The sequence below is a fragment of the Taurulus bubalis genome (assembly GCF_910589615.1).
Source record: "Taurulus bubalis genome assembly, chromosome: 7".
In the NCBI taxonomy this organism is placed as follows: domain Eukaryota; kingdom Metazoa; phylum Chordata; class Actinopteri; order Perciformes; family Cottidae; genus Taurulus; species Taurulus bubalis.
Window position 1 is genome coordinate 26,620,107 of NC_136595.1, and position 72,089 is coordinate 26,692,195.

General features: G+C 42.2%; 4 protein-coding genes across 4 annotated transcripts; 2 read left to right on the forward strand and 2 right to left on the reverse strand.

Annotated features, from left to right (window-relative positions):
* Window positions 1-4,685: 4,685 nt before the first annotated feature.
* Window positions 4,686-13,929, forward strand: clocka (clock circadian regulator a; the record flags this gene model as incomplete). Its single annotated transcript, XM_079220856.1, has 18 exons — window positions 4,686-4,732; window positions 4,884-5,032; window positions 5,116-5,207; window positions 6,352-6,441; window positions 6,566-6,686; window positions 6,771-6,884; window positions 7,266-7,384; window positions 8,496-8,578; window positions 9,687-9,793; window positions 9,878-10,025; window positions 10,094-10,169; window positions 10,298-10,442; window positions 11,358-11,461; window positions 11,554-11,670; window positions 12,071-12,229; window positions 12,854-13,027; window positions 13,109-13,624; window positions 13,723-13,929. The coding sequence occupies exons 1-18, from the start codon at window positions 4,701-4,703 to the stop codon at window positions 13,927-13,929; spliced, it is 2,553 nt and encodes an 850-aa protein (XP_079076982.1). The 5' UTR covers window positions 4,686-4,700.
* A 3,397-nt stretch (window positions 13,930-17,326) lies between these two features.
* Window positions 17,327-24,022, reverse strand: tmem165 (transmembrane protein 165). Its single transcript, XM_079220496.1, has 6 exons — window positions 23,716-24,022; window positions 22,493-22,721; window positions 22,236-22,411; window positions 21,193-21,375; window positions 20,275-20,380; window positions 17,327-19,015 (listed from the first exon to the last, which is right to left on the reverse strand). Exons 1-6 carry the CDS (start codon window positions 23,869-23,871, stop codon window positions 18,939-18,941), a joined length of 927 nt encoding a protein of 308 aa, XP_079076622.1. The 5' UTR covers window positions 23,872-24,022; the 3' UTR covers window positions 17,327-18,938.
* A 428-nt stretch (window positions 24,023-24,450) lies between these two features.
* srd5a3 (steroid 5 alpha-reductase 3) lies at window positions 24,451-30,005 on the reverse strand (the record flags this gene model as incomplete). Its single annotated transcript, XM_079220858.1, has 6 exons — window positions 24,451-25,219; window positions 26,241-26,366; window positions 26,444-26,629; window positions 26,705-26,850; window positions 28,138-28,385; window positions 30,000-30,005. The coding sequence occupies 6 exons, from the start codon at window positions 30,003-30,005 to the stop codon at window positions 24,960-24,962; spliced, it is 972 nt and encodes a 323-aa protein (XP_079076984.1). The 3' UTR covers window positions 24,451-24,959.
* Window positions 30,006-31,903: 1,898 nt separating this feature from the next.
* On the forward strand, window positions 31,904-59,068 carry kdr (kinase insert domain receptor (a type III receptor tyrosine kinase); the record flags this gene model as incomplete). The annotated part of the gene is made up of 31 exons (XM_079220999.1): window positions 31,904-31,964; window positions 32,666-32,759; window positions 32,840-33,042; window positions 34,651-34,772; window positions 35,778-35,946; window positions 36,985-37,124; window positions 38,471-38,654; window positions 39,594-39,705; window positions 39,801-39,991; window positions 40,087-40,243; window positions 44,089-44,209; window positions 44,926-45,037; window positions 45,122-45,321; window positions 46,192-46,360; window positions 46,570-46,716; window positions 46,803-46,934; window positions 48,961-49,067; window positions 49,391-49,526; window positions 50,440-50,544; window positions 50,635-50,748; window positions 51,426-51,514; window positions 52,353-52,521; window positions 52,603-52,694; window positions 52,788-52,910; window positions 54,583-54,694; window positions 54,771-54,870; window positions 54,944-55,049; window positions 55,187-55,332; window positions 56,235-56,319; window positions 58,251-58,330; window positions 58,422-59,068. 31 exons carry the CDS (start codon window positions 31,904-31,906, stop codon window positions 58,633-58,635), a joined length of 4,092 nt encoding a protein of 1,363 aa, XP_079077125.1. The 3' UTR covers window positions 58,636-59,068.
* Window positions 59,069-72,089: the final 13,021 nt, after the last annotated feature.

The following is a 72,089-nucleotide window of genomic DNA, read 5'->3' on the forward strand; positions in this document are numbered from 1 at the left end:
GATGAAGAAGACACAGGTTGCCATGACGCCGGCGTTTGCCTAACCATGTGACCGGACGGCGCAGACTAACTGCTTTTTCATGAATTTAACAGCAACCTCAGATAATTTCTAACAGTGGCTATTTTGATCTGCTCCACCAAGTCACTGCAAATATTCATCTTTGTGTTCAGTTTAAGTTTCTTACTTTTATGGGAGGCGTACCTGGGATGTGTGATATTAGGCGATACAAATGAAACTAAGTCTGAAGAAGAGTTTTAGCTCCAAACGTCGCTTTCTGATTCGCCGCCTTTGGATTTATTTAGAACTCAAACCAGAGCGTCCAGAGCGTCCAGAGCCACGAGCGGCGCGTCCGTCCACTCTCTAGTTTCTGTCCATCACGATGAAACTAGACGTCTTTTTCACAGCCGGCTCAGCTCACGTCTCTGGTTTCAGAGAACCAGACGGCTAGAAACTAAGAATACTCTGAGAAGGAAACACGGCTCATGTTCCTCACCACGTATTCTGTCTGAACACAACCCGAGGGACCAACACACACACGTACACACACAATCATTCATCAGTTTACTGGGTCAAGAAACACAACTGATTTCTTTTTAACTCATTTACTGTAATGTGTTAATCTGAATGCTTTGGCAATATTGTCTTTTTTTTTTACATTCATGCCAATAAAAGCACTTTGAATTGACTGAAAGCTTCAGAAAGACACCTGGAAATGTCCGCTATATATATATATATATATATATATATATATATATATATATATATGCGCATGCAATAAGGTACGAGAGGCAGTACTGTATCGTCAATAATGTACAGTTCAAGGGTTTTGTTAGGCCTGACGCGTGTACCGTAAAAGTCGGGTTACAAGCCGCTACTACCTTCGGTCAGTGTCCCCGTTAGCTCTCCACTGTAGCCAGCTAGCGCTCCGCTAGCTCCCCGACAACCACCGAAGGTAGCGGGACCAGCCCCGGCTCGACACCCGACTCGGGCAGAGGGGACGCGGGCAGGGGCGGAGAGCTAGCAGCAGCGCTAGCTAGCCACCGGACGTAGGAGCGGCTTGTAACCCAACTTTTACGATATATTATTTATATATATATATATATATATATATACAATATAGATAATTATAGAGAAGCTTGATTTGGGAGCATTTTAGTCTTTTTTTAAAGATTCATCCTGATGTATAACTGTGGAAAAACAAGCCGCCTCTGCATGGAGGACTGCTGCTCCTGAGGAGCTCCTGCCGCCGTTAGATTGGTATTCTGATATGTATCATTATTATTATTATTATTATTATTATTATTATTATTATTATATATTAATATAATATGTTATTGTCATCTTGTGTGGCTGAGCAGAAAAGTACAAAACCTGTTATCCCGTATGGATATTGATTGCTGGTTTACCTTTTTATGTTTAAAATGTCTGAGCTCAAGAGGAACATTCTCTCTCTCTCTCTCTCTCTCTCTCTCTCTCTCTTTGTGTTAAATTTTGCTGTGTCGCCTAATAATAATAAGTAATAAGCCCCGCCCACAACAATGATGGGATGGTTTCCTTCAAATGTTTTAGAGTTCAGGGCCGAACTCTTGAGAGGATCTCTGCGTCTCTTTCTGCACCGATCCACACGGCAGTCTGATTATCCTCCGTGAGGCGGTGGAGGGAGCGCCGGCCCGGTTGCCATGGTGTCGCCCGTTTGGCACTGTGTGTGTGTGTGTGTGTGTGTGTGTGTGTGTGTGTGTGTGTGTGTGTGTGTGTGTGTGTGTGTGTGTGTGTGTGTGTTGAGCGGCACCACAGATCCACTTCAGAGTGACTCATATCCTCAGAGCTCTGCTGCCCTACATCCGAGTATGAACACACACACACACACACACACACACACACACACACACACACACACACACACACTTAACAAAGCCGCGTCAGCGCCAGAAAACTGACGATAAACGAGTGATTTCATGTGATTTCAGGATGTAAAATCCTTGGCGTGTTAATTTCATTTCGTCTGCCCGTCACATGGATGACATCACTAAAATCTGATGAATCTGATTGGTTGAAAATCACCTTTACACGTCTACTGTGTTTTTATTTTCTCCTTTTGCACGCCGCGTGATTCACGTCGCACCTTTTCGTGAACGTGTCTTTCCATAAAGGATGTGTGTTGTTGGGAGGAACAGGAAGGTGTTGAGCTGTGATTGAGTTAGATCGGAGGAGGAGGAGGAAGAGGAAGAGGAGGAAAGTAGGTCATTGGGCCAGCGGGTCAGTGAAGCACAGATGACATCACAGTTACACAACCTCTGCTCTCTGAGTTACACAACGCTCACTCCTCCTCTCTTTCTGCTCTATCGCTCATCTCTTCATCCACTGTTTTACCCGTTTAGTTTCTATGTCTGGGGCTGCGTTCACTAATGCAACTTCTCTCTGCTTCTCTCAACTTGAAGGTTAAATACTCGCCGTCTCCTTTCCTTGTTTTATGAACCCCAAAAAAACTGTCACCACAAACGCTGACGAGGGTTTCTTCACGTATTTTGTGTAATGTCTTATCTTAATGTTTGTTATCTTCATGTAGGCAATGATTCATCTTTTTTAAAGTGGTCAGGAGAGAGAATGCAGCTTTAACACATGAAGCATATGCTTCTATACAACCAGAGGAATCACCCTCTAGTGGTCAGGAGAGAGAATGCAGCTTTAACACATGAAGCATATACTTCTATACAACCAGAGGAATCACCCTCTAGTGGTCAGGAGAGAGAATGCAGCTTTAACACATGAAGCATATACTTCTATACAACCAGAGGAGTCGCCTCCTGGTGGTCAGGAGAGAGAACGCAGCTTTAACACATGAAGCATATGCTTCTATACAACCAGAGGAATCACCCCCTAGTGGTCAGGAGAGAGAATGCAGCTTTAACACATGAAGCATATACTTCTATACAACCATAGGAGTCGCCCCCTGGTGGTCAGAAGAGAGAATGCAGCTTTAACACATGAAGCATATACTTCTATACAACCAGAGGAGTCACCCCCTGGTGGTCAGGAGAGAGAATGCAGCTTTAACACATGAAGCATATACTTCTATACAACCATAGGAGTCGCCCCCTGGTGGTCAGGAGAAAGAATGCAGCTTTAACACATGAAGCATATACTTCTATACAACCAGAGGAGTCACCCCCTGGTGGTCAGGAGAGAGAATGCAGCTTTAACACATGAAGCATAGACTTCTATACAACCAGAGGAGTCACCCCCTGGTGGTCAAGAGAGAGAATGCAGCTTTAACACATGAAGCATAGACTTCTATACAACCAGAGGAGTCGCCCCCTGGTGGTCAAGAGAGAGAATGCAGCTGTAACACATGAAGCATAGACTTCTATACAACCAGGGGGTGACTCCTCTTGTTGCTGCATTCTCTCTCCTTACCACCAGTGGGAGACTCCTCTGGTTGTATATAAGTCTATAGAGAGAATGCAGCGTTAACACATGAAGCATAGACTTCTATACAACCATAGGAGTCGCCCCCTGGTGGTCAGGAGAGAGAATGCAGCTTTAACACATGAAGCATAGACTTCTATACAACCAGATACAATGTCCCACTAATTGGCATTTGGAAATTTCTGCTATATCCCCCAACTGTACAGAATAATGGAGTGTATAGATATGTCTATCTCTATATATTAATATAAATATATAATTTTAAAATAATCATAATCCCAATTATGCATTTAGAAATAAAATAATGACCACTATAAATTAGACATTAAACATCTTGAGCACCAAAGTTTCCCATGAAAACATTCTAAACGTGTGGTCTGATGGGTGCTATTGTGAAGCTCTCATCATATGGAACTATTTCCATGTTAAGTTGTATTTTTGCTCCTTGTTTTGTGATGTTTTTGCGTTTCTCGCCGCTCTTAGACTCGGATGTCGCTGCCATGTTCCAGACGCCCTCCGGCCTCCGACTGAGGACGCTTTCAGCCGAGGCCCCGCCTTCATCCGGCAGCAGCTTCCTCATCCTCTCACGGGTCTGGCTGCTGGCTGACCTCACGATTAAAAGACCCGTCTCCCTGAACCGGATACACAATGACCTCGAGCATCGACCGGTGAGTCAAACCCTTTGAGTTGGACGGCGGCCATTTTACCAGCGAAACACACGTCATTAAAAAATTAAACTCATCCACACCTTCTTTGTTAATCTTTCCACTGTTCCAATAATCACCAACTCTGGTTTGATCAAAATCCACCCTGAATTCACAGAGTTAGATGTGAAAAGAAACTCAAAGCCACTAGTCTCCGTTGACAGAAACGGTAAAACACACTTCATTTAATCCAGAGAGGAACTAAATACATATACATATACATTGTAAAGTCTTTACTGATGTTGAGGGTGACACGTCAAAAGAAAAACAGAAAGGCTACTTGTTTACTGGCGATGGAAAAGGAGTTTTTAGAAGGTTTTCCTGTTTTTACATCAAAATAAATCTTGACTTTTGGTGATAAAAGTGTAAATTTGGACAAAAGTCACGGTGTTCAAGTTCTATGTGTTCGGTTTTATTCTTTCTTGCCTTTACTTCAAAATCAAACTGTAGGACGAGCATCAGAGTCTCATAGTAATAAAAGATTATCGGAGATTATATTATTATTATATTATTATCTTCACCTGCCGGTGTTTGTTCTGCAGGGATGACAGCAGCATCTTTGATGGGTTAATGGAAGGAGATGAAAAGGACAAAGCAAAACGGTACGACGGTTTTCATAGATATTGGTCTCTGCAGCGATGCTAATGCTAACGTAGCGATGCTAACGTAGCGGTGCTAACCTAGCGATGCTAACGTAGCGGTGTAGCCGTTGCCAATCTGCTGTCTGTCTGCTCTCGTCGTCCCGACACACAGAGAGTCCCGGAACAAGTCGGAGAAGAAGCGCCGAGACCAGTTCAACGTCCTCATCAAGGAGCTGGGCACCATGCTGCCGGGCAACACCCGCAAGATGGACAAGTCCACCATCCTGCAGAAGAGCATCGACTTCCTGCACAAGCACAAAGGTGAGGAGACCGGCATCCAGGGAGTCCTGGGTCTCTCTCTCTCTCTCTCGTTTGCTGACGGGTTGTTTCTTCTCCTCCGTCAGAAATCGCCGCCCAGTCCGAGTCCACCGAGATCCGGCAGGACTGGAAGCCTCCGTTTCTTAGTAACGAAGAGTTCACTCAGCTGATGTTGGAGGTGAGATCACAGCGGCCGACGTTCCGAAGTCCGGATTTTGATTCACGGGAATATAATCGACGCCTCTGAGAGAGACGGAAGGTTTCTCCGATGTTTTTGGGTCTCAAGCGAATCAATCACTGCTTCCCAGCGGCACCGAAGAGCGCAGAATGTTATGTTTTTTACAGAATCTGGTTAAAGAAAACGGTTTATTTGTGTCGAGATTTTAAATATATCTTTATTTAAAAGGGACCACGTACAGTTAAAACATAAATGTCACCATTTGATGCACTGTACCAGATTTTAGCTCCAGCTAATTCACATCTGTAGTCCCTTGACAGACCATAGCAAACATTACAGGATTAAAGAAACAATACAACATTATATGTGGGGAGAAGGGCACACAGTACAAAGCTACAGTACAGCACATTAAAAATAAGTAATAAAAGACATTAAAAGTAAGTAAAAAAAACATTAAAAGTAAGTAAAAAACATAAAAAGTAAGTAAAAAACATTAAAAGGAAGTAAAAAAACATTAAAAGGAAGTAAAAAACATCAAAAATAAGTTAAAAAAAATATTAAAAGTAAGTAAAAAAACATTAAAAGTAAGTAAAAAAACATTAAAAGTAAGAAAAAGCATGAAAAGTAAGTAAAAAAACATTAAAAGTAAGTAAAAAAACATGAAAAGTAAGTAAAAAAAACATTAAAAGTAAGTAAAAAACATGAAAAGTAAGTAAAAAACATTAAAAGTAAGTAAAAAACATGAAAAGTAAGTAAAAAAAACATTAAAAGTAAGTAAAAAACATGAAAAGTAAGTAAAAAAACATTAAAAGTAAGTAAAAAAACATTAAAAGTAAGTAAAAACCATGAAAAGTAAGTTACAAAACATTAAAAGTAAGTAAAAACCATGAAAAGTAAGTTACAAAACATTAAAAGTAAGTAAAAAAAATATTAAAAGTAAGAGAAAAACATTAAAAGTAAGTAAAAAAACATTAAAAGTAAGTAAAAAGAAATTAAAAGTAAGTGATACAAACCATAATAATTTTGCTCAATGAGTACAGCGCTGACCAGCTTTCAACAGATTTTTTAAATTGTTTAAAATGTGTTTTATTTAAAATACCACAATTATGAATGAATCAAAAGAGTTATGATGTTGTTTCTTCAGGCGTTGGATGGATTTTTCCTCGCAATCATGACGGACGGGAACATAATCTACGCCTCTGAGAGCGTGACGTCGCTCCTGGAACATTTACCCGTGAGTATGATGCCAAAAATCACATTTTTCTTGTTTTTTTAATAACATAACATAAAGCCACAGCAGCGCCACCTGTTGGCTGCGCTGCACGTGCTCAGAGATGAAAGGAGTTCTTGTGCTTCAGGCTGACCTGGTGGATCAGAACCTGCTGGACTTCCTCCCCGTGGGCGAGCAGCCGGACGTGTGCCAGGCGCTGTCCTCCCACACCGCGGAGGGAGAGACGCCCACGCCCGAGTACCTGAGAAGTCAGCGCCATGTTTGAGTCCCATCGTTATCGCTTTTCTATCATTTTAAGTTTCTAATGTCGTCATTTCTTCTTCTTTTTGAAGCAAAAAACCAGCTGGAGTTCTGTTGCCACATGCTCCGCGGGACCATGGACCCCAAAGAGCCGCCGGTCTACGAGTCCGTCAAGTTCATCGGGAACTTCAAGTCCCTGAGTAACGGTGAGTTCCCCTTCCCTGGAGCGCCTGAGGTTTTGGGTTCCAGCCCGCTGAGGCTCTGGGTTCCAGCTCGTTGAGGCTCTGGGTTCCAGCCCGCTGAGGCTCTGGGTTCCAGCCCGCTGAGGCTCTGGGTTCCAGCCCGCTGAGGCCGCTGAGGCTCTGGGTTCCAGCCCGCTGAGGCTCTGGGTTCCAGCCCGCTGAGGCTCTGGGTTCCAGCTCGTTGAGGCTCTGGGTTCCAGCCCTCTGAGGCTCTGGGTTCCAGCCCTCTGAGGCTCTGGGTTCCAGCCCGTTGAGGCTCTGGGTTCCAGCCCGCTGAGGCTCTGGGTTCCAGCCCGCTGAGGCTCTGGGTTCCAGCCCCCTGAGCCTCCTCTCTTCTGTCCCCAGTGCCTAAAAGTACCCGGAACGGTTTCGACGGAGTGATCCAGCGATCGCTTCACTCGGCCTTTGAAGACGGCGTCTGTCTGGTGGCGACGGTGAGGCTCACCAAGCCGCAGTTCATCAAGGTACGAGTCCTCTTCTTCTTCTTCTTCTACTTCTTCTACTTCTACTTCTTCTTCTTCTTCTTCTTCTTCTACTTCTTCTACTTCTACTTCTTCTTCTTCTTCTTCTACTTCTTCTACTTCTACTTCTTCTTCTTCTTCTTCTACTTCTTCTTCTTCTACTTCTACTTCTTCTACTTCTTCTTCTACTTCTTCTTCTTCTACTTCTTCTTCTTCTTCTTCTTCTTCTTCTACTTCTTCTTCTTCTACTTCTTCTTCTACTTCTTCTTCTTCTTCTTCTTCTTCTTCTTCTTCTTCTTCTACTTCTTCTTCTTCTTCCTCATCCTCTTCTTCTTCTTCTTCTTCTTCTTCTTCTTCTTCTTCTTCTTCTTCTTCTTCTTCTTCTTCTTCTTCTGCAGTCATGGCTCCAAGTAGAGGGAGCTAAACCATGTCTTTTGTGCAGTATAACACAGTTACAATGACATAAATCATTGAAAATTAAAATAAAAACACAAGTTGACTTCTTTGATAATGATTTTTTTTACGTGCCCACAAGTGTTCCCATTGTTGGAAATAACAATGGAGGCTCTAAGTGCTTTATTTATTAAACTATTTCCATTTTTACAACCTATATTTCCAGCCTCTCCTCTCAGTCGAAGTTTCACTGTATTTTTATTAAGTGACCGCTGGTCTCAGATGAATGAATCATGGCTTCTTATTTGCGCCGATAAGGTCAGAATTTAATGTTTTTTACAGAATGTGGTTAAAGCAAACGGTTTATTTGTGGCGAGATTTTAAATGACACCTGTAGAATTATAAAGTTTTATTTAAAACATCACAATTATGAGTGAATTAGAACGTCAGGCGTTTTATGGATTTTTCATCGTAACTATGAAACGTAGAATACAATGTTTGTGATGAAATATGAAAATGTTGAGCTTCGTTTTTTGGCGACGGCCCATCAGCGTTATGGAATAATACACTTTAAACTTAATTGAAACTTGTGAGGCTAAGCGATGCTGAACACTGTCCCTTTAAGAGAATATGAGCACTCATGAGCTCGGATAATTGAGTATTTGTTTTGTTTATAGATGACGTCTAATTACTTTCTGCTCTTCCACCTCTATCTTTCCAGGAGATGTGCACTGTGGAGGAGCCCAATGAGGAGTTCACCTCCAGACACAGTCTAGAGTGGAAATTTCTCTTCTTGGACCACAGGTAAAGCTTTTAGTTTTTTTGCTAGTTTCTTTTATTTATTTTTATCCGCCGCTGTTAAAAAAAAAAGTACATTCAACTTAATAACTATCTCCACACTATATCATTCAAAATACTTATTTGTATCCCTCCGTTTGTCACTGTTTATTCAGGCTGTTCTCATCCAGCTACACCGACAAAAACATAATGCGTGCAAATCCATTTAGAAATCCCATGAAATCTTTTAAACGAGAAAGTATAAAGGAGAGGAAGGAAGCAACGAACGGCCATCTTTTCATCCGGGGAACCTGGCTGTATGGAAGCCCGTTTCCGCTCAAAAAAAAAATCATAATCATGAGATAATAAAGTCAAAGTTAGGAGATAGAAAGTCATAATTATGAGATAATAAAGTCGAAATTATGAGATAGTAAGTGCGCATGCGCTTCAGTGACTCTGGCTTTTATCCTTCCTGTTATCTGCGCTCATAATTTCAACAAATTATGACTTTTTATCTCATAATTATGACTTTTTATCTCATCATTTCGACTTTATTACTGTATAGTATGGAAGCCTGTTACCGCAACACACAAAAAAAGTCATAATTATGAGATAATAAGTCATAATTATTACTTTTTTTGTGTGTGTGTGGCGGTAACGGGCTTCCATACTCGTGAAACGAGGAGTCAGCGCTGATTTATTCGTCACATAACTTGCGTACTTCGGTAACGGTTTCTCCGTAAACGATCTCTTTCCCTCAACCTAACTAAGTCGTTTTCTTGTTTCCCGTGAAGGCGGGTGTTTTATTGCATGTGGCAATTATGGTATACGGTATTATGCGGACCGTCGCATGAGGATACGTTGATTTATGATGAACGAGATCCATTTGCAGTCCTGACTGACGATGCATGACGACCATGTCGGTCTGTTTAACTTCCTGTTTGGTGCGTTTGTTGTAAACCAGTGTGACCGGATCTAAACAGAAACAATGTTGCATCTTCTTTGTCCTTTTGATCTTAACTACAGGTGTGAAAGGAAGGGAGGAAACCCCACATTTTTTACCGTGAAAGATTTAGAAACAAATGTGCCCCCAAAATATAAATTACTCTAAACGACGCGTGCTTTGTTTACCCAGAGCTCCGCCCATTATCGGGTACCTCCCGTTCGAGGTGCTGGGTACCTCCGGGTACGACTACTACCACGTGGACGACCTGGAGGCGCTGGCCAAATGCCACGAGCACCGTGAGTACCTCTCGGCGCCGGCTCGTCCTCGGCCGTCGGCTTTCTTCTCGAGCTTTAAGGCTCCCTCTCCTCGTGTGTTTGCAGTAATGCAATACGGCAAAGGGAAGTCCTGCTACTACCGGTTCCTCACCAAAGGGCAGCAGTGGATCTGGCTTCAGACCCACTACTACATCACCTACCACCAGTGGAACTCCAGGCCCGAGTTCATCGTCTGCACGCACACGGTTGTGAGGTACGTGGGAGATTAGTTTCCTCCTAAATGATCACAGCGTAGTTCATTCACACGTCTTCGCTCCACAGTTACGCTGAAGTGAGAGCCGAGCAGCGGCGAGAGCTCGGCATTGAAGAGTCCCAGCCCGAGATCACAGCAGACAAGGTGAGGCTTCTGCTTATTATTATTATTATTATTATTATTATTATTATTATTATTATCATCATCATTACGGGCGATGGATCGGTGTTCCATCCAAAGACCCCGGCTGACTCTGTCCCCCGACCTCGCAGCGGTCCCAGGACTCGGGCTCCGAGTCGCAGCTCAACACCTCCAGCCTGAAGGAGGCGCTGGAGCGCTTCAACCGCAGCCGGACGCCGTCGGCCTCGTCACGCAGCTCACGCAAATCCTCGCTCACCGCTGTGTCGGACCCGGCCTGTAAGCATCTCTCTACCATCACCTCTACCATCACCTCTACCATCACCTCTACCATCACCTCTACCATCACCTCTACCATCACCTCTACCATCACCTCTACCATTACCTCTACCATCACATCTACCATCACCTCTACCATCACCTCTACCATCACCTCTACCATCACATCTACCATCACCTCTACCATCTCTACACGCCGCGCACGGTTTACATATATATATATATATATATATATATATATATATATATATATATTAATTCACATTTTTTATGTTTTATTTATTTGTTTATAGTTATTTATTTGTTTATATTTATATTTGTTGATGTTTTTATTTATATATATTTGTTTATATTCATGCATTTGTTTATATATATATGTATTTATATGTTTGTTTGTATATATACATATTTATTTATGTATGTATTTATTATATATATTTAAATGTTTTAATTTATATATTTATTGTTTAATTTATATATATATAAAATATATATATCTATATATATTAATTTATATTTATTTATATATATATATTTACATTTGTTATACATATACTGTGTATATATATATATATATATATATATATATATATATATATATATATATATATATATATACATATATATATATATATATTAATATATATATATATACATATATTTACATTTTTTATACATATATTTTTTTTATATATACAGTATATATATAAATTAGTTTTTAATAAAATATAAAAGTCGTGTATGAACACTGGATTTATTTTCACGACACACAGGACGGACAGCTAGCGGACTGAGAGGCGATGTCTATGTTTTGCAGTCGAATCGCAAGCGCTGCCTTTTTAAATGTTAATTTCTCCTCATGTCCTTACAGTTAATGAAATGAAATGACTATTTAATGCTCCCGTTCCCTCTCAGCGTCACAGATGAAGCTGCAGGTGGACAGCCGGAGCACGCCGGGCCTCCAGTCCGTCTCCGCCGTGGAGATGGCGTCCCAGAGAAGGTCATCCGTCAGCAGCCAGGTCGGTCAGAGGGCTTTAATGGGGAGGAACTCATTGTCGTAGTTAATTACAGTGATGTGAAGTGTTTGAAGTTCTGTGTTAAATTCTTTCAGCAGTCGATGAGCTCCCAAACTACGGGACAGAACATGGCTCCATTCATGGTTTCACAACAGCAACAACAACAACAACAACAACAGCCTCAACAGCAACAAGTTCAGATCAGCAGCCAAGTAAGATCATCTTATAATAATAATAACAGTTATTTACCAATTCTCCTTCTCAATTCTCTTTCTTTACTTATACCGTTTATTTTATGGTTTAATACTTTTGTTTTGCACTTTATTATCATCATGCATCCTGTGCTGGAAACAACATTAACAACACGAAGACAGATGATAAAATAAATAATATATATAAATATTTGTAGTGCTCCGAGCTCACAGTCATGATCTAAATGTGATTCAAATCTCAAATCCACGTTTTGGTTTCCTCCACTGAGACGTTTGTAGAACCTGGACCGCAGATCGTCCTACGCCTCCTCGCTCCTCATCGGCCGCCATTTACTAACTTTAACTTCCCGCCGTGTTCCCGGTTCTCCCGGTTCTCCCGGTTCTCCCGGTTCCCTCGCAGTCCATGGTGCAGTTCTCCAGCCAGCTGGAGGTCATGCACAGCCTGAAGGAGCAGCTGGAGCAGCGGACCCGGCTGATCGAGGCCAACATCCAGCGGCAGCAGGACGAGCTGCGGCTGATCCAGGACGAGCTGCACAGAGTCCAGGGGCAGAGCCTGCAGGTGTGTGCGTGTGCGTGTGTGTGTGCGTGTGTGTGTTACAAGACGAGAGGTGACTGTCAAATCTACCTTCGGTGGTGGTCGGGGAACTAGCGGAGAGCTAGCGGAAGTTAGCGGAGAGCTAGCGGAAGTTAGCGGAGAGCTAGCCGAAGTTAGCGGGAGTTATCGGAGAGCTAGCGGGAGTTATCAGAGAGCTAGCAGAAGTTAGCGGAGAGCTAGCGGACGTTAGCGGTGAGCTAGTGGACGTTAGCTGGCTACAGCGAGGAACTAGCGGGGACACCCACAGAACGTAGTAGCGGCTTGTCACCCGACTTTGACGCTATTTACTTTTTACTTTTTCTTCAAAACCTTCTTCAATAACAAAAAACCAGGTGTTTATTAATGTTTCTGTGTAAAGCCTGAACACGTGCCGTCCTCTTTGTGGAGTAAGTGATGGTCATTTAGAGTCAAACAGACCATAAAGCAGGGAATGCTTTAGGGCTGGGCTACAGGATGATTGACAGCCCAGATACGGTCACTTCCTGTTCATCAGAAACGATCGTCGAATTCGAGGCGTCAGAAGCCTGTAAACTGCAGCTCGGCCTGTTGGTGAATCGTTTTTACGAGAAGCGGCGCCGTATGTTTCAGATGTTCTTGCCCAAAGGAGCCGGAGGACCGAGTCTGGGCTCGGTCCAGGTGGCCCAGGGGGGGACCCTCAGCATGCAGGGCCGGCTGGTGTCTGCGGGGCCCGTCCAGCAGCAGCATGCGGTCCAGCCCCAGCAGCAGACTCTCCTGCGGGACCCGAGCACAGCGCTGTCACAGGTCTGACTCCGCCCCCTTTTAGCGCCGTTCCTTTAGCTTATCTCGGCCTCTAACCGGATGTCTCGGTCCCGCTTGTTTCAGTCTCGGCGTCCGTCTCTCGCTCTGCAGCCTCAGCAGAACCCGCTGCCGGCGTCTCTCTACAACGCCATGATGATCCCCCAGCAGAGCCCGGCTAACGTGGTCCAGATCCAGAACCCCGGACCCGGCAGGGCGGCGGCGGCCGTGGCCACGTTCGCGCAGGACCGCTCGGCCCAGATCAGGTTTCATCCTCATTCGGAGCTTTATTCTGCCGCATCTCTACGTGACCTCTACCTGACCTTTACCTCCTCTTTTTTTAGGTTTCCCGCCAGTCCTCAGCTGCTCACCAAGCTGGTGACGGGACAGATGGCGTGCGGGACCGTCATGGTCCCCACCACCATGTTCATGGGCCAGGTGGTGACGGCCTTCGCTCCCCAGCAGGGCCAGACTCAGACCATCAGCATTTCCCAGCAGCCACCACTGCAGCAGCAGCAGCAGCAGCAGCAGCAGGAGCAGCAGGTCACCGCCATACAGCAGACGCAGGCCCACCTGGGCCAGCAGCAGACGCAGTTCCTCCAGGTAACAGAGGACCAGGACTCACCTGAGACGGGTTCAGGACCCGGGTTCCCTTCCATCCTCTGTTCATCCCGCTAATCGCATGTTTTTTTCCGTTCAAGGCTCCTCGGCTTCTTCATGGAAACCAGTCCACCCAGTTGATCCTGCAGGCGGCGTTCCCTCTGCAGCAGCAGGGCAACTTCGCTGCCACGGCCCACCAGCAGCAGCAACAGTTTCAGCAACAGTTGCAGCAACAACAACAACAACAACAGCAGCAGCAGCAGCAGCTCCAGAAGCAGCCGCTGTCCGACCGCTCTGCCACGCTGTAGCCGGCTGGAGACGACCGGAAGAGGAGCGAGAGCAAAACCCTCAGCGGGGGGGCGTGTCTTTGTGGTGCGGGGGAGGAGCCAAAGTGCAGCTCTGAGATGTGATTGGACGGCCGCCTGCAGGCTCTTCCCTCCCCAAGAAGAATCTTATCTGTTTGCACTTACACAGGACTGTGTCTCTGGCAGGAGGCTTTGGCTTCTCTAAGACAACAGGGAGTGTGTGTGTGTGTGTGTGTGTGTGTGTGTGTGTGTGTGTGTGTGTGTGTGTGTGCGTGCTCCTCCAGTCACCCTCACAGGATTATTTTAGCTCTCTGGGTTAATTAACTTAACGGACGTCCTGCAGAAAAAAACCAGAGGCTTCGTTTGTTTTTCTCCTTTTCTTGTTTTGTTGTTGTTGTTTTTTTTTTCCATGTAAAAGAATATATACTTATGGGTCAGAAAATATTTTTTAAGAATGTGGTGTAGATTGAGCTTTTACTGTACAGAGCTCATGTGTAATATATTATGTAAATATACCGAAAAAGAAAGCTGATATTTTATATGATGCATGAAATGAAATGCGTAGAGTCCGTTTATTTGCAGCTTTGAATATTTTACTTTTTGTTTTGTTTTTTTCTAGAAGAAAAGATCTTTAAAATGCTGAGCTGCTCATATTTTCTGCATAGCAGACGATGCTGCTGGTTGGGTCACAGTTTGTTTACATCCGTGAGACAATATTTTCACAGAAATTTAAAAAAATTGTCCAGATGAGAGACAAATGTTTTAAAGTATTTTTGAAAAAAAACTTTTAAAAAATGTGCTTAAAGTCAACATTCTACTTTTGAAACGAGTTCAATATTAATATTCAATACCAAGGTTCAGCTAAATGTATGCAACTTTATTTCTCCTGAAGAGACTTTACTCAATCTATCCATATTTATTTTCCAATTTTACCTGTTAATCTGTCACTAAAATGAAAAATATTGTGAAATAGTTGCAAAAAATGATTAAAAAGGGATAATATCCAACAAGGTGTCCATTATCAGTAATAATGGACACCGTCTATGACTGGTGGACCCATTCATTCCTGATATTGACGCATCGGAGGGCTTCATCCCTCTTATGCTGCGTTCACAACGCTTTTTCGCCTGAGTTTACTCGCTCGACTTTATGTGGCTAATTCACCTTTTCCCGGCTTTACTGGAGGACAAGCTAACGTTTGCTACCTAGCTAAACTAGCCAACTGTCCGTGGCCACAACACGCGACTCTAACAAACTTTTATTTAGTTCTAGTCAAATGACCACAGAAAACAATTAAAGTTTTACTCGCTTGACTTTGTGGTTAATCCTTTGCTTTTTCGCTGCGGAAAGGGGGCGTGGCTTATCTCTGTGGCTTAACTACGTGAAAACAGTTACCGTTTCCGCCATTCACCATTGAAATAAAACGTCGAAACCCACAAACGTCGAAAGAAAATTTCGTCAGTGCATTGACTTTTAATCTACTCCGTGAATAATTCACAACTCTTTTGGTGTGAACGCAGCATTAGACCATTGTCACAGAAATGTAAGGCCCTCCCTTAAGCAAAATCTCTAATAAATTATTACTATTATTAATGATATGAACGAGACTGTGAGACACTTTGTAAGATGCACTAAATAAGAGAACTGAATTATTTTTTTACTACCTTCATAGATGCAGCTTCTGGTTTAAAATGTTAAACATCGGGATCTAAACGAACTGTGACACACACACACACACACACACACACAGACTGTTGAACTTCTTCCTCAGCTGTTTTTTACCTGTGAGTTGATGGTTATGTAAAGAAGTTGTACAAAAAGAAAAAGCGAATCATTTGAGTTAAGTCGGTTGCCAAGTCACAAAAAAAAACAAAAAACATAAGAAAATGTTTTTTTAATCCAAAGAGAGGGGATCCCCTTAATAAAAATGACTCATTGTGTTAATTGTTGTGTAGTTTCAATGTATGCACTAGTTCATGTGTGTGTGTGTGTGTTTTGGTTTGGCTCATGAAATTCACTGCTGCTGTTCACACGACTATTTATTGTGCCAGAGAAAGATGGAGTATGTCTTCACCACAGAAATTAATTGGTGGTGGAACAGACTCTCAAATCAACGTAGCTGGACGGTCAGAGCGGCGGCCATTTTGATATGTAATGCCGCATTAAATTTTACCCCGGAAATGGGAATTAGTATCAGGAATTGGATAGTACTGTATGTATGATTTGGGTTAATGAGAAACTATAGCTTATTCACTGTTTTTTCTTTTTTTTTATCCAACTTTCCGTGTCGAAAAATCTGACTTCAGACGGCTTTCCAGTTTAAATTCTGACATTGGAAATCAGAAACGTCGACTTCCCAGTTCAAATGCACCGTAACCAGTGTAGCATGAAAGCGCGGTGAAATTATACGGAAACCACGATACGTAAATACTAATGTTACACTGATTTACGTTTTTAAAAATACCCAAAAGTCATCACCTATCTGGCGATTAGTCATTGATAATCCACCCCTCAGCGAGTCCGTACGTTTAAGTTTATCTGACGTTATCCTGCTAAAACGGTCCATAAAAGCTAGCTGGCTAGTTCACTTAGCTAGTTTGCTATTTTCACCATGCTTTGATTCTACACTGGTTACAGAAAATGAGCTAACGGCAGTACTGACAAGCTAATGTTAGCTACCTAGCTAAACTAGCCAGCTGACCGCTGCCACAATGCACGCCGCTGGAGGACAAGCTAACGTTTGCTACCTAGCTAAACTAGCCAGCTGTCCGCTGCCACAATACACAACGCTGGAGGACAAGCTAACATCAGCTACCGCGCTGGAGGACAAGCTAACGTTAGCTACCTAGCTAAACTAGCCAGCTGTCCGCTGCCACAACACACGACTAACAGAAAACAATTCAATGTCTGTTCTACTCTTATTTATATGGCTTGTGTGTGTTTGTACCTACATGTCTGTGTACGTTCGTACGTGTGTGTGTGTAGAACCTTTATTTAACTAGGAAGCCCCATTGACATTAAAACCTCTTTTACTAGTGAGACTTATGAATATGCTAGAAACACCAGCAGGATGTCCCACAATCCTTTGCACAGCTATATGACATCACAGAAGGAAAGTTCTGGTCTCACCTGAATCAGGTAGTTTGAAATGTTTGGTACCGCTTTCCAATAAAGTCGTGATTTATCGCCACCTGCTGGTCAGTTAGAGATCCAACAGCGTCCCACAATCCCTTTAAATCATGAACTAAAAGTACTTTTCACAGCTTTGCATTTATTTCTTGAGCCAAACCATGAATTGAACTCATTTACACCGCCATCAAATTGAAAATAAAACTACTAAAAACATTATGTTACCGTTTATTCGCCGTCAGCTCAACACAGAACACGACCGGCTCGGAAATCAGACGACACATGAAACACTTTTATTATTATTATTCCTCTTTTTGTTGTAGTTGCATTTCAACCGACCAGTATCACAAACAGAAAGTATTTCACAGCCTGTCAAATATTGACAATGCAGCTGTTCACCTTTTAAAAAATATATTCCCATTCCTTGTGTGTGGGCCCCTGCTCTCCCCTCCTGGTTCTACAGTACTTCAGCTTCAGGCAGGAAGAAACTAGGCTACATAAATAGCAGGTAAAAGGGGAAACGCAGTAGCCGTGTCCAGGCGGCGCCGTAGGAGTGACTTCAGGTGACGTCGTCGTCTATTCTGTGGCATCAGTGATGCCTCAAGAGTTGCGACACGTGAACGATGAAGAGTGATGAAGCCGAGGCTCTCCGGTAGCTTTTACCCAAGAGTCCCAGCGCGGTCACGGCGCCGCCTGGACGCAGAGGTACTCCAGTGGTTCAGGTCTCCTTTTAATACATTTAAATTAACATCATATCTCAGAAACGGTTTCCTAAAGAGAGAGTTGGTTATGAGCTACTTCTTCATAGTCGTGTTCGGTGGCAGGAAGACCTTATTTTAAATAAACCAAAACCAAGTGAACGCTATATTTATTCTATCTTCAACTTTTTTACCTCGATGTCGGGGAACTGAAGACGTTATTTATTAGTCATTTTACCTCTCAGAACACAGACCACAATATCAAAAAATAAATAAAAACATCTGCAATGTAATGGATTAAAGTGAATTTCTGTTATTTAAAAGCACAGGAAAGATTTGTATTATTATTATATGCATGCAGGAGGATTGTATGATTTTAGTTTGTTGGGTTTTCCCAAAAAAAAAAAAAAGAACACCGTAAATCAACGTTATTTTCGCCAGAATAATCGTGACAATCGGTTAATTAATGTGTGTTATAGTGACTTTTAAGAGGGATAGTTCAGATTCACTACAGTCTCACAATAACAGGTTAAAGCAGTGTTTTAGTGAATGGAGTCTGGTGTGTTGCAGAGAGCAGAGACAACAGCTTCAGGTCAGGAAGGTGTCAGACATCAAGGTGAAGATGTTCTAAATAAAGCGTTCATTTAAACTAATGGAGGTTCTTTTAGGATTCTAAAATACGTCACACAGAACATCACTTTGCTGCAGAAGAAGCTCACGGACTCACTTCTACACGTTCTAATATAAGTTAATTATGTGCTCTTGGTTCTGTTTTCACAGTTTTTTCCTCACAATGGGGGAAAATAATTCAAGATCTTCCATAGCGTCGGCCCTTATGTGATTTTAATGCATCGGGACAAAATAAACGTCCCCCAGAGGAAAAATGGAATAAACAAAAACACATTCAATATTTTAAAAAGAAGAAGAAAAAAAAAAGGCAAAAGCTGTTTTAAATGGACTCAAAGTGTCAGAACTGAAGATCAAATTCTCTCCTCGGCGTCCTTGTCGGCCCCGAGACGAGCTTCCTGTGTTCAGAGGCTTCGATGAGCAGTACAACGGTGTTTCATGATAACAGGAGGGGAAAGAAACAGAAAGGGTTCAACCTCCACCAGTGACAGCCTGCTGGGGGTCGGGGGTCGACCCCACTCGTATGTACAGAGAACACCTGGAAGTCTTTCCGCCCCGTTAGAGGCCGGCGTCCGGCTTGATGAAGAGGGCGGAGAAGGCGAAGGCCAGGAACACGATCCCTCCGATGATCGTGACTGTGGAGCGAGAGGACGATGAGACTCAGGTTATGGGATGGATTATGAGTATGAAGAGAGATCAAAAGAGACGAGGAAACCAGTAGCTGAGGGAACTCATTTAAAAGTAGAGATGCTCCGATTTGACATTTTCTTTGCGGATTCTAATATTTATTTAAAGAACGACCGACTTTCCGTGAAATATAAATAATAATAATAAAAAAAGTACAAAAAGTTAAATTCTAAATGTTATCATTTTACTAATCGCGTTTATTAGGATGAAACAAACAAATTAAATTATCAGAAGATAAATCATCATTTAAATATTTGCTTTGATAAAAATATATATATATATAGTTAAAAAAAAAAAAATAGTACAAAAGAAAGTATATATAATTTGTTTTGTACTATATATATATATATATATATATATATATATATATATATATATATATATATACACATACACTAATATATACTAATATATATATACTAATCGGGGTTATTAGGATGAAACAAACAACTTCAATTATCAGAAGATAAATCATCATTTAAATATTTGCTTTGATAAAAATATATATATATATATATATATATATATATAGTAAAAAAAAGTGCAAAATATAGTACAAAAGAAATTATATATATATATATATATAATTTGTTTTGTACACTATATATATATATATATAGTACCAAAAAAAAGTACAAAATACTATATATATATATATATATATATATATATATACATAAATATATATATAGTAAAAAAAAAAAGTACAAAAGAAATTATATATATATATATATATATATATATATATATATATATATATATACACACACACACACCATACCATATATTTGATATATATATATCAAATATATAGTTTATAAGTTGATTGATATTTTGCATTTGCTACCGTAAAGTAACTAATAGTCAAATAAATGTAGCGAAGTTAAAAGTATTTCCCTTTGAGATTTAAAGACGAATAAAGTGACATCAAATGGAAACACTCAAGTGTACTTTTGAGGTACTTTAAGTGTGTTGTACTGAAGCGCAGTACTTAGTAAAGGTACGTGTTACATTCCATACTGCTAGAACAAAACCACTACGTTCTCCACACGTCTTAACGTTCCTCCAAGTTCTCCAGATTGATGCATTTTAACTTAGAAAATGTGCTAATCGAGGCCCCACCAGAGGGTCAGAAGTACTTTAAAGTAACTCGCTCTTCGACAAGTACAACAACATTTTAAAGCAAATCAATGAAACCGGACCTCACCGGTTCTGACGGATATTTTCTGGGCGATCATTCTCCCTCCGATCACGGCCAGTCCGGTGCACATGCAGTGTCCCAGGGTTCCTCCCACGGCGACGCCGAACGGGTCCTGAGTCAGAAACACGTTTAAGGAACACAGCAGTGCGACGCCGACAGATAAAACCAAGGACTCCTTTTGCACCGAGGCGCCAAGAAGACTGTAAATAGCCTTTAATCTCTCTCACACACACTCACACACAATTCCTTCGTATTTCTATATCAAAATCCAATTATCCTTTGATTCCTGTAAAACTAAATAAACAAACCAATAAAATCATGGCGCTACATTCTAAGTCCGCCCACTTTTTAGCAGCCCAATCAAATGTGAAGGATTTTACTTGTAAATATCTCAAATAAGTCGGTTTCACACAGGATAACGATGCCCTAACTTTAAGAATAAAAAGGTGGTTTACACACTGGAGGAGTGACGAATTAAAATACAAAATAAAAGCTAAATATTTAAGACTATATTATTAAGGGAAGGTAGTTTATTGTCATTGTAAAAACATACAACGAAATGAAGTTGGTGACTCATCATCAGTACAGCAGTAACAGGTAAAAACATGTATAAAAAACATTAAGATAGGACATTCGAATTTAAAACAAGACTTTTAAAAATAAATAAAACATAAAACACAGGTATCAATGGCTTAAAAGTGACAAAAGTGTCGTGTTATTGTCTATTTGTGTCCCCAAGACTATGGACACATTGTATTGAGTTTCCTTTAGAGAAACGCTCCGAGTGAATTTGAGTTCCCTTCTAGTAAACAGTCACACCGTCTATACGTCTGGGGCTTTTATTGTGAAAGGCTGACCTGAAGGGGTGGGTGTGAGAAAGAGAATAAAAAAGGGACAGTTCACTAAATAAAAACAGCACCACACCTCCCGAGCAGCCAGGATGATGGTCGTCAGCTGCGAGCGGTCGCCCCACTCAGCGAGGAAGGTGAGGGTGAGCGCCTGGATGAAGATGGGCGAGATGAAGCTGTGCCACTTCCCCTGCGGCGCGGCGGCGCCGGACCCGGCCTCCAGGTCTGCAGACCCGTTGACCAGCTTGGAGCGCTGCAGCTGCAGGTCGAGACGGACGGGGCTCAATAAAACACCGGCTTCAACGCGGCATTTACATATTTACACATGGGTGTTTTCATAAGAGGATTATGTCTCTCACTCTTTAGTCACTTTACGCAGAGAGAAAGATGTCAGGAAATATTGATTTCTCAACCAAATGAAAGTTTAACTGATTCCTGGATGTTTAATTGACATTTTTAAGAGTTTCAAGCATTTTTTGGGGAAGATTATCTAGAACTGTGGTTCCTGGAGGTATGTGAGATTTGTGAAAAAATAGATTTAAAATTAGCATCCATTAAAAAAAGTTATTTAATTAATGTTCAATGAAATATAAGTGTAAGTTTATGAACTTCATTTTATATATTCGATATTAAGTCAGACACTGATGGCACATCGCTGTGCATTACATATTTATATCAACCCAAAATGCTTCCTGCTGGTTAGAGGGTACTTTTTGTTAACTATATTGTTAAGTGCAGGTTTTTTTGGGCCAAGCTAACGATGACATGAAACTTTCATGTCGTCCCGTTCCTAATTTATAGTAAATAGTAAATACTTCAAATGGGACGTACGGGGTTCAGAGACGTAGACGTCCATAAAAATGTTGTTTCCCGGGAAAATTGTGAGCATTTAATGCAACAGATTAGTGGGTGGGTTATAAAAGCTGTGTTTGAAACTAGAGCTGCAGAATTACTCTTCTGTAGCCGTTAACTAAATATATTTAAAGTTGTGAAGCAAACAGGACATTTTAAATTGTAATCCTGGAGCGTTTTGTCATTAAAGAACAAACTAGTGGATCACAGTGAGAATAATGGTAAATAGAGGTAAAGCGCCTGGTGATGAAGACGTCTGTGACTCACCTCCTCGTCCTTCTTCTTGATCTCGGCCTGCACCTCCTCCAGCTCCTCCTGGCCTTCGTCGGGACTCATCTTCAGCCCCTCGCGCAGCATGCGCACGCCGAAGATGGCGAACAGCGCGGTGGACACGTAGTAGGTGTAGATCCTCGGTATGATGGTGGTGGCGTAGCCGAACAGCACTGGAGGAAGACAACGACGCCATTATCACCCAGCAGGAGATGGAGGAGTTACAGCCGAACGCGCGACGCTCCCCCACTCACCGGAGAGACAGGTCATGAGCCCCAGAGCCAGCATGGCGCCCGTCAGCACGGTGAGGCGGTTGTAGCGCATGGCCATGATGGCCGCGATGAAGAAGGTCTTGTCCCCCAACTCGGAGACGATGATGACGGAGATGGAGGCCACGAAGGCGTGGATGAAACCCAGCTCCCCTTTGCCGGAGGAGACATCCTCAGAGACCACCGGGCCGATCGGGTGAGGACTCGAGGCTTTCTGTCGGAGGAAAGAAAAGCAACGCGGCGACGGTCAGACATGTCGCCCACGGTGAGAGTCTGGCGACTTTAAAAGGTTTTTTAGTCAACCTCAGTTTAAGGTCGAGCGTTTCCTGCACTGGAACCGACTTCCTGTCAGTACCTGATCTGCATCCGTGTCTTCGGACACATCTTTACCAATTAATGAATTCATAAATATAGCTCTGTTGTGCAGCCACTTCAGTTTAAGTTTCACTTCAATAGTTTCACCTTTATAAATGTTTTTTTATGCAGCGTTTTAAATGGTGTGCTTTTATTTCTTGATATGTTGTATTGGTATTGATCCGCTGTCTGCACTTCCTGCTTATAAAGTGCTCTGCAAATAAAAATACTTTTTTATTAATATTATTGAGCCTATGGCCTTCTGAAGAGTATTGCAAGATTTATACATGTATTTGCAGTTGCTGTGGCTACATTCCTGCTGTATCAGTTTGTCCTCCATTGTATACACACACATACGAATAAAAGAGATTTGCATATTAGATAGATAGTTACTTTATTAATCCTGCAAGGGGAAATATTTTCACCACAGGAGCATTTATAGATACAGGTGAGCAATAACATAATAAACATGCACAACGATAACGAACGAAGCAAACAAAACAATGCACAGATGTAGACAAACACACAAGTATGAAATGTCAGACTGCAGACTGTGCAATAAGCACAATTCATTTTGTTTTATCTAAACAAGAACTTAAATCAAGGATCTTTTAAAGAATATAATATTAAATATAAACAAAACGTATCACGCCTCTAATATCAAACTGTCCTTATGTCCTTTACTGGCAGAGTAAAGAGGTAACTTTACCCGGACACAATGAGCTGTGTACCTCTGCTAGCATGTGCTAAACGTGCAGACTGCGCATGCGTCAAACACAAAAACTACCCATTCCCTACATTTCGACGGTTTTTAAAACCGTTTAATCGATAAGTATCGACATGGATGCGGTCACCTCGGGTTGGGGCTGCTCCGGCGCCGGCTTGTGCTCCTCCGGGACGGCACCGACCGACAGCAACAACAACGAGGCGGCGGCGGCGAGCAGAAAGAAGCCTCGCGTCACACTTCTATCAGCGCGTCGGTCTCCTCCGCCGAGCGCGAGACGCATCATGGCTTCCTACGGTACCGACGAGAGGGGGGCGGGTTCCGTGTCGATGCGTCTTCTCCCCGAATCACTCGATATCATCGGCGACGAAACTGGCCAACTTCATATTAGCCACCTAGCTTCGGATTTTTTTTTAAAGGAACTCCTCGGTGATACACGTCACGAACACACCGACCCGAGCGCCGAGGAGACCTGGGGGCGGGGCGGGATGAAAGTTAGAACCGTGCTGCCGCCAACGGCAGAGGTGATTGGTCCGTAAACAACGATGACGCGGCGTTGTGGCGGTGACGTGCGTACAGGGAAGCTCGGTGATTGGACAAGCTCCTTGTCGATTAGGTAAACGTAGGGGGGAAAACATACGAGGAAGAAGAAATGCCACGACAAGTCATAACATATACCTATTAAAATACACCATTTTTGTATTCATATTCTAAATTAAAATATACTTGAATATATATATATATAAAACTATATATACACCTAATAATACAAATAAATAAGCATGCAGAAAGTACTTAAACATTAAACGGATTCCACTCCCATGATAGGTTTTTCTTTTTATTGGGTAGAAGTATTTACAATGAAAAATATTTCATGTTGTAGTTCGTTATCATATGCATCAAAAAACAACTTCTTAATATTTGTACAATGGCCGGATATTGTTGTTACAGACATGAGAAAAGAAGCCCAGTTCCTCGCATTTATTTATTTTTTGTTCCAACAAAATAACTTTCGTCACAACATACTTACATTTCTCTCGTTATTGTTACATACCCGCATATTTTAACAAAACCTGCTCGCTATACAAGAGAAGCTGGTATGTTGTGCTTCATAACCAGAAACATATCAAGTCAAAACCCCAGTCGTAATTCATCAACTCAACAATGTTTCTTGTGTGTTACAAGATGAGTTGATATGTTATAATAGAGACACTGTGTCTGTATTATTACATACATGTAGCTCTTCAGCTGTGGAGGATCGTTTCTGCAGCCTACAGTCTCACTTCTGTCGGCGTCCAACAGTTTTACTGCCACACCTTCAGAGCCTCAGACATTGTTATTTTTCTTGGATTTTACAAAAAACGACACGCGTACTCACAGCACAAACGGTATGAACGCTTTCCTGTGCTTGGGGTAGGACTCGTACTTGCTGACGTAAAGGTCGTGGCAGAGCTGCGCCGCCAGCGCCTGGTTGAACAGCACGTAGAGGACCACGAGCCACCAGGTGAGCGACAGGCCTCCCAGAGCCAGGCCCAGGGACAGGTAGATCAGCAGCTCGGCCAGGTAGTGCGGGCAGGACACCAGCTCGAACCAGCCGCCCTCCGGCATCCTGTGGGCCAGCGTCGCCACCGCGCCTGCAAGACCACGCACAGGGAATAATCAGCCCGAGTGACGCCGAAGAACAGGTGATTTTCAACCACCGGTGTGCCGTGAGAGACAGTCAGGTGTGCCGTGGGAAAATGTCCAATTTCACTTAATCGGTGCAAAATAAATATTATTTAGTTGCCCAAATAATTCGCCATTGTTGAGCGTCTGAGTCTGCAATATAGTGTCTGGCCGAGTAATTAAATACTCTTCCATGCCAGTAGGTAGCACAATAATTAGCAACCATATATGCTGTATTATGCTACAATGTGACATTGTAACTTTTGTTGGTTCTTGGTGTGCCGCGGGATTGAAATGGTTGAAAAAACACTGCGTTAAACTATTCACTCGGGTCGTCCTCGCCCAGAGAAAGTCTTCCTGCTCACTTCCACGCGGGCAGCGATGATCTCACGAGAGCGAGGCGCCGCAGTTTTTAGAGCCAGGCGCCGCAGTTGCTCTTCACCGGCTGCATGACCCCAATATCACGCTGTTCCTTTGTTCCCTTGATTTTGTTTGTATATTTTATTTAATTTCTTTGGTTTCTATTCCATTTGCTTGGTTTATGGTATGGTCCTTTTTGTTTAACGATATTTAAGTTATGACTTCTTTGCTTCTCTGTAGAGCACTTTGTTTTTAAAAAAGGTGCTATATAAGTTATTATCATTATTATTATTATTATTATTATTATTATTATTATTATTATTATTATTATTATAACTCATGGCGGGGAAACGCCTGTCTGTCGCCAGAGTAGAGAGCTGATTGGCTCTCAGATTTGGCAACAAACACCACCTTTAGTATAAAAGCCTTATTTTCTGTGTAGTTGTAATACTTAAAACGCCAGATTGTTGGCTGTTATTCTCAGATTTATTATAAAAACATCTTGTGTGGTTGATAAAAATAAAGCTTATTTAAATCAAAACAAGCAGCAGAGTGCTTAACTGATAAATAAATGCTCATTTAGTGGGCGAAGTGTTCCTGGTTTGTGGTGAAAAGGCCCAACACACTCACCTGACTTCCCCGTGCGAAGCCCGGCCAGCTGGACCGTGGACTGGTGCTGCATCACCGAGGCCCCGAGGAAAAGGATGCATCCGAGCGCATGGGACCAGTCCAGCTGAGAGAGGAGGGTTCCAGTCCCTAAAGAGAACCACACACGCATCAGAACCGCACAGAGAGAACCCGGCGGGCGTAGAGGGGTCCGGTTTCACTGTCACCTTTTCCCAGGCGGTCGCAGCAGAGCACCGTCCAGCCCAGGGCCACGTAGTAACCCACGCCGAACGCGTACTGCAGCAAGTGAAGCGCTCCGTCAGAGAAGACGCTGACCAGCAGGCACTCCAGCAGCCGGCGGAGCGAGTGCACGCAGAGCAGCAGCAGCAGCAGCAGCGTGGACAGCTGCGGGACTGCAGACCGGGTCAGTGCCGGTGACGGCGGGAGTCAAACGGCGTTACACATGTTTTTATAGAGAAGAGAGATACCTTGACTGGCTGGCGCGTCCGTCAGAAAGTCTAACGCTGCGGTCAGCCATGACGGGTAGGACTGCTGCTGGAAGGAGAAGTTCAGGTACACAGCCAGAAGGAGGCCGTTCCACACCACGGAGATGGCGTAGAAGTGCCAGAACCACCTGAAGGGAGAGAGGAGTGGCTCACGGTTTATTACTTCTTACTCAAAACTTTATTTAAATGCACATAACACGACAGGCAGTAGAGGCGAGAGCTGGTATCAACAACAAAAGTATACAAAAGTTAAAATACAAGGGGTAGAAATTAATTAAAACAATGCAATGAGACGCATATATATTCTAAATCATTTTAAAATTAAACTATAATAATAATAAAATAGTTCCATCAGCTGTGTTTTTGTAATATGCTAAAGAGAGTTAATCATTTAATTAAATGAAATATTTAAAAAAGAGTTACAAGTCGAAAAACTTCTGGTTTTAAGTAAATCATTTTAAAATGAAACTATAATAAAATAAGTGAAAATCTTAAAATAAATTAAGCACATTTAGAAAAGGGAGTTCCATCAGCTGTGTTTCTGTAATGTGCTAAAGAGAGTTAATCATTTAATTAAATTAAATATTTAAAAAAAGAGCTACGAGCCAAAAAACTTCTGGTTTTAAGTAAATCATTTTAAAATTAAACTATGATAAAATAAGTGAAAATCTTAAAATAAATTAAGCACATTTAGAAAAGGGAGTTCCATCAGCTGTGTTTCTGTAATGTGCTAAAGTGAGTTAATCATTTAATTAAATATTTAAAAAAAGAGTTACGAGCCGAAAAACTTCTGGTTTTAAGTAAATCATTTTAAAATTAAACTATGATAAAATAAGTGAAAATCTTAAAATAAATTAAGCACAATTAGAAAAGGGAGTTCCATCAGCTGTGTTTCTGTAATGTGCTAAAGAGAGTTAATCATTTAATTTAATATTTAAAAAGAGTTACGAGCCGAAAAACTTCTGGTTTTAAATAAATCATTTTAAAATTAAACTATGATAAAATAAGTGAAAATCTTAAAATAAATTAAGCACAATTAGAAAAGGGAGTGCCATCAGCTGTGTTTCTTTAATGTGCTAAAGAGAGTTAATCATTTAATTAAATAGAGTTTCGAGCCAAAAAAAATTCTGGTTTTGAGTAAATCATTTCCCCAATAAAATAGAGTTAAGAACATAACGTAGAGATTTGTACTAACGTTGTGAAAGTATATATACATACATACATACATACGTATTTATTTAAATGTCACACTGATGGATGATACTGTGTGTTTTTATCTAAATTAGCAGCAACACATTTGTAGTTTTTATAGTTCAAACATTGAAATGAACCCTTAACACTTCCGTTAAATGACCATCGTGTATTATCTCCACGTCGCGGTTATTCTCGCAGTTTTTCCTGAATCTCAAGCTCACCTCTTCGGGACGTCGAAGGCGCGCAGCCAGGCGTCCCGCTGGGGGCGTTGCTTGGTCTTCCCGTACCGGATGACGTCCTGGAACACCACGTGCGCGCGGCACGCGGCGTGTCTCCTCGGCAGGCGCGCGGAGAGTCTGTGCGCGCACAAAGCCGCGAGGAAACACGAAGCCAGGAACGACCAGAAGACGTCAGGGAAGTTCATCTTGTTTCCCAGCGCCGCCGGTTGAGCGCAATGTTTTGTGCAACGCTGAAAAGAGTCCGGAGGGGACACGTATATAAAGGTTCCGGATGAAACTTCCGGGTTTTTTTCTTCTTTTTTTAGAACAAGAAAAATATATAAAACAAGAAAAGGGTATTAATTTAAATCAACAATGCTGGAGATGTTTTTTAAGTATTAATATTTTATTAAAATATATATTTTTAAGGACAACAAGCAAAAAAAAAAAAGAGACACGATCAAACTAAAAGCAATATATATATATATATATATATATATATATATATATATATATATATATATATATATATATATATATATATATATATATGTATGTATGTATGTATGTATTAAATGGACCGATATATATATTTAATATTTTTGTAATGCTTTTCTATTCATTTTGACTGACAACTTTAAGTAGTTGGCAAAATTATATTTGAACACAGTGAAAGAGTGCTGCCTTTCCACTTACAATAGAACCACGATATTTAATATATATATATATATATATATATATATATATATATATATATATATATTTAATCACACGATTAACATAATATAATATTACGATTAAATATTCATACATATACATACATTATTTTTTTGTTTTCAAATGTTCAAAATTACCTTTGGTGGTGATATACATGTAATATCATGTATGTATATGTATGAATATGAATATTTAATCGTAATAATTATATTGTGTGTGTGTGTGTGTGTGTGTGTGTGTGTGTGTGTGTGTGTGTGTGTGTGTGTGTGTGTGTGTGTGTGTGTGTGTGTGTGTGTGTGTGTGTAAGAAACACCTTTTACTCTGCATTCACAAGAAGAGCTTTTCTTTCAGCCTCCAGCAGGGGGCAGCACCTGAACCCCAGCACACAACAAGTGGAGCCACCATGAGAACCGTCCAGGCAGATGCAATATAGTTCTACAGATAAGCAATACTCTGTGTATACATACTTATTCATCTCACAAAACGTGTGTGTCCATGTGTCTCTTTAAACTTTCATCAGTTTGAACACAAGTTAAATTCTCATATTGTGTTTTCAGCTATGACTAAGCATGCGTGATTTTATTTCACTGGGCCATCCTGTATTATTATACAGTGGTGGACCGACAGGGCCTGCTAAGCCTTCTCTGCTGGCCGAAACAGAATCACAAAGTTATAGCTATTTTATAATTTAATTGTTTTTCACAGATACACTACATGTATTATAATTATTTTTCCCGATTTGCTTATTTTCTCATTGCACAGCTCCTTGTCTTCCTCTGTTGCTCTGCCTCCAGCCTGCAGCACTGCAGCTGGTTTTAAGGAGAGTTTCATCCAATCAGAGAAGAAGGAGGAGAAGCTAGAAGCTCAAGCTGAAGCCTGAGAAACGGACTTGTTGGTGGATTTACTGATGACTAATAATTAATAGTAATTATTACTACCAAATGAACATGAAAGCTGCATTTAAAGGACAGAAGATTAACTGTTAGGTTGTTAAATCTAAAGTTCTGTATTATACCTCACGAGTTCATCACATGTTAAATAAGTAAAGTGTATTGATCTTATAAACAGACCCATGCAGAGTAAAAAAATATAAATATATAAATTCCCCGCCGAGTAGAAAAGAAGCTGGATTTATTTCTAGCTCTGACCTTCATCGCCGCTTATTCGCCACGACCTTGGGTCCTGCGCTCAGTTTTTTTTTTAAACTTATTTTTTTGCTGAGCTTTCCCTCTCCCAGCGCTCAGTCTCGAGAGTTCCTCCTCTCCCTGAACGCAGCAGCGTGTTGGAGCGAACCTCTCGGTGATAAAGCCTCTGGGCATCAGATTCCAGGATGCCTCTTAGAGGAGCCCAGCATCCTGTCTGAGGAAGTGTGCTCTGCTTCCTGCTTCCCTCCCTCCTCGGTCCTTAGCGTCCTCTTTCCTTAAATGTTGCGCCAACAGCGGGGCCCTTTAGGCCCCCAGAAGATGGCGGTTAAGCTCTGAATCCGGGTCTTTCTCCTCCCGTGATTTCCTCAAATGTTTTCCTCTGGAGCTCGAAGGTCGACTTCCCTCTCGTGTGTTTTGGTCAAATGTTGAAATCTCCCAGCAGCTGATGTGATGCCCTCAAACTCGTCTTCTTCCTGTTTTTTCTTTTACTTTTTGATATCTCCACAGAGCCTAATTAGATTTTTAATCATTAAATCAGGAATTAGGATAGCCCCTCGTAGTTTGTATCAACAACATATCATTTAATAGATTTATTTTGCACGTGTAACACATAATAAGAACATTAAAACAAGTACAACCAATACAATTAAGAGTAAACATATACGGTCAAATTCAAAATAAGCAGCCATCTTGCCCAACAGCAGGGCCCCGCCCACCTGAATGGAGCATGGCCCCGCCCACACAGCAGGGCCCCGCCCACTGACTAGATCATGCCCCGCCCACAAAGCATTGCCCCGCCCACCTGGATGGAGCATAGCCCTGCCCACACAGCATGGCCCCGCCCTCCCACCTGAATTGAACATGGCCCCGCCCACACAACAGGGCCCCACCCACCTGAATGGAACATGGTCCCGCCCATAAAGCATGGCCCCGCCCACCTGAAGTGAACATGGCCACATCCTCACCTGTTGCGCTCACATGTCAAAGTGGCCCATGTGAACCCTGTGAGTGTTTCTTTAAATCTTCTTGTTTCCCTCACGTTTTTAACTTCTCCTCTGCATCCATCAACACAGCGGCGGGTCGAGACCCAAAACCCTGTTTCTGTGCTGCGGGTCCTTTCTTTCTGTGTTTGTGGGTCACTGACCTTTTGAAATCCCTCTCGTGATCTCAGAGCACAATCACAACACTGTGGGAAACTATTCACAGCTTTGCTTTTCTTTTTTTTCTTGTGGTAACTTTTAAATATCTGTTTACACAGACATTGTTTTTTAAATCAACGGCCAACAAACTCTTTATGCTTATGACATTTTAATGTCAGAAAAGTCAGAAATGTCAGACTCTATATATGGTAGAAAAAAGTAAAAAAATACAAAAAATGTCATACAAAAGTAATTATAGTTTGTCATAGAAATTTCATAGTATATTAAGCCAAATTGTTTTATATTATATTTAGTCATAAAAAAAAATCATACTATTTGTTAAACTTGAAAAAGTTTGTAAAATAAACGACATATTATTATATGTTTGAAAAACGTAACATAAAATCATAGCATGGTATTTTAGAAAAAGTAATAACAAAATATATAGTATAGTATGTTAGAATATCATAGTAATGTGTTATGGAAAATGTGAGAGGGAGAGAGAGGGAGAGAGAGAGAGAGAGAGAGAGGCTCCTCCCCCTCTCTCTCCAGCTGAAGTCGTCTCTCCATCCTCAGCAGCAGCTTCCTCTTCACTCCTCCGCTTCTCGTTTTCATGACTTTGACTCAAACTTTTCTCTGGACTGGAATCTAGAGCAGAAGTCGATGGATTAGCTCCTGAAGGATGATCATCGCTGCAGCCCAGAGATACTGAAACCTTGTTGTGTTTAATTGGATGTCCATGAGGACTCTGTCCATGTCTGCTGGGGGATGATGGCCGGCCACGTCGTTCCACTGCTGGGCATTATCCTCAGAATCACTTGTGTTGCTGGTGAGAGAATCAATCAAAACTTTATGCGAACTTAACTTCAGCTCAATAACAAACTGACGGAGTTTCACCATTTATTCTACCAGATTTCTGTCATTTAAATTTAAATTTCTCTCTCAATTGAATGTAGCTTCCAGTTGTGATTATTAAAGATAAATATCTCTTTGCTGAAGACTTTAATGAAGAGCTTCATACGTCTGATTTTTACTGTGAAAAGAAAAAGTTTTCTACTGTAATCCACTAACTTCTGCTCTGCTATGTAGAGAAAAGTGAGTAAATTGAACTCATTCTAACTCCACATAATCCCACTTTATGCTGTAATTCCCCCTTGGTGGGCCTATAAAGTGTTTTTCTCCCCCCACACAATACAAAGTGCTTTAGGGCCTCACAGGGAGGAGGTGGGGCGCCCGTATCCTCAGAAACAGGAACCCCACCTACGGGCCGCCCTGTGCCGGGCCATTGAGCCGACCCGGCCCATCTTCCCCTGCTTCCTGTTTTGACACAGCTCCGCCATTTTTTTTCCGTAGGAGTAGGAAAAAAATGTCCCTTGGTGGCCAGTTTCGAAATAAATAAATAAATATATACGTTTTGTGCTTTAAGGTCCTACCTTTGTGGTTTTTTCCATTAATCACATTTTTAATCGTGACCTCTGACCCCTTTATGTGTGTATTGTTTGTCATCACCGTGCTTGTTGACCCCTCCAGCCACCGAACTGCGGTTCACGTCTGATCCGCCGACGCTGAACGTCCACGGCGTTCACCGGATGAACCGATCCGACGACCTGGAGCTGACCTGCAGGTAACGGTGTAACCATTGGGTCCGTGCACTGACCCGTACGCACGCACAGAACTGACTCTGGGTCTGTGTCCGCGTGGCAGAGGGCGCCAGTACCTGAGGTGGACGACGCCGCCCACCAGCACCCGCCTCTCCACGGCGGACTGCAGCGGCTCGGGACTCTTCTGCAGCAGCCTGCGCATCTCCAACGCCACGGTGAACGAGACCGGCCGGTACCGGTGCTCCTACCGGGACCTGAAGGCGGAAGACGGCAAAACGGCGGCCGAGGCTTACGTGTTTGTCCACGGTACACAAACATATATATATATATATATATATATATATATATATATATATATATATATATATGTTTTACTATGAAAGAGGTCTAAGTGTTGTGTAAATACTGTGAAAAGTATTGAACCGTATTAAGAAACAAGCCGTCGGGATCACAAACACACTGCAAAACCCAATAAATTCAGAAAACTCAAAACTTTTCAGTTCACCAAAAGTCAATTAACCTAATTTTGTAAGTAAGCAATTATTAAAAATGATAATTCATTCAAACCTAAAAGTTTAGATTTGAGTGCAAAGTACTTAAAACCAGTAGAATATTTAACCTTTTTTTTTGCAAGCTAGCCAGCTGTCCACTAGATAGCTAGATAGCTAGCTAGCTAGCTAGCATGCTACAGAATTGTATTATTATTGTATAAATTCATATTTTATGAAGCAGGTCTAAATGTTGTATAAATATTGTGAAAGTAAGAAACTGTGCCTTTAAACAAGCCGGCGGGATAAAACAAAACAATAAGTTAAATTCAGAAAACGCAAAACTTTCAAAAGTCAATTCACCTAATTTTTTAAGTAAGCAATTATAAGAAATTATAAATCATATTTTTGTTCAAATTAAAGTGCACAGTACTTAAAAAGTTTTTTTTTTTGCAAGCTATCTAACTAGCCAGCTGTTCACTAGCTAGCTAGCTAGCATGCTAATTCCACCATGCTTTGATGCTACACTGGTTGCAGAAAAAGAGCCAAAGAAAGTTGTCGCCAGACGATAGCAATGTTCTTTTCTGCAGTGAAGAGTCGTTACTCCACAACTTGCCATAAGTCTGTTTAGTTTATGGAAATGTTGCTTCTACTCCTGTTCTTTAAGTATTTTTTTGGTAAACCCAAAACACAAGTATGAACTTACAGAAGACCTTCATGGAAAATAAGCTCAACACATTGAGGACAATGTATTGCTCCATAGACGGGGTCGCAGGAGATTATATGAGGACTGCCAAATAATTATGTAGAATTTCTTCCATTGACTTTTATTAAACGTTCATATCTGCAGTACACTTTTAAGCCACACGAGGGAGCCTGAATGTTCGTATAGTTGTAGCCTGCTTTCAACGTTGAATCTAATATGAAAGCCTAGCGTATAATTCTGTTTGTTCTAATGAGAAGAGGAAGAGAACGAGAGCCTGTTAAATCATTGATGAAGTTTTTAACAGGATATGTTTTAAATGACATATTCAGATAAGAAGTTGTGATTTAACAACTGTATATTTCTTCTAAATGGCTGGTTTACCGAATCAAGACAATATCAGATGATGTGGAAACGGCACGATATCCTCCTCACAATATCCATATACACAAGTTATTTTGTGAACTGGGTCAAGTTTTATCTTTTCAAGTTTGGGAAACGTCTCGCAGACGTCATTAAATTCTGTCACAATGTTCAGATTGTTGTGATCATTACTGCCAATAGTGACTTCAACCCGCCAAAATACTGTAAATCCCACAATTCCAGTCTCACAAAGGACGCGCTGCTAACTAACACAGTTTTATTCAAACACCCAATTATGGAGCCGAAGATCTGAGACGACGAATCCCAATTAAATCCCGTTGTCCGATGGTTTGATTCCAGATTACAAGGTTCCCTTCGTGCCGCCGGAGAAGGAGTACGAGGTGGTGTTCATCCGCGAGGGGGAGCGGGTGGTGATACCGTGCCGCGGCTCGGTGGAGGACCTCAACGTCACGCTCCACACTGTAAGCTCCTGTTCGCTCTCCTTACAGCAGAGCTGACGCCTCAGTTCAAAGCGGTTGCAGATTTTAAAAAAATACGAAAAAAGGTTGAAATCAAAGCAATAAACGCAGAGATATTTCTTTATTTTTGTCTCCTAAAACCACAACCGAATGAGGCTTTTAAGCTTTGTTTCTTTTTTCAAGCTTTAAAACGCTGAATTAAATCAACATGTCTGGTTGCTAAATGTTCGGTTGTCGGGTAGTTTTTAACAGGTGCTTCAGTTCAACGCGTTACTGTGTTAACTGGTGACTTTTGGTTGCTTTGTGGTAACTCACTTAACTGGTTGGTAGATAATACACCTGTTTAATCCTGGAAGCTAGTTTAGATTTAGTATTTAGGCTAAAATGCTGTTTTTTTAGTCGACAACAACTTCAAACGTTTTATTTTTAGTTGCTGAAAAGTCGTGAGTCAAAATGTTTTCTCTTTTATTTTGAAGTTTTTTCAAGATGCAATTCAAGATTACATTGAATATTTCAGTGAATCGAGTCGAGCAAAAACCATAGTTTATTCTTTTCAGTCACATCTGATTTTATCCACAAAAAAAAAATCACAATTCTACATTAAATCTTTCGAATAAAGCATCGTTAACATTTTGACCCTCGCTGTCTGATAATTGTCTTTGACCTCCGTGCTCCAGTTCTCGACAAAGGCTTTCTGTCAACTTGTTTCCAAGCCAAAGGCAACACAATGATGACTTCATCTGGGTGGTTTCTCCAGACTTTAGGAAGCTCGCAGATTAAACAGAGACTTTAGCGTTGAGTAAAACCAATGGAATCGAGACAAAGCGTGGTTTCAGGCTCACAAACTGAAATAAACAAGAGTTCCTCTATTTTTTTTTCATCTAATGTGGAGTTTTCTTATATTATCTTATTGACATATAGCCAGATAAAGGTGCTCAAAAATGTGCTAGTGTTTAGTTTTTTTTCAATTCTATATGTTCGAAATCAGTAAATGTCTGCGTCTGTCAGAAGTATCCCAACAAGGAGCTGCGCCCCGACGGGAAGGACTCCCTGTGGGACGCCAGGACGGGCTTCACGGTGCCCAGCCACCTGATCAGCTACGCCGGCGTCGTGTCCTGCCAGACGCGCATCGGAAACGAGACCTTCAAGTCGCCGCTCTACATCGTGGCCGTCGTCGGTAAGATGGGCAGAAAGAAGTAATCTGTGTGTTTTAAAGGCTGTCGAAAGGTCCTTTCAGATATTAGTCTGACCTGATATCTCCCTCTACGTTGCTTTTGCCACTTTAATCACATCTTTTGCACGATGAAGCTCGTTCCCCACCCACACCTGTCTTCCGCGACAGGACGCAGTTCCTCAAAAGGCCACCGGGACGTCTGAATACTTCGTAGAACAAGACTCCCAATCACCTCTCTAAATCAGGGGTGTCAAACTCATTTTAGTTAAGGGGCACCATGGTGCCGGACCAGTAAAATCATAGCATAATAACGACAATATTTCTCTATGTTTAAATCATTGGTTTATTACTATTTTAAGGTCTTTCTACAATCAACTAGAAACATAAAGACCACAAATTCAGACGTCAGCCCACTGTTTACCTGCCTGGGCTCTCCTCTGCAGATTCCCTCGCAGTTGGGCAATATATTTAGTAATGTCAGTTGTGCAATCAATTGTGACTGTGGCTCAATGGTTAGCATGTCTGTCTTACAATCAGAAGACCATTGGTTCGAGCCTTGGTTTAGCTATTTTTTTCTTCATATGTTTACGTATGTTTGTAAAGTGACGCGAAAAAACGTCCGTCCACATACGAGTCAATTTTAGCTTTCGCCATAGAACCAAATGTCAAGTGTGTAGAAATAAAGCAATATTTTTAGCTGTTGCTTTGCTGCCGTTTACTATTTATTAATAAGGCCAAAAGATAATTAGCTCGCTGAACATGCTCTTCTTCTTTGGTATCTGTCTTTTATTTTTGCCGTTCTAGTGTGGAAGGAGAACATTTTGTAAAACGGACACAATTTTATTTAAAAACGTAAAGGAAAATATCTGTTTTTCAAAAATGCTGTTTTTTTTTTTGCTTGTGTCGGTGTGAGAGGGTGAAAGACTTGGTGGAGCACTGGGCGAGCGAGGAAAAGCACCACCAGAGAGAGAGAGAGTCTGTAGTCGCTGGAGAACAATAGGCCGTCGACTGACCGCCGTGTCGTCCCTCCCTTTTCCGCAGGATACAAGATCTACGAACTCACCGTGACCCCCACGCAGCTCCGGCTCTCTGCGGGCGAGCGGCTGGTGCTCGGCTGCATGGCCAAAACCGAGCTCAACGTGGGCATCGAGTTCAACTGGACGCACTCCGGTCAGGCCCTGGTCAGTGCCGACGCTTTACATGCGACAGACACGGTGCTTTCAATTCCCAGACAGACGCTGAATCTCATTTCCTGGTGTTCCTCACTTCCTGCTTTCAGGAATCCTTTAGTTTATCTTTTAAAGTGCAGAGGTGACCCGGTGTGTTTTTGATGAAAAGAGCGTTGAGAAGAACGTTCAGTAGTTCAGATCCTACCTAACTTTATTGGATCAAAACATATCGGGATATGGAATTAGTATGCAGATGCGACAGTAAAAAATAAACAAAACAACACTTTTTTTTTTGATCCACGGCAAAATGTGATCCGGAAGGTAAAGCCAATCCTGAAGTGTCTTGAACCTGCATTCTCTCTCCTGACCACCAGGGGGTGACTCCTCTGGTTGTATAGAAGTCTATGCTTCATGTGTTAAAGCTGCATTCTCTCTCCTGACCACCAGGGGGTGACTCCTCTGGTTGTATAGAAGTATATGCTTCATGTGTTAAAGCTGCATTCTCAATCCTGACCACCAGGGGGCGACTCCCCTGGTTGTATAGAAGTATATACTTCATGTGTTAAAGCTGCATTCTCTCTACTGATCATAAGGGGGCGACTCCTCTGGTTGTATAGAAGTATATGCTTCATGTGTTAAAGCTGCATTCTCTCTCCTGACCACCAGGGGGCGACTCCACTGGTTGTATAGAAGTATATGCTTCATGTGTTAAAGCTGCATTCTCAATCCTGACCACCAGGGGTCGACTCCTCTGGTTGTTTAGAAGTATATACGTCATGTGTTAAAGCTGCATTCTCTTTTCTGCCCACCAGGGGGCGACTCCCCTGGTTGTATAGAAGTATATACTTCATGTGTTAAAGCTGTATTCTCTCTCCTGACCACCAGGGGGCGACTCCACTGGTTGTATAGAAGTCTATGCTTCATGTGTTAAAGCTGCATTCTCTCTCCTGACCACCAGGGGGTGACTCCTCTGGTTGTATAGAAGTATATGCTTCATGTGTTAAAGCTGCATTCTCAATCCTGACCACCAGGGGGCGACTCCCCTGGTTGTATAGAAGTATATACTTCATGTGTTAAAGCTGCATTCTCTCTACTGATCATAAGGGGGCGACTCCTCTGGTTGTATAGAAGTATATGCTTCATGTGTTAAAGCTGCATTCTCTCTCCTGACCACCAGGGGGCGACTCCACTGGTTGTATAGAAGTATATGCTTCATGTGTTAAAGCTGCATTCTCAATCCTGACCATCAGGGGGCGACTCCTCTGGTTGTATAGAAGTATATGCTTCATGTGTCATAGCTGCATTTTCTCTCTCTCTCTCTCTCTCTCTCTCTCTCCCTCCCTCTCTCTCTCTCTCAGACCTCGGTGAACAACTCGAGGCCGAGTCACGCGACGCCCCACAAGAAGAAGCTGTGGAACTCCCTGGAGTTGTCCAACACGCTCACGGTGGAGAACGTGACCGTCGGTCACACCGGAGAATACACCTGCACCGCCTCCAGCGGGAAGATGGAGAGAAGCGCCTCGGCTTCCCTCAAGGTGTTTGGTAGGTGACCTGAAGAAAAACTCATCCTTTCACCTCATCCGCTGTTTACAGCCATGAGCGCTGTCACTCAGCCTGACATGCAGTGTGTTGTATGTTTACATATTCGAATGCGATATAAAGACATGACAGTATGATTACTAGTAGGTTGGAGTGCTGACGTCATACTGTGAATACAGAGAACTCCCATTCAGGTGGAACTGCTTTTATTTCAAGAGTTTTTCACTTTACTTTTTTCCAGAAAGTGTTTTATCTTTCATTGTATTGTCTGGATTATGGAGCCCCAGAATGGAAAGTAATGTAGTGCAATCAAAGATATAGAGCGTCAATTAATAAATAGATAGGTAATTAAAATGGATTGTAAAAAGAAATAAAGCTTTGTAGTTTTCCTTCAATCTCCAATTACTTTTTATTTTATATTTTAATCTTCTACTTATTCCTCAACAGCTTTTCTTTTTCACCCTTTCTTTTTTTGGTCTATGACGGCGTATAAGAGTTGTTGTTGGTAAAAAATAAAATTAAAAAAAGAACAATGTTCAAAGAAATTAAGGAGCCGGGTAGAGATGGGTAATATTCAGAGAAAAAAACATAACAGTTATAGATTTGTGAGAAAGAATAAAAGTACAAATTGACAAGAATACACATGCAAGTGTTTTTGTTTGTCCCTTTTTTTCTCACAAATTCAGGATTTAATAATCTGAGATAATCTTCATGTTATTCTCTCATTAATCCCTCCCGGTTTCCATATTTTTTACTCATTTGTTTGACCTATAATGGCTCTAATTCACCGTCTTTATCTATTCCCTTTTTTTAAACCAACAAAACGTTTCCAGCATGCACATCCAGAGCAAATTTCATCGCTTCCTTGAATCTTGAAATATTGAAGATTTGTGTTGCTGACGACATTTTGTGACTCTCTCTCTCTTTTGTGTGTGTTTCCAGAGAAGCCCTTCATCGACATTAAAGAGCCGATGAAGGTGTGGGAGGTCAACGTGGGGGATCAGACGTCCATCCCTGTCAAGTACGCCGCCTACCCGGCGCCCGACTCCAGGTGGTACGTTCCCCCGCGTGGATCGATGCGTTCTTATCGTGACCTCTTATCGTGACCTCTGATGCTCAGATACGTTACGCCGCACTCTGTCCGCCCAGGTTGAAGAACGGCCTCCCGCTGAGGGAGGATTACCGGGTGAAAGTGAGGAGCGACGCGAGGAGCGACGTGAAAAGCGACACCCTCGTCCTCCGCGGGGTCACAGAAATGGATGCTGGGAATTACACGATGATCCTGACCAATAAGAACACCAGAGAGGAGCAGAGGCGCTCCTTCCAGCTGCTGGTCAACGGCACGTCTCCCCTGTTCTCGTTCCTGTTTTGTCCTTAACGCCGTTTGTCGGGACGGTGGTGTTAACTCTGAGGACCTTCTTCTTCTCCCACACAGTGCCTCCTCACATCATCGAGAACGAGGTGGCGATGGACACCGACGTGTACCCGTACGGCAGCAGCCCCACCCTGAGGTGCACCGCTCGGGGGTTCCCCACGCCCGCTCACATCCAGTGGCAGTGGATTCCCAAAGAGGACTGTCCGGAGGTTTTCCTGTAAGTCCTTTCAACGAGGAATGGCTGCTTTCGTGATGTTGACAAAAAACACAAGAAGAGACAATGAGAGCGGATCAGTGATTCATGCTCTTCACAATGTCCCCGTTTAACCCTCTGGGGGAGGGGGGGACTGAGCGATTGTTATATAAAACTGCTGTATTTGGATGTAGTGAACAGTCAACCTTTGCAGAGAGAATGTTCACATATTGAGCTATGATTTGTGTTAGAGAATGTTCACATATTGAATGTTCACATATTGAGCTATGATTTGTGTTAGAGAATGTTCACATATTGAATGTTCACATATTGTGTTATGATTTGGGTTAGAGAATGTTCACATATTGAATGTTCACATATTGAGCTATGATTTGGGTTAGAGAATGTTCACATATTGAGCTATGATTTGGGTTAGAGAATGTTCACATATTGTGTTATGATTTGGGTTAGAATTGGACCTTATAGCTCAGTGTTTTTCAACCTTTTTTACAATAAAAAAATCCTGCGGCACACCAATAACCCAAAAAGTTACAAAATCTCACTTTGTAGGATAATACCACATATATGCTGACAATTTGTCTCTTGATTTGTTGATATTTACTCAGTGTGAAACCTGGGCCTGTTTGGATGAACACAGAGCTGATATCCGCAGAAACACAAAGCTTTTCTTCAACAGCTCTCAGTCTCTCTCAGTTTTTAGCTTTTATAGCAGCTATTCTTTAAAAAAAGCTCACACGGATATGTTGTGGAGAATAGGAGTAATGTGGAAATTGGTCTGTTTATAAGAATGGGGAACTTTTTGGCAACAACAGTCAACCAGAAACTGCCCAAAGGTAGATCAGCAAAGCTCAGCTTTAAACCACGGTCCTTTCTCAGTTCAGTTTGTTCCTCCTGCTCATCGAAGTCATGACCATTGCACTGTTTGTTGGGACCATTGCACTGTTTGTTGGGACCATGGCGCTGTTTGTTGGGACCATTGCGCTGTTTGTTGGGACCATTGCACTGTTTGTTGGGACCATTGCGCTGTTTGTTGGGACCATTGCACTGTTTGTTGGGACCATGGCGCTGTTTGTTGGGACCATTGCACTGTTTGTTGGGACCATTGCGCTGTTTGTTGGGACCATTGCGCTGTTTGTTGGGACCATTGCACTGTTTGTTGGGACCATTGCACTGTTTGTTAGGACCATTACGCTGTTTGTTGGGACCATTGCGCTGTTTGTTGGGACCATTGCGCTGTTTGTTGGGACCATGACTTGGTTTGTTGGGACCATTGCGCTGTTTGTTGGGACCATGGCTTGGTTTGTTGGGACCATGGCGGTGTTTGTTGGGACCATGGCGCTATTTGTTGGGACCATTGCGCTGTTTGTTGGGACCATGGCTCTGTTTGTTGGGACCATTGCGCTGTTTGTTGGGACCATGGCTCGGTTTGTTGGGACCATGGCTCGGTTTGTTGAGACAATGGCTCTGTTTGTTGGGACCATGGCTTGGTTTGTTGGTACCATGGCGCTGTTTGTTGGGACCATGGCGCTGTTTGTTGGGACCATGGCGCTGTTTGTTGGGACCATGGCTTGGTTTGTTGGGACCATGGCGGTGTTTGTTGGGACGATGGCGCTATTTGTTGGGACCATTGCGCTGTTTGTTGGGACCATGGCTTGGTTTGTTGGGACCATGGCGGTGTTTGTTGGGACGATGGCGCTATTTGTTGGGACCATTGCGCTGTTTGTTGGGACCATGGCTCTGTTTGTTGGGACCATTGCGCTGTTTGTTGGGACCATGGCTCGGTTTGTTGGGACCATGGCTCGGTTTGTTGAGACAATGGCTCTGTTTGTTGGGACCATGGCTTGGTTTGTTGGTACCATGGCTTGGTTTGTTGGGACCATGGCGCTGTTTGTTGGGACCATGGTTCTGTTTGTTGGGACCATTGCGCTGTTTGTTGGGACCATGGTTCTGTTTGTTGGGACCATGGCGCTGTTTGTTGGGACCATGGTTCTGTTTGTTGGGACCATGGCTCTGTTTGTTGGGACCATTGCACTGTTTGTTGGGACCATTGCGCTGTTTGTTGGGACCATTGCGCTGTTTGTTGGGACCATTGCACTGTTTGTTGGGACCATTGCACTGTTTGTTAGGACCATTACGCTGTTTGTTGGGACCATTGCGCTGTTTGTTGGGACCATTGCGCTGTTTGTTGGGACCATGACTTGGTTTGTTGGGACCATTGCGCTGTTTGTTGGGACCATGGCTTGGTTTGTTGGGACCATGGCGGTGTTTGTTGGGACCATGGCGCTATTTGTTGGGACCATTGCGCTGTTTGTTGGGACCATGGCTCTGTTTGTTGGGACCATTGCGCTGTTTGTTGGGACCATGGCTCGGTTTGTTGGGACCATGGCTCGGTTTGTTGAGACAATGGCTCTGTTTGTTGGGACCATGGCTTGGTTTGTTGGTACCATGGCGCTGTTTGTTGAGACCATGGCGCTGTTTGTTGGGACCATGGCGCTGTTTGTTGGGACCATGGCTTGGTTTGTTGGGACCATGGCGGTGTTTGTTGGGACGATGGCGCTATTTGTTGGGACCATTGCGCTGTTTGTTGGGACCATGGCTTGGTTTGTTGGGACCATGGCGGTGTTTGTTGGGACGATGGCGCTATTTGTTGGGACCATTGCGCTGTTTGTTGGGACCATGGCTCTGTTTGTTGGGACCATTGCGCTGTTTGTTGGGACCATGGCTCGGTTTGTTGGGACCATGGCTCGGTTTGTTGAGACAATGGCTCTGTTTGTTGGGACCATGGCTTGGTTTGTTGGTACCATGGCTTGGTTTGTTGGGACCATGGCGCTGTTTGTTGGGACCATGGTTCTGTTTGTTGGGACCATTGCGCTGTTTGTTGGGACCATGGTTCTGTTTGTTGGGACCATGGCGCTGTTTGTTGGGACCATGGTTCTGTTTGTTGGGACCATGGCGCTGTTTGTTGGGACCATGGTTCTGTTTGTTGGGACCATGGCTTGGTTTGTTGGGACCATGCTTTTTTTCTAGGCGGACCTGAAATCTTTTCATTGTTTTCTGTGTGTCATCTTCATTTACTTTTAACCAGTAACATATAGACTGATATTTACACATCTGAACAAAATCTCACATGTGTACCTTTTATTATAACACCAACATTATTCAAATAGCCCTAGTGGTTGCACCCTTTTCAGTTTGGGTATGACATTTTCGAGGAAAGGGCCTAAAAGTAGGTTGGTTTTTACAAGGTTAAGAAGGACGTCAGTTATTCTCAGACTCTGAATGTTGGTTACTGACTTTGTTCAATCTGAGATCAGTTACAGACCTCAGGTGTGTCGTTCTTTGACGCGTGTTGATAGAAAAGGAGGAGGCGCGTGTGAATGTCTTTGTCCACAGAAGACCATCAGCAGGTTTCCTTATCTCCTGTCTCCACATCGGAGCACTTCCTCAGTCCGGCTCTACGTTTCCTGTTGTTCCCGCCGTGCTCCCTGTAAAAAAAAAAGAAAAAGAGTAAAAAAGCTCTTCTTCCTGCTGAAGCTGCGTCTTTTCCCCCCCTCGTTAGAATTTTCTCAATTTGACAATAAACTACACTTCCTTGTTCTTTTTGATGGACAGTTTGTCTCTGCCTCAACGAAAAACAAGTTGCATAACAGCAATAACAGAAAATGAAAATGAAAAACATGAGAAAAACACGTACGCGACCGTAATGGTGAAAGTCACAGTTCTCCATTTGTGAATGTTCAAATGCGTTTAGAAAAACAACAATGCACCTGCACGGACATTTACTGCAGCTTCTGTGAGGACGTTTCTGAAGGTGCGTCACCTGGTTTCTGTTTGTTTTGGTCCAAAAGGTCAGGGGTCTTAAAGTTTGAGGAGCAGCAACCGGCGTGCACGGGCTGGAGGGATATCAGCAACAGCACCGGTCACCGCCCGGTGGAGCGGATTGTGACCGACGGCGAGCACGCCCAGAAGGTAACTAGTTCCCTTTGATCACTCCACCTTCTCCCTGCTGCCATTGTAAAAAATAAATAAATTTCTCAAGAAATAAAAGCCTCAATTATTAAGTTTGGAATGAATAAATATGCACAGAAATAGAAAAAAATAATAAATTATAATTATAATAATTGTTTCATTCATTTATTTTAAATTGATTATTTTCCAATGTATTACAACTTTTGTTTCATTATTATTTCATTTTTCAAATTAACCCCCATATTTCTCTCTTCATCATTTATTTTTATTGAGCCATTTATTTTATTATTTATAGATGTATTTATTTATTAAGCCACTTATGTATTTATTGAGCCATGTATTTAATTATTTATTGAGACATTTATTTAATTATTTATTTATTGAGACATTTATTTAATTATTACATTATTTATTTATTGAGACATTTATTTAATTATTACATTATTTATTTATTGAGACATTTATTTAATTATTAAATAATTTATAGATGTATTTATTTATTGAGACATGTATTTCATTATTACATTATTTATTTACTGAGACATTTATTTAATTATTTATAGATTTTTTTATTTTCTTATTTATTGAGACATTTATTTGAATTTTAATTTATGTATTATAATGCCAGCTTTATTCCACCATGATAATCCTCACTTCAACAGTTGCACTATGTTTAACGAGTATAATCACAAACAATATGAAATGCATTTCCCTAGAGAACCGTGAGCTCGTTGAAGATCCAGAAGGCCGAGGGCCACGCCCTCTACCGATGCACGGCGGCCAACAAAGTGGGCGAGGATTCACGCATCATCGTCTTCCACGTCACACGTGAGCACGTTTTCTTTTATTTGGCTTCTTTCCGTACTCGCGATCCTCTCGGTTCTCACCTGCGCTTCCCTCCGTGGCCTGCAGGCGGCCTGGAGGTGAGCGTGTCTCCGCCCGCCGGGCCCTTGGAGGAGGACCACGTGGTTCTGCGCTGCAAGGCGGACATGCTCCTCTACGGGAACCTGACCTGGTTCGGCGTGACCAACGTGTCGGAGTCGGAGCAGATCTCTCCGGTGCAGCCGTGTCGCCCGTGGTGGAACGTGACGGCACTCAGGGACGACTTTCAGGTACTATTTACATTTTTATGCTATTTTCATACTTTCTACTCCACTGCATTTGTAATTTTTACTCCGTATCTTGTGTCTAGCTATAGGTGTACTTTTTTAGTCCTACATTGGGATATGATTGTGTGACAGCAGCAAGTTGTAAATTACAATAATCACATATCAACACTAGAGCTATATATATATGTAGAATACACGCTGTACGGAATATAATAGAATACCTTAAGTACATCAAACTACAACATCTAGAATAAAACATGAAATATTGTAAACATTCAACGTAAGCTTTCAAATTTGTGGCAGATTTGGGGTTTTAAATGTAACGGGGTAGCATTGACTCAACAAGGCTCTTTTTTTCGCCGCCAAGTGACGCAACAATGTTGCATGAAAACGTTTGATCGCAACGAAGAAGTTTTCTGAATCAGAATCAGAAACCGTTTATTTGCCAGGAATGTTTACACAAACAATGATTTTTTTTCTTGCCGGAAGGCAAGAAACATTAGACATGAGACGTTAGACGAGACAATCAACGACAACAACAACAAAAACAACAACAACAACAACAACAACAACACCTTCAAAGGACTCAAATGGCACATTCAATAGAAAATGTCTGTCTTCCTGTTGGGTTTTGTTGTAACTCTAAGAGGCTGTTTTTTTGCATGAAACCCCAAAAATCTGAATATTTCCTCCATGTCTGATGCTTATGCAAAATTTCACATAAATAATTATAATCCAATACTATAACATATATTATTCTGCATAATGAATATTTGTAAGTATATTTTGAATAGAGGACTTCTACTTCATTTGCTGGTATTTCTACTTTTACTTATATCTGAATACTTCCACCGTCGCTCCTGTTCATTGCAGCGGAGCCCCCCGTCCCGTGTGGCGCTGTCCAGCCTGCAGGGCACCAACGTGGCCCTGGAGCTGTCGCTGCCCAACGCGTCCCATCGGGATGAAGGCCTGTACGCCTGTCAGGTGGAGAACATCATGACTCGGGCGAAAACCTGCCTGCTGCACCGTCTTTCTCTCAAAGGTGAGAGAAATCTACAATTCCCTTTTCTTTTTAAAAATATCGAGACACATCGAGTCACTTCTGTTCATTGTTTGCCAAAAAAGGCTCGATGGCGACGATGCTTGATTATTTCATTGTTCCTCACAATTTAAACTGATCCTTTCGGATATTTTTACGAGAAAATATTTTCACAATAGTCAACAAAAACTGATATATTTTTTTACTTCTAGGTCTTGAGGCTGCAAGGATCCTTAATAATTTAACCGACCAAAAAGCCAACGTGAGCGCGACCATCAGCCTCCTGTGTGACGCTGCCGGGACGCCGAACCCCACGGTGGTGTGGACCAAAAACAACCACACCGTGGTGGAGGGCTCAGGTGAGTCGCTGCACGGCTTCTCAATGAACACTGACTGCTCCACGAGTTGTTGCAGCGATTTACCAGACAGCGTGTGTTGCTTTCAGGCGTGATTCTGAGCGAGCACAACCACATCCTGACCATTCAGCGGGTGAAGAAGGAGGACAGCGGCCTGTACGCCTGCACGGCGTGCAACGGCCGCGGCTGTGACACCGTACAGGCCTATTTGACGACTGAAGGTCAGTCCCTCCCCGAATCACAACCCTTCTACATGGGCGCAAGACCCCTGGCAGGATTTGCCTTTTTTGTCTGTCTGTGTCTCTTTGTAGTCACTCTGCGTCTCTTTGTAGTTGTTTTGTGTCTCTTTGTAGTTGTTTTGTGTCTCTTTGTAGTCTGTCTGTGTCTCTTTGTAGTTGTCTTGTGTGTCTTTGTAGTTGTTTTGTGTCTCTTTGTAGTCACTCTTTGTAGTTGTTTTGTGTCTCTTTGTAGTCTGTCTGTGTCTCTTTGTAGTCACTCTGCGTCTCTTTGTAGTTGTTTTGTGTCTCTTTGTAGTCTGTCCGTGTCTCTTTGTAGTCACTCTGCGTCTTTGTAGTTGTTTTGTGTCTCTTTGTAGTCATCTTGTGTCTCTTTGTGGTTGTTTTGTGTCTCTTTGTAGTCATCTTGTGTCTCTTTGTAGTTGTTCTGTGTCTCTTTGTGGTTGTTTTGTATCTCTTTGTAGTCATCTTGTGTCTCTTTGTAGTTGTTCTGTGTCTCTTTGTAGTTGTTTTGTGTCTCTTTGTAGTTGTTTTGTGTCTCTTTGTAGTTGTTTTGTGTCTCTTTGTAGTTGTTTTGTGTCTCTTTGTAGTCACTCTGTGTCTCTTTATCGTCACTATGCTTCTCCTTTTAGTTGTTTTGTGTCTCTTTGTAGTCGTTCCGTGTCTCTTTGTAGTTGTTTGGTGTCTCTTTGTGGTTGTTCTGTGTGTCTTTGTATCCACTCTGTGTCTCTGTACTCGTTTAGCTTTTCTCTGTACTTCTTGTGTCTCTTTGAAGTTGTTTTGTCATTTTTTTGTGAATTTGCATCTCTTCGGAGATATTTACTAGCTCTAGAGTACATTTACCGATACACAACACTAGCATTGTGAACGCTCACTTTAAAACAGAGGGCCCGAGGGGCCCCGGACCCCTCTGAGCCCCTGGACCTGTGCCCAGTAGGCCAGTCCTGTAAACCATCCATGGCCGATGAAGAGAATATTGTTCATAGTTCATGTGAGATATCCAGCCTTAACCTTCTTGACAATCCTCACAAAGGCTGTGTATTTATACCTCGCCTCAAGGCTTCACCACTTCATATCACACGTGACCTTTTTTTGATATCAAAGATGTAGAGTAAGAATAACTTTGCTTCCGCATGAGGAAGTCGGCCCAGTTAGCCCACATCCTCCTCGCGGTTTCCAAAATCCAAAACAATGAGCAGAGAGAGCCGGACAAAGGGAGAGGCCGGGCCCTTGCTCTAATGTCCACGGCCACAAACAAACAAACGCTCTAACTAGAACCAGGGCCTACGTGACCCGGACCCCGCCAGCAGAATGCAGACCCAGTTAGACCGAGGACAACAAGAACATCTTGCATGCATGAGAGGCAGTTTCTACAGAGCAGCAAGCGAGAGGTTTTTTGGGGGCGAGAACGATGGTTGAATCTCATATATGGCGTTATCATATCAATAACACTGTGCCTGAGTCACACCATCGGCCATTTTTACTCTACGTTCCATTTTTGTAATGCAACTATTGAATTTTTTTTTAAGTAATTTTTTTACAAGACATTTCAATATTTCGGACTGCCCTCCTTTCGACAACAGGATACGAAATCCCACTCCTTCCCCTTTTCTGACCCAATCTCTCCCCCTAATAGTTTCCGTCCAGCCTCTCAGCTGAATGGCCGCTACGTTACTCACTGCGGCTCCAAAAAGGGCTTTTCCATCGTTGTCGTTGGCAGTAATTGTTCTTGCTGACTCCTGAACATTTGTTATGACTAGATAAAATATCAGCTTGCTTACAGTCCAGATTCCAACAGTCTCCTTCCTCCAACCCAAACACACACACACACACACACACATTCATGTGTACACGCCAAAGACAATGAAAACTTCTGAACTTCACGCACTGACATTTTAATTCGACGTTCCACTGCGACTGTCTCACGTTCCTCCCTGAGGAAGTTATCAAATAAGTCTCCTGATCAGTGCAAAGAAAAGACGCATCACGTTGTTGTGTTAATTCATTCTAGGTGCCGAGGAAAAGACGAACGTGGAGCTGATCGTTCCCATCGGGTCGGTGGTCATCGCCATGTTCTTCTGGTTACTGATCGTCTTCGTCATCCGTGGAAGAAAGAGAGTAAGAACTTCCTCTTCCTCGTCCTCCCTTTGCCGCACTACATACATCCTTCCTTTCTTGGATTTTCCCTCCTGTTAAACAAAATAAAATACAGCTTAAAGTCAGAGATACCAAGTGCACACACACACACACTGTGAGGGTGTGTGACTGATTGGAAGTGACTGGTTTGGCTCTCGATGGCCGCTCTCCTTTGTGTCCAGGAACAACGGGGTCACTTTCTGCTCCCATAAGTCACGTAGACCATCAGCACTGATTTGCTGTTCGACTTTTTTCAATCATTAATTCAGTTTTCCTTCCCTCTCTTATCTCGGCCACGGTTTCAGCCACGTGGGGAGGATCTGAAGACGGGCTACCTGTCCATGATCCTGGACGCGGAGGACATGCCCATGGACGAGCAGTGCGAGAGGCTAACGTACGACGCTAACAAGTGGGAGTTCCCCCGGGACAGGCTGAAGCTAGGTGAGACTGCTGAAGGCCGCAAGGTGGCATAGCGAGGAAGGAGTCAAGCAAGCATCTGCTTCCTCGCCTTGAACGAGATCCTGCAAGTGTCCAGCTCAGACAGTTAGGAGTTTAAATAAAGGTCACATTGCATTATGCTGAAATAGAGATACATTAACATGTAAGTTAATGCAAAGATGTGAATGGACGCGAGTAGACGCACAATCTCCCTCATTGAAAATATGAAATATTTTGATTTTGATCAAGAAATGTGCGTTCCGCTGTGTCGCAAAAGACTCCCAGTGTTGAGATTCTCCTCCTGTCATCACTGATGTCCCAACATTGTTGAATCAGAGAAGGAGGAAAACAATATTGTAGCCCAGCAATCGATGGATCCAGACTCCATCCAGAAAACAAACATTTTAAAAGTTGTTTGCTTGTGTAGAGAACAAAGCATGAATTCAGACTTTTTACAAAATCGGCATCATTTAATCTGTTTATTACAATTACCGTAAAAGTTGGGTTACAAGCCGCTCCTACCTCCGGTCAGTGTCCCCGCTGTAGCAAGCTAGGAGCAATGCTAGCTAGCGCTGCTGCTAGCTCTCCGCTGCTGCTAGCTCTCCGCTGCTGCTGCTACTGCCCGCGTCCCTTCTGCCCAAGTCGGGTGTCGACCCGGGGCTGGTCCCGCTACCTTCGGTGGTTGTCGGGGAGCTAGCGGATGAGCTAGCGGAAGTTAGCGGGGACCTAGCAGAGCGCTAGCATGAGCGCTAGCTGGCTACAGCAGGGAGCAAACGGGGACACTGACCGAAGGTAGTAGCGGCTTGTAACCCGACTTTTACGGTACAAACATAGTTTATTTTGGGTTCATACAGCCGTAGTAAAGGGTGCATCTGACGCTGTAATTCGTGTCTTCGTGATGTCCTTCATTAAAAAGGTGACCCGCTGGGACGAGGAGCGTTCGGTCAGGTGGTCGAAGCGGCCGCCTTCGGCATCGAGAAAGCCACAACATGCACCACCGTCGCAGTCAAGATGCTCAAGGGTGAGTGTGCTTCTTCCTCCCTTTTTCTCTCCACGCGAACAAAAACAACCTCCAAACACAGGAAGTTGAAGTCGTCTCTCTGCGTTACAGAGGGAGCCACGTCGAGTGAATACCGCGCCTTGATGTCAGAGCTGAAGATTCTCATTCATATTGGACATTATCTCAACGTCGTCAACCTGCTGGGAGCCTGCACGAAGCCTGGAGGTGAGCAAGGGCCTAGCTGTCTGCATGCTCTACTGACCACCAGGGGGCGACTCCTCTGGTTGTATAGAAGTCTATGCTTCATGTGTAAAAGTTGTCCACTAACATCGATAGAATAACCAGCAGATATGAGAAGGAACTTATACAATATACTTCAATATAGTTCGGCAGGCATGATGTATATTTGTAGTCCAAGAAGTGGTTTTGTGGTTTTTTTCCAACAGGAAGCCAATGGGATTCATCCATTGGATTTTGTATTATTGACTATAGAAAATAATCTCTGTGGCAAACAAACGCCATCGAGATAATCTTCTTAAAAGAAGACCACTTTTATGAATTTTGGGCGACTCCTCTGGTTGTATAGAAGTCTATGCTTCATGTGTTGAAGCTGCATTCTCTCTCCTGACCACCAGGGGTCGACTCCTCTGGTTGTATAGAAGTCTATATAAATGACTCTACTTCTCTCTTGATTTATTCCCTCAGTAAACATTGTAAACATGAGTTTATGTCTCAATCTCTGGTTTCAAGACTATTTCTTAAATCATTCTTTGGGGCTAACACATGTTCCCTGGCCTTATTATAGTTTTTCTTCTTCTCTCTCTCGTCTGATCTTGCTATGTAAAGCTCTGAGGCGTCTTACTTTGACCCTTGACCTCTTCGCTCCTCCCCTCGATCCTTAGGGCCCCTGATGGTGATCGTGGAGTACTGCAAACACGGAAACCTCTCCAGCTACCTGAAGAGCAAGCGTGGAGAGTACAGCCCCTACAAGGTGAATGTAACCACAGACCACGACACGCTGATGCTCTCCAACGCCGACCCACAGACGACCAACCGATATTCTCCCAAACTGTAGGAGGCAGTGTCTCAAAAACAGCATTATTTCATAGAAGAATAGAACAAATTGAATTGTTTACAAAACAATAAACATTATTCTTCTTTTACTACAGTATGTGAAATTTTAACAGCAGGAATTTTTGGCAATCTGGCTGTCGCTGGGATTTTTCCTTGAGTCATACAGATGCGTGTACTTTTCACTTCGGCCACTAGAGGGTCCGCCCATCTCAGTTTACAGCAGCCTTCAAAGAATACACAGCAAGTGACATAAATAGTTCAATCCTGTTCGATCTGATTTGTACTCTAGTTGTAGTTTTCAGAACACGTTCGTATAGTTTGTAATTTTATATATATATATACATGAAAATGTATATGCATTGTATTCTATTCTTTATTCTTCTGCCTCGTAAAGCACTTTGTAATTGCTGATCGTTTTGAATTAACCTTTACTATTATTATCAACTACACAAGACGTGTTTATTAAGAGATCAAACCTTCATTGTACAACATGAGGCCAACAGTCTCCAATCTAAATACATATTGATTAAAATATCAACAAAACACGGTGTTTGCCAATCGGCTCTTCAATCAGGTGACAGCCGGGCATTTCCCATCATGCCCCGGGTCTTTGTTGACCACGGCATCGAACCGGACACACTTCATGCGTTGTTAATTATTAATGTCAATAAATGAAGCTTCACATGCAGTGAGATCCGTACGAACGAAACCCGAATACATCACCATTCTGTGTGTTCCCCCCTCGGGGTCAACAGAGGAAGCGGGTGGACAGCCAGAAGTGGGCGTCTGCCGACGAGGATTTGTCCGAAGGGGATCTGGGCTTGGGGCAGATTGCCCAGCTGGACATCTGCACGGGAACGGCCGTCTGCTCTCGAGCCGGAGACCGGGCTTCGGCTTCGGGCGGCAACGTGGACGCGCAGGAAGGTGGGGAAGACGAAAGCAGACGCACTAACTCTCACAACTAACGATGTTCAAATGATTTAAAAATGCATCCTGTGACCGCAGAGAGCTCAGACGAGGACCATCTGACCATGGAGGACCTGATCTGCTACAGCTTCCAGGTGGCGAAAGGCATGGAGTTCCTGGCCTCCCGCAAGGTGAGCCTGCAAAGATCCAGACGTCCGTGTGAACGCAGGACGTCCACGACCTGAGAACATGATCTCTCCCTTTGGTTCCCCTTCGCTCCGCAGTGCATCCACAGAGATCTGGCAGCCAGAAACATCCTGCTGTCAGAGAACAACGTGGTGAAGATCTGCGACTTCGGCCTCGCCAGAGACGTCTACAAAGACCCCGACTACGTCCGCAAGGGAGACGTGAGTCGCCCAACACGTGTGATCAGTCGCTGCGTTTCCACCAAGAGGTTCCTGCTGTTTTTGTCCCGGTGTAACAGGCCATAGTAAATGAGCAGACTAAACCCGGGATTAAAGGGGCGGAGGCTAGATTATACCCGGGTATATTATGGCCTAGGCCAATACTAACGTTGTTATTATTAGTCAAATTTCAACTTCATGACACAACAAAAATGACCCAAAAAAACTGACTACTACTGACTGTAGCCTGTCAGGCAATAACGAGCGTCACAACCCTTCACTGGCTAGCTAACGTTAGCTAACTATCAAGATTACCTGACATTAGATTTAAGGTATTTTTATTGTCATATGCACAAATTACAGACAGTTATTTTGCTCCTAACACACAGAATTAGAATAAACTTAAGGTAAAAAATAAATATAGATAAGGCGCAAAATATGATAACAGTATTTCACAATCAGTGTATAAAGTGCACTATGCATTAATACAAATATACACCCAGGGGTATACTCTGGCCTTTTCTCACTGCAACGACATTAACTGATGAAATGCAGAAGAGGAAAATGAAACCAAGCGTCTGTCTCCCAGTAAATCTTCTGTTGGTGATGCTTATTTATTTGTGCTTTACAACCTAACCACCGTGAAATCTTCTCATGTCACGCTGTCTGTCTCTCTTCTAGACGCTCTCCCTTTCAGCGTGATCTCCTTTTTCTCTTTTATTCAAAATGAGCCAGCAAAACCTAACTTTACTCTGAAGGCTGTCAAAGAGAAAAGCAAACCCCTCATTTTTAAAATGGTCCAAAATCGAAAAAAAGAGTACCGTAAAAGTCGTGTTACAAGCCGCTCCTACCTCCGGTCAGTGTCCCTGCTGTAGCAAGCTAGGAGCTAGCTCGCGCTGCTGCTAGCTAGCGCTGCTGCTGCTGCTGCTAGCTAGCGCTGCTGCTGCTGCTAGCTAGCGCTGCTGCTGCTACTGCCCGCGTCCCCTCTGCCCAAGTCGGGTGTCGAGCCTGGTCCCGCTACCTTTGGTGGTTTTCAGAGAGCTAGCGGAAGTTAGCGGGGAAATAACGGAGCACTAGCAGGAGCGCCAGCAGGCTACAGCAGGGAGCTAACGGGGACACTGACAAAAGGTAGTAGTGGCTCAAAACCCGACTTTTACGGTACTTGCTTGACTTAGGAATGAAATGGTGAATGGGTAGAAGCAAACAGGAATCACTGCAAACAGACCATAAAGCAGGTTTGCCTCAGGGCGGGGCTACACGGTGATTGACAGGTCTCTGACCACAGCGTTGTGTTTTCTTCTGACAACTTTAACTCTTCCACAGTGAGTTTTTCACTTCATGAAAGTTTATTTTCACATTTGAATTGCCTAAAAATGACTTTTATTTGCAAAAATAAAAATAAAATATAATAAAAATAAAAATAAAATAACATAAAAATAAAATAAATATAAAATGGCGACCACCAAAATGCCGAACTCAAGGTTCCAAACCCGCAGTCTGCAAACCAAAGGGTGACGTTGCGATGACTACGTCTACTTCTTATTGAGTCTGTGGGTAAAACTTGATTTAGAATCTGGTCCCTGCAGTCGAAACGCAGTGACCTTTAAGAGGTTCCTCGTCACTGGGGAAAGTTCCCCAAAAAAGGAAGTTCACGTCCTCTTCCTCTTCCTCACAGGCTCGTCTCCCTCTGAAGTGGATGGCTCCGGAGACCATCTTCGACCGGGTGTACACCACTCAAAGTGACGTCTGGTCTTTTGGAGTTCTTCTGTGGGAGATCTTTTCTCTGGGTAAGTAATCTACCGCCGCACACGGCACCACACGCATAAAGGATCACCTGCAGCTTCGCCTCTCGTCTCCCTGCAGGGGCGTCTCCCTATCCGGGCGTTTGCATCGACGAGCTGTTCTGCAGGCGGCTGAAGGAGGGAACCAGGATGAGATCCCCGGACTACGCCACCACCGAGATGTGAGTGCATGCAGGGTTACGCTCGGTAAATGTGACGCTCGCTCCAAAGGCTCAACGTCCGTTTTGATCACAGGTACCAGACCATGTTGGACTGCTGGCTGGAGCGTCCCACAGACAGGCCCACGTTCGCAGAGCTGGTGGAGCATCTGGGCGACCTGCTGCAGTTGAGCGCCCAACAGGTGCGTCCAACATTTAAACTCCATCACATACTGGATGACTTCCTGGCAACGTCTCTCATTCCATGTCTTTTACTGTAATATTGTTTTGAACAACACATTGCAACCAGAAAGCTGATACTAGTACTTTTGGTCCCCAGGATGGGAAGGACTACATCCCTCTGACGGCCGGCAGCGAGGCGGGAGGATCTCCCGTGACCCCTGACCCCAGGAACCCCTACAACAGGCCGCAGAGCGGGGAAACCCTGGAGGCTGAGCTCCACTACGACAACCCGCCGTCCCTCGGGTCAGAACGAGATCTCTCTTTCACCCTCGATGCGTTAAAAAAAAGCGGCGCAGGAATACGACAAATTCATGGAGAGAATTAGCGCCATTAACGCGTTTTGTTTTCGGCCCTCGATCCATTATTTTATACTTGCGCAAGACACTTTTAACAACAAATTGTTTCCCGTTCTGCATTACATGAAGATAAAAGCATCAGCTAAATGTAATGTAATGTAATACAGTTATCGGACCCGAACGCCAACATATAACTTTACTGGGCTTTTCGCATAATATGTAAACACATTGATAAAAACGCTCCCCCATTTTGGAGTAAACGGCAGCAAAGCTAACGGGAGCTCGAGTCACATGACTTTAACTCGGGTGACAAATTTGATGACTTTAGACTCAACAGAAATCAAGAAGGACTTGCAACTCCACTTGGATTTTATTTTAGCACTGATGACTTATGACTTCACTTGGACTTGAGCCTTGAACATATTTTATATTACCCCAAAGATTAAAAAGCAGGTCATTTAAAACAAATCAACTAACAGTAACGTTATTTATTTCCAGCAACATCGACATTATCCAAGAGAGAGAACCATGAAAACTTTACGTTACTCAAAAAATTACACCAAAGATTATTTGTGTGTGGAAATAAAACAAGAAAAGAAATTGCAGAATTCAGAGACTTAAAGAGCAAAACATTGAATGAAAGGCACATTTAGACTTTTTGGGACTTGAAACTCAAAGTTTAAGACTTGGAACGTGACTTTCAACGGTCAAACGTGTATTTCTGCAGCCGGAAATCTGTAAAAAATCGTGGTAGTGCTGGAAATATAATTGCATTAATGTGTGTGCACTTCATGAATGAAATGAAATGAAATGAAATGAAATGACTCGATCCCGTCTTCCTCTGTGCAGACCGGCGGGGCCGAGCGAGCGGGTCGGCCGTCCCGTCAGCCTGAAGACGTTCGAGGACGTCCCGGCAGCACGCAGCCGCGTCGTGGTGAGCGGCAACACACACACATCATATACATTATGAATCCATGAATGTATGAGACTTTTTGAAGACAAAAACAATATACTTAAAATACTGTTTGTATACTCAATATACTTAAAAAAGTCACTCAAATTAAATAAAAACTACATCATTATTTTGATTAACTGACTCAATTTTAGATTACGTAACGTAAAATAAGGCAATGGTCAATTAATCTGTTCGTCAATTAGTGAACGGATCACCAAGTATTTAGAGAGTCGATTGATCAATAAGTCAATTAGTTGATTGACAGACAATCGATACTAAAAACTTTATAACTGATTAATAGTTTTAGTCATGTTCAGTCATAGCTGAACTATTGTTTGTTGTAAGGATTTATTGTTCACTATTTTCTGAACAAGCTAGACACAAAATGATAAATTGATTGATAGAAAAATGTATCGGCAGATGAATTGTAAGTGATAATAAACTGCAAAAACACAAAGTCTGTCCAAGAATACTCGTCAAAATATCTCATGGAACTTAAGACACAATCACAACGTTTCAGTGAGATATGGAGACTTTTTAAGCTTTTACATGTCTTAAAGAAAACGTCATCACTGGAACACCAGTCCTCCTTATTGGAGGAGACGTGAAGTCATGTGACCTGGTGGAGTTCCTCTATAGCATGAAGTCATGTGACCTGGTGGAGTTCCTCTATAACATGAAGTCATGTGACCTGGTGAAGTTCCTCTATAGCGTTAAGTCATGTGACCTGGTGGAGTTCCTCTATAACATGAGGTCATGTGACCTGGTGGAGTTCCTCTATAGCATGAAGTCATGTGACCTGGTGGAGTTCCTCTATAGCATGAAGTCATGTGACCTGGTGGAGTTCCTCTATAACATGAAGTCATGTGACCTGGTGGAGTTCCTCTATAACATGAAGTCATGTGACCTGGTGGAGTTCCTCTATAGACGAACATGAAGTCATGTGACCTGGTGGAGTTCCTCTATAGCGTTAAGTCATGTGACCTGGTGGAGTTCCTCTATAATATGAAGTCATGTGACCTGGTGAAGTTCCTCTATAGACGAACATGAAGTCATGTGACCTGGTGGAGTTCCTCTATAGCGTTAAGTCATGTGACCTGGTGGAGTTCCTCTATAACATGAAGTCATGTGACCTGGTGGAGTTCCTCTATAGACGAACATGAAGTCATGTGACCTGGTGGAGTTCCTCTATAATATGAAGTCATGTGACCTGGTGAAGTTCCTCTATAGACGAACATGAAGTCATGTGACCTGGTGGAGTTCCTCTATAGCGTTAAGTCATGTGACCTGGTGGAGTTCCTCTATAACATGAAGTCATGTGACCTGGTGAAGTTCCTCTATAGCGTTAAGTCATGTGACCTGGTGAAGTTCCTCTATAACATGAAGTCATGTGACCTGGTGGAGTTCCTCTATAGCATGAAGTCATGTGACCTGGTGAAGTTCCTCTATAGCGTTAAGTCATGTGACCTGGTGAAGTTCCTCTATAGCGTTAAGTCATGTGACCTGGTGAAGTTCCTCTATAGCGTTAAGTCATGTGACCTGGTGGAGTTCCTCTATAACATGAAGTCATGTGACCTGGTGGAGTTCCTCTATAACATGAAGTCATGTGACCTGGTGGAGTTCCTCTATAACATGAGGTCATGTGACCTGGTGGAGTTCCTCTATAGCATGAAGTCATGTGACCTGGTGGAGTTCTTCTATAACATGAAGTCATGTGACCTGGTGGAGTTCCTCTATAACATGAGGTCATGTGACCTGGTGGAGTTCCTCTATAGCGTTAAGTCATGTGACCTGGTGGAGTTCCTCTATAGACTAACATGAAGTCATGTGACCTTAAAAACAAAACAAAGGGTGGACTCTCTGTACGCACCGACCGTCAGTGTCCATATAAATTGTTCGTGTTTCTCCAGGAGGGCCACAGCGGGATGTGCTTCTCCCCTGAGGAGGTGAAGGGTTTGAACCAGCAGCTCTCCACGACGCCCACCTTCAGGTGAGCGCTTCGCCTCGTAACCACCGATCACCTCGTGATCTGTTGCCTTCCTGTGTGTTTTCATGGTTGTTGTTTGCTTCCCTTCCTCCAGCCAGCTGCTGCGCTTCAAGAGTAAAGAGTCTCTGGCCTCGGAGTCGTCCAATCAGACGAGCGGCTACCAGTCGGGGTACCACTCCGACGACGCGGACCCCATCTACGCCAACGAGGAGGCCATCATGAAGCACAACATGCTGAAGAAGCCTCCGCCGCCCAAGACGCCGGACAAATTCAACGCGGAGATCCGCTACAGCACGCCGCCTGTCTGACCCCGCCTCCTGACCCCGCCCCTTGGCCCCGCCCCCTCCCAGAGTCTTTTCACTGCACGTCCCACAGGTGTTACGCTCTCAGAACAATGAGGGTCGGGATGAAGGTCGTGCGATGAGTCTGTGAGCCGAAAGGAATGCTTTCATGTTTACTCAGCGAGTAAAAGGTCGGGACTCGAGGACACGCCCACTTCCTGGCGCGCAATCCACCCAACTTCCTCTCGGGCAGGAAATGACATCTGCAACTTTTAAGATAATTGGGTCTATTTTATGTTTATTGCGTTGGCACACATTGAATGTCCGGTTTAAAGGAGGCAGTTCTCTCACATCCATCCAGACAAATGTCACATTTGTACAGGTTTTTCTTTTGCGCGGATATAACTTTACAGTATTTTATTGAAAATGTATCACTAATACATGTAACTAGTTTTATAAAATAAAAAAATACACACAGATTAAGACCAAGCTCTTGTCTCTCGTATTCCTTCCAAAACATTGATAATCAATGAATCCAGACAACTCTCCTTTCCTTTTCCCTGAGTCCAACGCAAGGAAAACACTACTTTCTGAGCGTGTGTGTGTGTGTGTGTGTGTGTGTGTGTGTGTGTGTGTGTGTGTGGGAACAATGCACCCCAACCTTGAGTATTTTCTCAGCTGTATTCAGCTCACAATGCCCTTAACACTGCAGGCCGAGGCCAGCGACAACCAGTATGGAGACCAACAAAGTAAAGGGTCTTTTATAAAGTGAGTTCTAGAGCTGAGGAGTAAAAAAAGAAACGCACAAAAAGGATTCTGGATCGGTCATCGCGTGTGAGACAGATCCTCTCGACAGGTGCCGTGTGGATGTCTTCTTGTCTGAAGCAGTAAATGTTTGCACTGCGTCGTCTTGAGTGAACTTCTGTTTGAGGATTATGTCAACACATAGTTCAGCTGGTATGACCTTGAAATCTGGCAGAAAACTGTATTTGCTGTGTCCTCACTACTCTATGTCTGACGCACTACTCGTGCAACGTGTTTTAAGTAGTAGATCAATGACTGGATTCTGGTTGTGTGAGAGCAAACGGATGTTTTGACGTAGTTTTCCTGTTGTTTTCTTTGAGAATTCAAGGTAACACCAGGGGGAGTAACTGATACACAAATGACCACCAAGCGTCCCTTTAATAGAGCAGTCGGTCCGCAGGAGAACACAACATATTGTGTCTGCAATCAACGGCAACAAAGCTAATCATAGCTCAGAGGAAACGACTGAGGGGTAAATTTAGAAAGTCCTCCCCGGTCCCGCCGTAGGACAGATTCATATGTATGCAGTGTATTCAAGACGGAGACGGGAGATTTTTAATAAAACAAATAATGTTTCTAATGCATTATTTCAATGGAGCTGGAAACTTGAGCAAAAGTGCACTGTAAAACCTATCATCTTAATAAAAGAAGTAAGCTAACCCAACTTAAATGACATAGAAAGTTGTAGTTACTTGAGTGATAAACTAACATGAACTCGTAAGTAAACTGCAGCCTCAAAAACTCAGTCATTTGGAGTTTGATCAACTTCTGGTAGACTTTCAGGTGATGTGTTATGTGTATCAAATGAGTTGTATTAACTCATTTGATCGAACTCGATTTTATAGACAGTGGATGTGTTCGAAAACTTAGCTGATCCTTGATCTGTCGTTAAGACAGGTGTCTGTAAATGTACATTTTTTGACGTTTTTTTCACTTTGATTTTTTAAAAGTTACTGAGAAATACTGTACTATTCGATAACACCGTTATCGTAACCAGCAGACCGCAGGGGTCTGTCTCTTCCTGCGACGGAGTATCTTCTTGTTGTGATAGTGGGCGAGCTCTACCCAGCATGCAGTTCGACAGTATCATTTTATAAATGTACAATTATTAGTGTTACAAATTGTTTATGTGTCACAAACTGTTGTGTCGCGGTATTTTACCTGTTAAAGAGTGTTAATTGTGGGTTATTAATTGTTGTTATAAAGTTTTAACCATGACTACAGTTATAACCATGACTAAAGTTATAACCATGACTAAAGTTATAAGAGTTATAACATGACTAAAGTTATAACCATGACTAAAGTTATAAGAGTTATAACATGACTAAAGTTATAACCATGACTAAAGCTTTAAACATGACTAAAGTTATAACCACGACTAAAGTTACAACCATGACTAAAGTTTTAACCATGACTAAAGTTGTAACCATGACTAAAGTTATAACCATGACTAAAGTTATAACCATGACTAAAGTTATAAGAGTTATAACATGACTAAAGTTATAACCATGACTAAAGTTACAACCATGACTAAAGTTATAAGAGTTATAACATGACTAAAGTTATAACCATGACTAAAGTTATAAGAGTTATAACAAGACTAAAGTTATAACCATGAGTAAAGCTTTAAACATGACTAAAGTTATAACCATGACTAAAGTTACAACCATGATTAAAGTTTTAACCATGACTAAAGTTGTAACCATGACTAAAGTTATAACCATGACTAAAGTTACAACCATGACTAAAGTTTTAACCATGACTAAAGTTATAACCATGACTAAAGTTATAACATGACTAAAGTTATAACATGACTAAAGTTAAAACCATGACTAAAGTTATAACCATGACTAAAGTTATAAGAGTTATAACATGACTAAAGTTATAACCATGACTAAAGTTACAACCATGACTAAAGTTATAACCATGACTAAAGTTACAACCATGACTAAAGTTACAACCATGACTAAAGTTTTAACCATGACTAAAGTATAACATGACTAAAGTTATAACCATGACTAAAGTTATAACCATGACTAAAGTTACAACCATGACTAAAGTTATAACCATGACTAAAGTTTTAAACATGACTAAAGTTGCAACCATGACTAAAGTTGCAACCATGACTAAAGTTATAAGAGGTATAACATGACTAAAGTTATAACCACGATTAAAGTTACAACCATGACTAAAGTTTTAACCATGACTAAACTTATAATCATGACTAAACTTATAACCATAACCATGACTAAACTTATAACCATGACTAAAGTTATAACCATGACTAAAGTTATAGCCATGACTAAAGTTTTAACCATGACTAAACTTATAACCATAACCATGACTAAACTTATGACCATGACTAAAGTTATAACCACGACTAAAGTTATAACCATGACTAAAGTTATAGCCATGACTAAAGTTTTAACCATGACTAAACTTATAACCATAACCATGACTAAACTTATAACCATGACTAAAGTTATAACCATGACTGAAGTTATAGCCATGACTAAAGTTTTAACCATGACTAAACTTATAACCATGACTACATTTATAACCGTGACACGTAAGTAGTTCCGACTGCTGCGCCTTCAGCGGTGAAAAATAAATGTTTCTGCCTGCCGAAGAGCACCAACAGTTGTTACGGGTATGACGTATATGAAAAATTATAGCGAAACCGGTATACCGCTCAGCCCTATGTGTAATGTTGTGGTCAAAAAATCATATTGGTTCAAATAAATTCATTGCATCTGAGTTCATCCAAACATTACAAATAAGTTTAAATAATGCATATGTTTTAAGTTCAATATAAATAATGGAGTTAGTACTAGTCATTTATTTACTTAAGTATACAAGTATACAATAAATACTTGAGTTAGGAGTACTCCATTTAAGATTTTTTTTCCACTAAAAGGATTTTAGTTATTTGACTTAAATGGTTCAAGGCAATCGGTATCCTTAAGCTATCTGATTTAACTTTACTCATCAGGTTTTACAAAGTGTAAATTGCAGGATGAGAAACAAAAATGAAGACCATCACTATTAAAAGGTGGTCAGTGTTATTCAGGATAACTGAGCAACAGCGCCCTCTGTTGTACTAAATAAGTAATTACATGTATGTTTCCCCCCCCCCTTCCTTCAATCCAGAAAGGTCAGACAGATATCAGCAGATATCTGTAATGTGTGAAGCAGCCAAGTCATTAAAAAATGGATTTATGAGACGAATTCCTCAGACCTTCAGAAAACATCTGAAACAAATTGAGCCACACATGGCAGGAACCTTTAATTTCCTCAGAGGCCGCTGGACGAGCTGCCGGCAGAGCTCTCGTGCACTGCCAGGAAATACCTTGGCATCCTCGAACACACAACACACACACACGCCCAACAACCGACCCAACAACCGACCGACCCAGCGCCAGACGGGGAACCTGCACCTGGAGCACGGTTGCTGTGCAGCTGTTGCGGTGAAGTTGCGGTGAAGCTGCTGACATTTTAAGGGCAAGTGTGAACAATCTGAAATGTCCAAAAGGGTAAAAAATAGCAAAACACGCTCCATTCCCCAGCATGCAGACGTTATTGGTTCCAGGTCCAAGTCCGGTTAGGGATGTGGTGTGAATTAGATCAGTTTCTCCAATAGAAAAAATAATAATAATGATGAAGTATATCCCATAAAGTCTGATATAAAGTCTCATAAAGCTGTGTCAGACTTCATGGGATACACTTCATTATTATTATTATGGATGAAGTGAGTGATGGATGTGCACTAAAACATTGACAGCTCAATTGTATGAAAGAATATTGGAACCATATCCACATTTATATAACCAGCAGTGTGAAATACAGTCTTTCCATCTTTGTCGAAACTCCACATGCAAGAAACAAAAACCTACACACGCAACATCCTAAATGCATCTAACGTATGAAGCACGTATCTAGAGTTGTTGGGCCTTTTCAGAACTATAGCTGAACATTTGTACTGTATTGTACTGTAAACACAACATCTCTTCCACAACTCTCTCCATTGTGTCACAACCTGAATGCCAGGTACACCTTTCACACCTCGGTTTATAAGCGATCTAAATGGTAACAGCCGTTTCCACAGATGCATTCTGGGTACAGGTGATTGATAATTGAGTGTGGTATTTAACTGTCGGTGTTTGGCAAACAAGGTACACAAGCTTTTAGTTTTTAATAATGTGAAATACAGATAACACAGTGTAATTATTTATTTAAAAAAAGGCGTGTGTGTAGCAGACCTTCTCAATGGATTGATAATCAGAAATCAGAAACCGTTTATTTGCCAGGAATGTTTACACAAACGAGGAATTTTTCTATTCTTTTCTTTAGAGACGAGACGTTAGACGAGACAATCAACAATCAACGACAACGACAGTGCAATGATATTTAAATCAAGTAGAAGATAAAGTGCTCAGACAAACAGATGACGTTAATGTAAGTGTTTGTTAAAGTTTAAGTGACCGGTAAGAAGAAAGAAAAGAAATAGTCCTGGGGGTGAAAAAATAATAGTTAGTGGTTTTGGCAACTGCAATATCCTGTTAAATGTTCTGCAGCATGAGGGTGGTGTCAGTGAGTTCATCTGACAGTAGATATTACACTGTATATAAAAATGTCTTTTTAAAAAGGAACACAAAGTAGAGCTCCACCCGAATTGTCAACACATCTCAGACAGGGACGAGGCAGTGTTTCCACGTGTTGCATCCGAGGCTATAACTTCCACCACTGAGGGGTAGTAACGCCTTGACATTGGCTCCCCGAAACCCGCCGCTGGAGTCTGAGATCCACAAAGAGGCCGAGCTGCAGGCCGTGATCTCTCGTTGTCTCTTCTGATGCCGCACCTCAACGCTTCACCCCCCGAGACCCTGATGGCGTGTGACGTCTGGCATGCGAGCGGAAACGAGACGCGGTCACGTGGACCTGACGCTCATTCCACTTATCTGTGCAATCACATCAGAAAAGATTAGCGGAAAGCCAAGACACATTCACAAACACAGGTACGGGTCGTGCACACACACACACGCACACACACACACACACATAAACACACACACACACCAGTATGGAGTTGATAGATTGGGTTGTTAAGCTCTGTCAGATTTAAATCGGTTTGTCACTCAAGAGATAATCAGTTGTGAAACCTTTTACCAGATTCTGTTCAGTTCATTAGAACTGTCAGGGGGAAAATAACTGCCTAAAAAAAAGAAAAGTAACTGCAGCCAATCAACACAGATTTGCAACACACACACACACACACACACACACACACACACACACACACGCACACACACACACACACACGCACACAAATTGATTTGGTAGCAGCCTTATCACATATCCTCCCCCCAAGCTTTTAAAGGCTGCGTATACAAGCCTGTCACTCACTTTCTGGCATGTCAAGATTGACTTCTGTGATAAACAACAATTTTTTTTTGCAGAGAATGAACTCCCGTGGCATTTCGGGGGCCTTCAGACGCAGGAAGGCGAAGCGAATCAGGACGAATACGGATCGACATTCTTCTCACACAGACGCAGTCAAGCCGAGACGATTTCATGCAATTAAAACCCGATCGTTTAAGTACCGACTGCACGGAAAATTGAACACTGATTACAAGATATGGCGTGCATGGCGGAATAAAATGGATGTAATGAAACTGTTTTTTTCACCGTGGGTCGTGTCTGGAAGCGGAGCCGAGATCTGACAGCAGCCGTATGTGACGTGGAGTTCTGTTGAAGCCTCTGGGCACAGACTGTATGCATTGTTCCTATCAACCTGTCAGTCTGACCTGCCAGTGCCCTGCAGGTGCTGCACACACACACACACAGACACACACACACACACACACACACACACACACACACACACACACACACACACACACACACACACACACACACATGTTTTTTTTAAAGTTGCACAGTGTGCTTTTTGCATTCTTTTGCTTTTATGTTGCAATCTGAGCTGTAAAATAAAAAAAAGAATTCTCTGAAGGGATGAATAAAGTTGAAAGTGGCGACGTGGTGCGTTGGTTTGACGTGTGTCGTAAATAATCTGATAAATTGGAGAGAGATTCTGGAGAAACTGGTTTTCATTTAACCTTGTTTAGCCTCATGGCCAATAAAGTAAAACACTATAGTTTTCATTCACTGTATTATGTCAATATTCCACACACACACACACAGACACACACACACACACACACACACACACACACACACACACAAACATATATATATATATATATATATATATATATATATATATATATATATATATATATATATATATATATATATATATATGTACAGTGGTACATGCCTGGTAAGCAGTATACTTACTTTATGTACAGTATTACTATAGCTAACTATTCCAACTGTTATATATTACTATAGCTAACTATTCCAACTGTTATCCATTACTTTAGCTAACTATTACAACTGTTATGCAATACTTTAATTAACTATTACAACTGTTATTCAATACTTTAATTAACTATTACAACTGTTATTCATTACTGTAGCTAACTATTTCAACTGTTATCCATTACTTTAGCTAACTATTCTACCTGTTATATATTACTTTAGCTAACTATTCCAACTGTTAACCTTTACTTTAACTAACTAATCCAACTGTTATCCATTACTTTAGCTAACTATTCCAACTGTTATCCATTACTTTAGCTAACTATTACAACTGTTATCCATTACTTTAGCTAACTATTCCAACTGTTATCCATTACTTTAGCTAACTATACCAACTGTTATCCATTACTTTAGCTAACTATACCAACTGTTATCCATTACTTTAACTAACTAATCCAACTGTTATCCATTACTTTAGCTAACTATACCAACTGTTATCCATTACTTTAGCTAACTATTCCAACTGTTATCCATTACTTTAGCTAACTATTCCAACTGTTATCCATTACTTTAGCTAACTATTCCAACTGTTATCCATTACTTTAGCTAACTATTCCAACTGTTATCCATTACTTTAGCTAACTATACCAACTGTTATCCATTACTTTAGCTAACTATTCCAACTGTTATCCATTACTTTAGCTAACTATTCCAACTGTTATCCATTACTTTATCTAAATATTCCAACAGCTATTGAACCAGAGACTCGCGTCATTCCCCAGCTACACTGCAGATGTGTGTTTTCTCCGTCCTCAGATGGAAAACATGGCTCACAAACTACAGCAGTGATTGGGACATAAAACACTGGATGTGTTTGTGAATGTTGCATGCCTATCCTGGCTTTTAATCTTAGAAACTGATCTCAGGTTCACCCCCGGGGAGAATTGCACACTTAAACAAGTGACTGTTAAATGCATTACATCATCAGTAACTTCAGATAAATAAATAAGGGATCCGTCTTCTTGTCTGGGGCCGGGGGTGAACCGCACTTTCCATCCATCAATCCGTGTTGTAGATATATGCAGGTGGGTGACAGACTCTGTCATCTGCAATCCATCACTGCATTAGAGGAGCAGCAGAGTGTGTCATCACAGAAGAGGGAAAAAGCAACAGGTTTTCTTTCTAACATTCCTCTAGAAAAAGTCCGGCGACAGATATAAGTGCAGGTGTGTAAATACATCTGCCAAGACAAGTGTGCATTGAAGTCATAATCAAGCCCACAACTCACATGCAAATCTACTAACTATTAGAATTGCAAAACATTTGAAATATTGCTTTATGGTAAACAGTGACATGTTTAAACACAGATGCAATAAACGTAAACTCGGAACAATGCACATATTGATTAATATCAGCGATGGTTCACGTAAACAAAAGCTGATATTACTTTGCTCTTTATTAAGCCACCAGTGCAGTTCAGTTTGATTGTGTTATTGTGAAACACACAGCAGGTGGTGGATTATATCAAGATGGTCTACATTAGTAGAAAATTAGGAAAGGGTTCTGAGGTTACTGGAATAGATTGAGACAGGAAACATAAAATCATAAATATTAACTTGCTGGATCAACACAGACTTAAAGTGTAATAAAATTACAAAGCCTTCCAGAGATATAATGGAAACCATTTCTCATAAATATAACAGTGACATCTTTTTTAAATTGTATTTTAATTTTATGAAAAACATGTGAGGAAATTGTTTGGTTATATTCTACTAAAATCTTTTAGCAATATTAATGGCTAAAATGCTCATTGCATCACTGAGAGCAAACACTGTCAGGAGATTATTCTAACGTCTGTTTATTTAATAACGCAGGGCCTCAGATTTCCCCTGTGGGTACTTTTTTTATCCACATCAGTTTGTTTGCAAAACTCAAGTGTGTAAGTGTGTAAAAGAGGACGTGAATAAAATGGCGCCGCTCCAAACAAACAAATTGTGAGTGCGATGCGGCTATCTGCAGCTGGTATCGGGGCATGAACTGAATGATTCCTACGCAACTGCGCTGTATATTCACAACAATTGATTACACAATTATCCATTATGTCCTGAGTGAAGCAGGATGTGCTGCCTCACTCTTATTGTGTCTCCAAGTCCAGCAAGGGGCTGAAATCTGCACGGCCTGATAAGAAAACCGGCCGCTCCGTCCATTCACAAATTTCTCATGAGGTCACTTAGCTGTTGGATATTAAAAGCCAGCGGGTGTCTGAGGTAGTGCCGGTGGGGGGGCAAGAAAGTATTAACCTTCAGGATGTTTTTCTCTCACAGCTTTGATAACGCTGCTGGTTCCTTCCTTCGAGAAAAAAGAAAAGAAACGCACTGTCCCACTACAGGGACTACACTACTTATCAAGGGAAAGAGCGGTATCTATGTCACCGGTACTTCTTTGTGTGCGTGTGTGCGCACGTGTCTTCGGTGAATAATTCATTCATTCAAGTGTTGTTGTGCCGGTCGAGCACAGCTGTACAGGAAGGAGACCCGCTCAGGTTATCAGCCGTCTCTCCAGACGCTCGCGTCTCTCCTCAGCTACACTGTGTGTTTTCGCAGTGACAGGGACATAAAAGTGATAAAAAAAACAAATTAACTACATTACGGACGCAAATTGTTGAGCGCGAAAACGCATAAAACGTTTATGTCTTCGTGCTAATACTTGTTGTTTGGGAACATTTCAATTTAACGACAACCATTTGTGGAGTGCAACATGCCTTTAGGGTTGCGAATAAGAATCTGTCATTAGGCCAAATTGCTAAATTTAAGAAGTGAGCTGCACAAGATTGTGATTGACAGTGATTTCAACAGCTAAGGCGCATCGTTAGGCACAAAGCAGAGCACCAAATATACACCCAGCAACAGAAAAATGCAATAACTCATTGATAATACCAATCATCCCACCAACTATTGCAGTCGTCAGCAACATTTAACAGAACGGTTAAAAAGTAACACACAGATGTGTGTGTGTGTGTAAATGCTTGTGTAGCGTTTTACTTCTGCCAACTGCATTTCAGCTTCAAACATCATAAAAGTGGTGTTTATTTTATCTTGTGCAATAAAACATGCAAGTATCTATAAAAGGTTTAGTTGCCATAGAGTTTATTTCATGCAATAATCCAGAATCCAATGGAAATATTCCTTTGGCTTTGTTTTGTCAAGGGTGAACCGGTGCAATGCCAACTTCCTGTTGTCTTCAATAGTATGCATCTCTGCAGAACTACATTGAAAACATAACTAGAGAAAAGTGAGCATGATGCTAGCTGAAGGTCCCTCTTAACTAACAACAGATCATTGCTGTAGATAGACTGCATGGAATGATAAAAGACAACAACATGCATTTCTCCTCAATTGTTTTTTCTTTGAACAAATGCTTTTCTTTTTTGTGCATTCTTTAAAAGACAGCGAGGAACGGACCACACAGTCTTAGTAAGTCTTCTTGTCCAGCTGTGTAATTACTTTCTCAATAATCCTTTCTTTGATCTTCCCCTTCCATCCTGTCCATCTCTTTCAAGTATGTAATACAATAAAAGAAAATGGACGGAGTAACTGACGTCACCCCTTTTCCCCCCAGGCCATGATTTTGAAGCCTTGAGTTTGGTTGTATAGAAGTCTATGCGTCATGTGCTGAAGCTGCATTCTCTCTCCCGACTGGTCAGGAGAGAGAGCCGCAACAATTTTAAATAAAGAATTACATCTCAATGCATTATTTTGGTAAGAGCTTACATGTAAATAGACGAAGGCTACGTCCCACGAGGGACTCTTCAGATATGTCAATTCAAGTTCATCTTGCAGGCGCAAATGTCATTTATATTTTACCGGAGGAATTGAATGAAGAGGAACTCTAACTGTTTGAGGAAGAGGAATCTTGATAGTGTGTTATTTACCACCTTTGGGATTTCACTTCTCTGCTGCACTTCTACTTGGAGCCAAGTTGAAATGGGGTTAATAGTCCATTGCAGTAATATTCACCTAGTTGTTCAGCGTTCATGCTTTCCAGGTGTTAAGAAGGAAATAAAACCAACAAATGAACCCACTAGGATCACAGTTAGGTGTTTAAATGAACACATAATGACAGCGTGAGAGCTGCTTTAGAGGTAAGGGCTGGATTTCTGGAGAGAGGGGAAAGACTTTATAACGGGTCCAGGTCATTTTTCACAGCATACATTTGGACTGCATTCTCTCCTCTGACCACCAGGGGGTTTCTCCTCTGGTTGTATAGAAGTCTATGCTTCATGTGTTAAACCTGCATTCTCTCCTCTGACCACCAGGGGGTTTCTCCTCTGGTTGTATAGAAGTCTATGCTTCATGTGTTAAACCTGCATTCTCTCCTCTGACCACCAGGGGGTTTCTCCTCTGGTTGTATAGAAGTCTATGCTTCATGTGTTAAAGCTGCATTCTCTCTCCTGACCACCAGGGGGTTTCTCCTCTGGTTGTATAGAAGTCTATGCTTCATGTGTTAAACCTGCATTCTCTCTCCTGACCACCAGGGGGTTTCTCCTCTGGTTGTATAGAAGTCTATGCTTCATGTGTTAAACCTGCATTATCTCCTCTGACCACCAGGGGGTTTCTCCTCTGGTTGTATAGAAGTCTATGCTTCATGTGTTAAACCTGCATTCTCTCCTCTGACCACCAGGGGGCGACTCCTCTGGCTGTATAGAAGTCTATGCTTCATGTGTTAAAGCTGCATTCTCTCTCCTGACCACCAGGGGGAGACTCCTCTGGTTGTATAGAAGTATATGCTTCATGTGTTAAAGCTGCATTCTCTCTCCTGACCACCAGGGGGTTTCTCCTCTGGTTGTAAAGAAGTCTATGCTTCATGTGTTAAACCTGCATTCTCTCTCCTGACCACCAGGGGGTTTCTCCTCTGGTTGTATAGAAGTCTATGCTTCATGTGTTAAACCTGCATTATCTCCTCTGACCACCAGGGGGTTTCTCCTCTGGTTGTATAGAAGTCTATGCTTCATGTGTTAAACCTGCATTCTCTCCTCTGACCACCAGGGGGCGACTCCTCTGGCTGTATAGAAGTCTATGCTTCATGTGTTAAACCTGCATTCTCTCTCCTGACCACCAGGGGGCGACTCCTCTGGCTGTATAGAAGTCTATGCTTCATGTGTTAAAGCTGCATTCTCTCCTCTGACCACCAGGGGGAGACTCCTCTGGTTGTATAGAAGTATATGCTTCATGTGTTAAAGCTGCATTCTCTCTCCTGACCACCAGGGGGCGACTCCTCTGGTTGTATAGAAGTCTATGCTTCATGTGGTCACTCCTCAGCTGTCTAAATATGATAACTTCCTGTTCACTGATTGCAAAAAAGCACAGTGTAGAAATACTGACATTTCAGGAATCTGGTGAATCGCTATCTGACTGATCTGTGACGTACGAGAGAGAGAGAGAGAGAGAGAGAGAGAGAGAGAGAGAGAGAGAGAGAGAGAGATGGATGTTTATTTAGCTGTAAACAGCTCCGTTTGAAAAGGAAGGAAGACTGTTATCCCTACTCTCAAAATAATGAGCGCAGAAACAGGATGTTTGGTGCGTACTCTTCAAGGTGAAGCGATTGCAGCCGTGTGTACAGTACGGTGAGCGGGAGAGCTGCAAGAAGAAGTCCGGGCACAATTTTTCCATTGAGGAATCCATAAAAATATATTTTTTTAAACAGGCTGATCTTCCAAGAAAATCCAAAATCACTGGATGTATGCAAAAATAGTATTTAAAGAAAATGAATAAAATTAGGAATTGTCAAATAAAAACTGAATTTGATATATTATATATATATATATATGTATATATTTCTAAAATCTAATGTCACTCAATTAAAACGAGGTCAAGGAAAAGTCAAGTAATCAATTTTAACTCATGAGACTTTAAGCAGCTTGACCTCTAAACATCCTGCTGAATGTCAGACAGCTTTGACCTGGAATCCCTAAAATAATAATTACTGTCCTCGAGGCATTCGAATAACTCCACATATGAACAAAAATCCTCAAAATCATGTGCAGGTGACAGAATCCCCTGCAAAAAAAAAAGTATTATAGTGAATCGTGCAAATATGACATAAACCAGCAGATAAAAAGAATAAAACATCAGTCTTCCCCTACAGCTGGCCGTCATTTCCTCCGTCTGAGCCGGTGGGTTTCTAACCTGCGACTCTGAGCTGAGTTTGACCCGAAATCCCATTTTAATGATTGGAATGCCGATCCTTAAAAAAAACAAGAAAACAATGGTTTAATGTTTAATGTCCTGAGGTGTAAA

What these genes read in the sequence shown, in the direction of transcription:
- tmem165 (XM_079220496.1), bottom strand. Translation starts at nt 23,871, where the DNA reads ATGATGCGTCTCGCGCTCGGCGGAGGAGACCGACGCGCTGATAGAAGT. An exon ending in CGGAGCAGCCCCAACCCGAG is followed by an intron (nt 22,722 to 23,715) that starts GTGACCGCATCC and finishes TTCCTCCGACAG; the next exon opens with AAAGCCTCGAGTCCTCACCC. An exon ending in GCTCATGACCTGTCTCTCCG is followed by an intron (nt 22,412 to 22,492) that starts GTGAGTGGGGGA and finishes GTCTTCCTCCAG; the next exon opens with TGCTGTTCGGCTACGCCACC.